This window comes from Lemur catta, chromosome 1 (genome assembly GCF_020740605.2).
Source record: "Lemur catta isolate mLemCat1 chromosome 1, mLemCat1.pri, whole genome shotgun sequence".
In the NCBI taxonomy this organism is placed as follows: domain Eukaryota; kingdom Metazoa; phylum Chordata; class Mammalia; order Primates; family Lemuridae; genus Lemur; species Lemur catta.
In genome coordinates, this window is record NC_059128.1 from 99686408 (window position 1) to 99756892 (window position 70485).

At 52.9% G+C, this 70485-nt stretch overlaps 1 protein-coding gene across 13 annotated transcripts; it reads right to left on the bottom strand.

Moving 5' to 3' along the window:
• Positions 1–8025: 8025 nt before the first annotated feature.
• On the bottom strand, positions 8026–56061 carry TLE3 (TLE family member 3, transcriptional corepressor). Of its 13 annotated transcripts, none has more exons than XM_045530857.1 (20): positions 54983–56061; positions 54361–54461; positions 53781–53844; positions 52744–52788; positions 35598–35660; positions 33960–34034; positions 25088–25289; positions 23652–23668; positions 19654–19773; positions 18628–18678; positions 17859–18011; positions 17358–17490; positions 16634–16818; positions 15792–15868; positions 14609–14858; positions 14022–14269; positions 12882–13029; positions 11953–12103; positions 11048–11124; positions 8026–9987 (listed from the first exon to the last, which is right to left on the bottom strand). In XM_045530857.1, exons 1-20 carry the CDS (start codon positions 55004–55006, stop codon positions 9880–9882), a joined length of 2292 nt encoding a protein of 763 aa, XP_045386813.1. In that variant the 5' UTR covers positions 55007–56061; the 3' UTR covers positions 8026–9879. The 13 variants fall into 13 exon arrangements, with proteins under 13 accessions (XP_045386813.1, XP_045386792.1, XP_045386772.1 ...); XM_045530836.1 differs by having other exon boundaries at positions 16619–16818; XM_045530816.1 differs by having other exon boundaries at positions 16619–16818; positions 17349–17490.
• Positions 56062–70485: the final 14424 nt, after the last annotated feature.

Below are 70485 nucleotides of genomic sequence, written 5' to 3' on the forward strand. Positions count from 1 at the left end.
AGACGGGAAGATTGAGGACTTGAGAGGTCCAGTGATGTGGCTCAGGTGACTCTGTGCTCTGCTCTCTGCCACTGAGTGTGTGTGTCCCCACCCCAGCCTGGCTTTTGGTCATCAGAAACTACAGGAGGAGGGGTGAGTCCGCAAGTCCCGATCTTTCTGACAAAAAAATCTTTAATTATGAAATATTTCAAACATGTAGCAAAGAACAGAAAATAACATGACACTACTAAAGTCACCACACCGATTTTATTAAATGTGAACATTTTAACATTCTCTTCAGATTTTTTTTAAAGTAATAATAAGTGAGAGGTATGGCTGAACTCCCACCAACGTTCATCTCCTTCCCTCCCTGCCCACAGCTAACCACCATCCTAGTGGTGGTGTGAGGTGTTCTTTCTACTCATTTTTTTACACTATATGTATATGCTCAAATATTTTTACTATATATATTTGACTATATATATATATGCTTAAATATAGAATTGTTCTGTGGATTTATATTTTACATAAATAGTATCATATCATGTATTTCCTTTCGCAACTTGCTCTTTTCACATAACATTGTGTTTTTGAAATTTATCCAAGTTGATACATAAAGATCTAGCACATGCATTTTAACGCCTATATATAATTTTATTACAGGAAAATGCATAGGTTTTAAAAAATCCATTCCTCTGCTAATGAACAGATTGTTTTCAGTTATTTTTGCTCAAACAAGGAGGCAATGAAGATTCCGTCCATGTCTCTGTGTACTTGTGGAAGAGTTTCTCTAGGGTACATACCTGGAGGCAGACTTACCACGGTTGTGCTCCTTCTACTTCCCGGTTGCCAGACTGCTTGGCAATGGTAACCTGTTAGTAACAGTGATAGTTGCTTGGCAACCACAAATGGCTGAACCAATTTATGCTCCTGCAAATAGTGTTTGACAATACTAGTCATTCCCCGCCCTCGTGGAAGCTTCATATTACCGGACTCAAAAACTTGCCAATCCAATGGGAATGAGTTGTTCCATTTCATTTTTATTTGCAAATTTGCATTTCCCTGATAACTAGTGAGATGGGGCCTTTTCACACGTTTATTGGCGGTTCCTGCTTCCTCTTCTGTGAAGGACTTGTTTCTGTTCTCTGCCCATTTTCCTCTTGGGTTGTTTGCTTTCACGTACTCATTTAGAAGAATTCATAATATATTCCAGATACCACTATTTCTTTGTCAGTTGTAGGTATTCCATTTATATTTTTCCATGATTTGTAACTTTATGGCATCTCTTGTTGTACAGGTGTTTTAACTTTTAATATAGTTTAATTGATATCTCTTTTTTTCATTACAGCTTTTGTTTTCTGTATCTTATTCAATAATCCTTCCCCTCCCCTGGGTCCTAAGGTTATTCTCCAATATTCTATCCTAAAAGCTTAAAGACTTCAGCTCCTTGAGGATTTGTTTTTGTGTACTGCGTGAAGTAGAGATCCCTCTTCCCGTAAAGATGGCCCATTGTGCTGAGTGGTGCCTTTCTCCCTGCCACATAGGCCATCCATGTGATAGCCACGTTCTCATCTACCCAGGGGTCTCTTTATGGACTCTCTATTCTGTTCCGTTCATCTGCTGTCTACACTCGCACCGAGAGCACACTTCCCTGCTGACCACAGCTTCACAGTAAGACTGGACATCCAGCAAGCCAAGTCCTCCTTACTTACTCCTCTTCAAAGTTGTATTTGCTATTCTTGATCTCTTACTCTTCATATAAATTTCAGTATCAGGTGATCAAATTACACAGAAAAACATTCTATCTGGATTTTGTTTAACATGGTATTTATAAATTGTTGTGAAAGACAGCTTTTTTAATGAAATTGAATTTTCTCATAAATGGCTGTGGTATAGCTTGTGATCTATAGAGGTCTTTCTAAAAAGGTACATCCTTTTCAATAAGATTTTTATGCTTTTCTCTGTAAAGATCTTACGTGGCTTTACTTCGATTTATTCACAGGTATTTTGTATTGCCATTGTAAATGCATTTTTTTCCTTACATTTTCTAATTAGTTACTTCTCATGAATAAGATGCTATGGATTAATGAATTTTGATCTTGGATCCAGCAACTTGACTAAACTCCCTTATTTGTTTTAATTTCATTAATTTGTTTGTATAATCTCTCTATATACAGCTGTATCATCTGCAAATAATTACAACTTTGCTTCATTTCAATCATTATACCTTTATTTATTCTTTTGTCTTATTGCATTGGCTAGCACCTCTAACACAATGTTGAATAGAGGCAGTAATAATGAATATTCTTGGGGCCTTTTGCTGACTTTAAATGATGCTTCTAAAACTTTACTGTTATCTATTATTTGGCTGTAGGTCTGGTATAGCTATCCATTATCAGATTAAAGAAGTTTTCTTTGATTCCTGGTTTGGTACATTAAGAAAAGTCATGAATGAGTGTTGAATTTTGTAAAATGCTTTATCTGTTTCTTTTTATTGGTAAAACTTTCTAAGACTTCTAGGTATTCTAGAAAATAATGTATGCTCTCTAATAGTTGGTTGTAGGGTTCTATGTCTCAAGCTTGTCAATCATGTTGTTCATATCTTTTACATCCTTATAAATTTCTCTCAGCTTGATCTACCAGTTCCTCTTAGTGGTATGTTAAAACCTCCCATACCTCCTTGTAATTCTGCCAATTTCTGCTTTATGTAGTTGTTGGGTACTGTTCTGAGCTAGGGAACTCCCCATGCTGCCTTTAAAGTCTTTCATTTGTCACATTAAAGAATTCCCCTTTCTTTCATGTAGGCTAGTAAAATTATTTAATGTTAATTTTAGCTAATATGCCTGTGTTCACATGGTCAAAGAGAATCCTTATTAGCTTGCTGTTTCATTTGCCAGAATTGGAAATTCCAGACCTGCTCTTTTCATGCCTCAGAACCTGTTGCCACCAAACACTTGCACGGGGCAGCTTCCACCTGTGATACCCAGGAGACAAGGCCACAGCCCCATCCTCACTCTTCCGTCTGGCCTCTGCAGTCCAGGAGCTCCTCAGGGCTCACTTCTGAGTCATCATCCCTGGCCTGTCTGACCTAAGTGGGGATGCTCAGTCCGGGTCCGGGTGAGCACGTTGTGGGCTTTTCTGGGCATTGACAGAGGTGCTCTAATGGACGTGGGGAAGGCCCGAGCTGGGAAGGCCCGGCCCTGCATGTGTCTCTTGGCTTTTCCTCCCACGCTCTTCACTCCAAGGTTGCTGATCTCCTCCTCTACCTGGAGGATCAATTCTTCCCAAGCTTCTGAGCCAGTCCTTATGAGGTAGCCATTCATCCATTCATCCAGCCTGCCATTCATCCATCCATCCAACACTCATCCTTCTATCCACCCACCACTCATCCTTCTATCCACCCATCCATCCTCCCAACCCTCCCTTTCTCCCTCCCAGCTACCCACCCATCCACTCAACCATCCACCTATCCATCTACCCACCCAACCATCCAGTGGCAATATCACACAAACCCTACAAGCTGTGTGATCTTGGGCAAGTTGAACTTCAGTTCTCTCATCAATAAAATGAATATATAATAATAACAATGACCTCATAGGACAGTTATGAATGTGAAATTAGAATGTATGTAGCCCTGACTGACACATACTAGCACTCTAGAGTATTAACTATTATCTTCATCACATACTCACTGATCCATTCAACTAACATTTCCTGAGCACCTACTATGTGCTATGCACTGGAGATACAAAACAAAGCCCCACCTCTCAGAGAACTCACTGTCTAGTAGGAGGGTCAGGCAGCATCAAGAAAGAGGGTGATATCATTAAACTAATAGTAATGCCCCTCAACTTATGACAGGGTCATGTTTCAATAAACCATCATTAAGTTGAAAATATTGTAAGTCAAGAAGGTATTAATCCATTGTAAAGGTGAAAAATCGTTAAGCTGAACCATCATAAGTTGGGGACCATGAGTAGTAATAATATACTGTGCTTGGCATGTGCTACATAGAGATGGTAGAGGATGGTCCAAGAGCACAAACGAGTAGGGAAGAAATCAGGAAAGGCTTCCTGGAAGAAGTGACATTGAAGCTGAGGGATGAAGAATGAGTGGGAGTTCCAACAAGGATGCAGGGTATTCCTGGCTGAAAGAGGAGAATATGCAAAGCCTAAAGTGGGAGGGCACTGCTTTGCAAGGCATTGGGTGTGTCAGGGTACTGGTGTGGGAGTGACAGGAGAAAAGTGGTGAGGGATGGCTCCAGCCATGCAGGGCCGACCTGGATGAGTCAAGGAGTTTAAGCACTGTGTTGTGCAGAGGGCCAGGGACGGAGGGCTCCAAGCCGGCCAATGAGAGGCCGGATGTGCAGTTTATAAAGGTAACTGTGTGAGTATGGTAGGGAGCTCAGAATAGTCTATCACCCAGATAAGGGACTGACCGTGTCCCACAACCCTGCATCCAGATCCCCAGATCTTAATGCCAATCACGTTGTGGACTCAGAGCCCTGGGGGTTCCCTTGGACATGCTCAGCCCCACCACTGTCCCCGCCAACCCACCATCTCCTCCGCATTCCTCTGACTCTCCCGGACCAGGCTGGAGCCCTGGTCTCTGCCCAGCTCCCTCTTCCTAGGTTTCACCACCTGCTCAGCTAGGACACTGGCCGGGGACAGGCAGCAAGACTGGAACTTGAGAAGGCAGGGCTGGAGCTGGAGAGGTGGAGGAGCAGGAACGGATGGCTGGGTGGGGGTGCAGTGTCGGAACTGTGCTCTCTTACCCCAGCCTTGGCACCTGCTCCTCCTTCCACCTGGAACACCGTTCTCCCCACCTCCCTTTGGCCTGCCAAGTGGTCTCAGTCTGGCTCGCACTCCTTCCGGGAGCCCCTGCCTCTGTCTCTCCGCACCCAGGCTAATGCCTCAGTACTGGGACATCTCCTGGTCTGCACCCTCACGTAGCTCACGGAGTGAGGATAGTTTCTTTGACTATTTTCTCCCAGCTGGCTGAGCGCTCTAGGAGGGCAGGCACTGTGTCCACTGCATCTCAGCACCCAGAACCATGACTGGCATGTAACAGACTCTCACTACATAAATGCTGGCAGGGTGGATGGGGGGACAGAAAGATGGCTAGATAAGATTCCTCACCAGGCCCGTCGGAGGAGGGGCAGGAGGGCTTACTCCCTGGATACTAATCCTCCGAACTTCATCACCTTCATCACCTTCATCACCGAGTCCTACCCCCAGGCAGCTCTGTCCTAGCTTCCCGTCCTTCCTTGCTGAGAGTGTGCTAAGGGTTTAGGGGAAGGGGAGGTGGTTTGTCATAATCTCGGCTGAGGCTGCATGACTCAGGGTAAGTCACTTGCCCTCTCTGGGCTTTTACTGCCCCATCTGTAAAATCAGGCTCAGTGTGTGTGTATACATATATATATACGTATATATATATGTATACACACACACATACACACATATATATCTCCTTTCAAATATAAACGGCCCAATTTTGGCGTAATGTTTAAAAATGCATCATCAGTATACAGCATATTTTATATAATCCTCAAAAACTCAAACGGTATCTAATTATTCTGTTAACCACACAAATTTTTTAGAAGTTCAATCAGGTTTGCTTGCTATACTTTATATTTAAAATGTTCATTTTCAAACACTGAATGTGTTCTTGAAAACCAAAATTTACACTCTATCATCATGGGGTATTTGATGGCCAGTATCTGACACTTAGCAGCGTTGCTAAGGACCCTTCTCACTATAGCATCTAGACCTATTTCTGTACCTTCCCACAGCCCCTACACGTCAGAATAATTATGACCTGTGCTGAGGCCAGGGCCATCTGGGCGCAGGGAACTGGCTGGGCTGTGACTGAGACAGGCTGACACTCAATCTGCCAGCTGCCGCCAGGGATGGCCTGGACACTTGTACATGACCTGATGGAATTGAAACCATTAAAGCTGGCCTCTGACAACCATGCCCCTCCACTTTAAAAAAAAAAAAAAAAAAAAAGAACAAACAGCTCTTGCTTTGAGCAAAGGCAGCACAATGGAGTTGAAAGAACTCCAGACATCATTTCACTTCTCTGGGCTCGGGCATCCGATGCCCCAGGTACTAAGCCAGACACTGTGAATTAGGGTAATTTCAAACTAGGAAAGCTCATCCTTCACTAGTCCTGCTCTGGGCTGATGACATCCTGTGTGCTGCCCTCCAGGGAAACCGGTCTAGTTGGGAACAGACAAGCAAATAGGCGTAGGGACACGTTGCAGCAAATGCTTTGACTGGTATAAGCCTGGATTTTTGCAAGAGGAAAAGAATAGGAAGTGACTTTTTCAAAGGCTAGGAAAGTGGTATTGGGACCTACTGTCACCCTGTTAAGGAGGAAGAGGGGGCAACCTGGGGAGGTTAAGAATGGGAGTAAGATCCTTTACCACGGGATGGGAGGGGGGCCCTTCCCCATAGAGTAGAAGAATGAGTCACAAATACCGACTTGCACTGGGCTCAAGCGCAGATTCTGCTTCATTGAGACTAAGGCGGGGGTGGGGCGGTGGGGGGGGTGCTGGAATTCCAGATTGCTAACAAGTTCCCAGAAGCGGTGCAGGAGTGGTGGGTGGGGTGGAAGGCAGACAGGAGGCAGGGGCGCAGGGTGAAGATCGGCACAGGCAAGCATGGCTAAGACCCTCGGCAGGGAGACCAGGCCATCCACACAAGTCTCCCCAGCCTGCACTGTGCGCTGCCGCCACATGGATTGGACCCTGGTCATCTCTCCTTCCTGCCCCGTGTCCAGGAAATCCTGGCGAACAGTCTTTCAGAGACTCAGTCTCTCTGCAGGGATGGGATTAACACTGGCTTTCTCCCCCCGCAGGACAAGGCTGGAGTAAGCAAGCATTCACCGGTAGGACATTTTCCTCTTGCACCCCACAGGGCCTGTAAGCCCCAATCCCAACCCTACCTTGGCACCCAAGGGCAACCCCAAGTCTGGGCACACACAGAATTTTATCCTGGCCAGAGCTGCAATGCGTTGGTATGCACAAACCAGACAGCTGTGGTCCAAAGGGGTGATGTTTTACTCACAGACGTGCAACCACTCAAGATGGAGCTTCCTTCCTCCTACCTGCTGGAAGCTTCTCCTCTATGAGCCTGAGGACCATCCACCTCAGCTAAATGACCTGTGTGGAGAGGCCAGCTGTCCTTCCCAGTGGTAGAATAAAGACTGTGCTTTATTAGAGATCATTGCTCCTCCTTTTTGTAAATGTTAGATTCTCTTGTAATGAAATGACAGCAGGCACTTGTTTGTGCTGATTTATAATGACTTTGACAAAATAAGGAGTTGCAGACCACGTTCGTCTCCAATTCTGTGAGAGGTTTCGCTAATGGGTGGATGAGCTGCAGGCGCCTGGGCACCACCCCTGGGGCTTCACTCAGGTCTAGCAGTGCCCTCTTCCCTCCCAGCCCCAGCCCTGCCTCCCCAGGGACACTGGCCTGCACTTCCGGGCCTGTTCCTTCTGCAAAGCCTTCCTTCTGAATCATTCAAAACATATTCTGTGACGCAGAGATGGAGGGTCTCTCAGTCACACCACAATGTGTTACACTTAAAACAAAATGGGGCAGGTTTTCAGGGTCCAGAGGTTCATAGACACTTTGAAGTTTCACTTGAAGTTCATGACATTTAATTTTTTTTTCCAAAGAGTTTTGCATTGACAGGTGTACAATACTTTGGTGTTAACCTGGGGCTTTCCTACCCCTCTGTGGACTCCGCCCTGCCCGTCTGTCCAGAGGAATCCCAGCTCCCACCCACCACTCCCTGGCGCTTAGCCAGGAGGTGACACAGGTATGGGACTGTGAGAACCGTCCCCCCACTGTCCCTTCAGACAGCTCAGGGGTTGGGACAGCAGCACAGGAGTGCCATGAAACGAGACGAGCTCTTACGCAGGGACACGGGGAACAGCCCAGGCTCCAGAATGTCGGGGGGCGGGGGGACAGTGGCCCGGCTCTTTCATGGGGAGGACTGACACACTGGGAGAGGCAATTAAAACACAACAATCAAACCAACCTTTAAATAGTAACTTTTAAAAATATAAAAACAGCTCATTACAATTAACTTTTCATTTTCTTTTTTTCTTCAGGAATAACTTTCTTCTACCCTCACCCTCCCTCCTGGCTAGAGCCTCAGCAAGAGGTGGCGGACGAACATCTGAGACCCAGTGAGACTCGCCAAGGCAGGGGTGTGGCGCCGGCCGCGACGTCCCGGCCTCCACGTGGCGTCGGGGCGCTGGCTGCTCGGCCGGGAGCAACGTCATCGAAGACGGGCGGTTTCCGCTGCGGCCCCTCCCTCCTCCTCACCAGACAGAATCACACGTTATAAAATAATCCATAAAAATGCAGTATAAAAATTATCTTCCATATGCTACATCCATGGAGAGCCCACCACCAGGACTCACAGCGGCCTTTAGCTTTTCTTTAAAAGAAGAAAATAAAAAGACCAAAAAAAAAAAAAAAAAAACCCACAACAAAATCCTAATACCTCAAAACATTTTGGTACCAAAAAGTGGTACCTGCCAGACGGTATTCTGCCTGTAACCTGTTTGGGCCCGTAAGAGAGAACGAAACTGCAGGAGGTCTCCACAGTGTGCCAGGACGTGTCCCCCCACCCCACGCAGCCGGCCCCACGGCCCTGGGCAGCGAGGGGTCGGGGCAGCTCACCTTTTCACTCACGACCCTGTAGGTTAGCACATCACCCCCCCGTGAGGGGGAGAGGAAGGGGCTGCAGGCAGGAAAGGGGGAGAAGGCATTTTATAAAAGGACATCACTTCTAATTCTTTTTATTCAAATTAAAAAAAAAAAAAAAAAGCACCCACATCAGTTGCTATTTTTCTCCGGTAGCTCCCTGAGCTGAGTTGCTATGCTTTCCTCTCACTTTCTGTCCTTTTTAGGCTTTGTCTCAAGATTAGGAAGGGCTGGAGAGGGAGTTCCTTTGAACTTCCCCGACTCGTCACAACAACCAAGTGTGCACCAAAGAGAAAGACTGAGGCCGAAGAGAGCCAGAGAGAACGGGCGAGGGACAGACGCCCGAGGGAGGGAGACACAGAGAGGCGGGGGACAGCCAGGGCACAGGAGGCCACAGAAAGCTGGCCCGGCCTTGGTGCCATCCGTCCGGCCAGACTCCGTGCAGACCTGCTCGGAGCCACGCTCACCGGCGGGCACCTTGGGTCAGTCTGGCTGCCAGCTGCGGTTCCATTTTCGCACCCTAAGGTTTTTCTGCCCATTCTTCAATTTGTTCCCCCTCCCTGCCTCCCCTTCCCAGATGGGAACGTCTGTTTAAAAAATAAAAAATAAAACAAAAGCCACCACCACAAGTGGGTTACAAATACAGCAGGCGAAATACATGGCGAGAGTTTCTGGTGGGAAGGGGCCTCCTCCCCTACTGATCAGTCCACAATAGGAGTCTTATTTACATTTTTCACACATCTTGTGCACTGCACAATCGGGAAAAAGAGATCCCCCCTCCCCCTGTACAATGATGTGGTCCACTCCATCGTCCCTGACCCAAGACAGAGGGGACAGGTCAAAAGAGAGGGGAGGAAAAGACAGATTCAAGACATGGGGGGTCTGTGGGGAGCCAGAGCCATAAGCCTCCAAATAAATCTATTTGTAGCATGTGCCAGCATTGTGGAGGGGGAGGGGAGGAGGAAGATCCATCCCAGTCTGCAGACACACATCAGTCCGTGCCCAGAGTCCAGACCGGGCTGGGGCATGACCCTCTCAGCCTGCCGGGGCACAGCCCGGACGCTCGGTGGCTCGCGGCCCCTCCTCCGCCATCCTCGGGGGGCCCTCACCCAGGGGTCTCCCTGTCAGAGCCGAGTCGGTTTCTCCCAGAGTTTGACAGCCCTGCTGGAGTCCTTGTTTAGTAGATGACCTCATAAACTGTGGCCTTCTTGTCACCAGAGCCTGTTACAATATATTTGTCATCTGCCGAAATGTCACAACTCAAGACGGACGAGGATTCTTTAGACTGGAGGACGGAGATCGGGAGAGGCAGCAGCAAGGTGGGGCGGGGGGCGGGGAGAAAAAAGACAGGAATTCATTTTCTCAGCTCGACACCCTCTCGGCGCTCTCAGAATGCGATCACCCTGCTCTCCCCACTGACGCTCCAAACCCGCGCACAGCACAGCACAGCGGGAACCTCCACCCAGGGAGACATCCTCCTTCCACCTGCTGCTCCCAAGGAAAAGCTCATTACTGGGCTCTATGCGATCTCTGAACTAAGTCACAGTGATCAAAACAGGACACTTTAGCGTGAGCTGTCTCTTCTGAGCTTACAAACAGGAAGGAGCATTTCTGAGCTGGGAGCAGGCCACGTGCTCAGCCTGCTGGGCGAGGAGGAGGATGGGAAGCTGGTTTTTGAAGGAGTTAGTGTAAGTAGAGTGACCCTGACAGTGACGTGTGACACACTGGACTCCGGATGCTGCGGCACGGGCCCAGCAAGCGGCTGCAGGCTGAGGGAGCGTGATGTACGAGGGAGTGAGCATGTGTATGCAAACGAGCACACGTGGGAGACTGTGCGCGTGAGTGTGAGCGGGAGCGTGTGTGTGCGTGTTGTGTGCATGTGTGTGTACACACGAAAGAGTGCAATATGTTGGGCCCCAGATCCTAAAAAGTTATCAAATGCCTCTTCCTGCCCTCCTCTCTTTTTCCGGACCCTCCTCCTCCTGCCCTAACTCCCGTGAACAGGTGACACACTCGGAAAAGGCTGGCTGCCCGGTGCACCTCCTGCGAGGGCGCGGTGTCCAAGCCAGAGCCGAGAGAACATTTTTATCCCTCCTCACTCTCTCGATCCCACAGGAGCCCCTGCTTAAAAGCCCTCGCCCTCTGGGGTCAGAAGCCATTAGCAGCAGAGTGTGTGTCTTGCTGAGGTCCTGTCCCCTGGAGAACACATCCTGACCTCCATCAGGTAGGGGTGGGGACGGGGCCAGGGCAGGTCTGACCCTGGCTCCAGGCACCTCCTGTTCTTCCTCCTGCTATCCTCGCCCCCCTCACCACTGCCAAGGCCCGACTCCGACGGTGGGTGGTACCTGGAATATGCTGGCTCCGTAAGGCGTCCTCCAGGCGTTGAGAAGGTTGTCTTTCCCAGTGCTCACGAACCACTTGCCTGCGGGAGGGAGGCAAACACACCGTCAGGTTGTAGCCTGCTGCCCTCTAAAGCAAGACCTGCCCCAGATATGGCCGGCTGCCATAGAAACACAGGGAGAGCTGCTAACTAGTGCTTAGCACGACTCTCTGCTTTGAGAGGCACTTTGCAAGACACATGGCCACCCACCAGAGAACGCCTTTCTCTGCAATCTAAGGGGAGGCCTGGGAGGGGCTGGGATGGGAAGAGGCAGATTTAAAGTTAATTGCAATGATTATACTCCCCAAAAAGATTCTTGTAAAGCCACAAAGGTTGACTGACCCTCCTAAATTCTACTTCTGGAAGGTGGAAGGAAGGGTTGGAAATAGCAAAGCCCTGGGGGTCTGGAGACCCGGCTGCAGACAGCAGTCAGCAGGCGCCTTTGCTCTGAGCAGGCACTCTGCCAGGCTCCACATCTATCAGCGGCTAACAATCCCCCAAAGTCACGTGGCAGGCGCCGTGCCACTCTTGACCACAGAGGAAAATCCACTAGGGTTCAGAGAGGGTGAGATATGCCCAAGGCCAACAGCTGGTCAGTGGAGAAGCAGATGTTCTGGCCCTGGGCGATGTTAAAGCCTGTGGCTGTCACCACCAGGAGGAACTGCTTTAACGGCTGATGTCCTGCTCTTTGCCCCAGGACAGCAAGGACTGGCTCTGGCCCAGTGTCCTGAGAGCTCAGTACCCCATGACGACATCTGCATCCAAGGGACAAGGATGGGGGCAAGATCCCTAACGGGTGTTGAAGGGGCATGGGCCCGGCTGCCCTGGCTCCCGACCTCCCTCCGTCAGGCCTGGGCCCAGCAGGCTCACCGCAGTAGGCAAACTTGAGCGAGAGCACACAGCTCTCGTGCAGGTGCAGCTGGTACTTGTCGGGCTTGGTGTGGTGCAGCACCTCCACGTTGCTACTCTCCATGCCCACGGCCAGCCACTCGCCGGTGGGGCAGTAGCCCAGGGAGAAGATCTGCAGGGCGGGGGGCAGACACTCAGCATCCTCTGCTCTCAAGAGTAGAGGCAGCTCCAAAGGGGCAGCTCAGACACCCTGAGGGCTCAGAGTCCCTCCCTGCCCCACCCCTGCCATTCACAATACAGGACCCCCACCGCCCGCCCACTAACCCAGGGGCCTGGGACTTCCACGCCCATCTTGTAGGTGAGGAAGCTGAGGCCCAGAGAGGTTGTTCGCTCTAGAAAGTGAGCCGTAGAGCCCAGACTCAAACCCAGGGATGGCACAGACACTTGACTTTCAAAGTTACCATTTTTGTCTCTGTGACTTCTGTCTTTTCTTAAGTCAGTAAATGAAAGACTAAAATGTTAAATATTTAAGATTAAAATACTAAAGTAAGGAAAATAATAACACATAGCAAAGCCTGCATTTACTGAATGCTTCCTATGAGCCAGGCTTATGGCGAAGCCTTTTAGAGAGATTATCTCAGGTGCTCACATCAGACCCTAAGAGTTACTATTATTTCCATCCCACGAATGAGGACGCCAAGGACCAAGTGCTCAACAGTAGTGGAGAAAGGCCTCAAATCCTGGCAGTCTGGTCAAGCATGTCCAACTCCAAGGCCTTGTCCACTCTATTTCACTGCAGCTTCCTCCAGGAAGCCTTCCCAGATAACTCATAGAAAGTCCCTTGGCAATGAGCACCCTGTGAGTGCCCCTTTGTCCCCTGACCTGGCCACTGGGGCCCAGAGGGGAAGGGAACACGCTGCTCTGTGGGGAGTAGCATCTCGGCTGCACACCTGGGAGGTGAAGTCATGCTGCTGCAGCTGCCGGCCCTCCCGCAGGTCCCAGGAGCGAACGGTGTTGTCCAGGCCCCCGGTCCACAGCTTGGTGCCATCGTGGGAGATATCTATGCAGCTGGCCCCGTCTGTGTGGCCCTGGAACTGCCTACGAACAGCAAAGAGGGAGGAGGGTGAGCCCCATGGAACCACTGACTGCCGGGCTGGCAGCCATCCTGGGGAGACTGAACGGAAGAGGAAACTGAGGCCCAGGGGTGGGTGTGTTACATCCCTTGGTAAGTCTGCAGCACAGCTAGGCCTGGGTCCCTCTCCCACTCCACCCCAGGGTCTTGCCCGGGGATAGGTCCCCAGGGAAATCAGGGGCAAAAAGGGGACCTCAGACCAGGCTCCTGAGTCCCTCCAGGGTGGGCCTTCAGCAAGCCCACGCTGCTCAGGAGAAGGTAGAACTGGAAGGTGAGGAAGGCAAGAAGACCCTGGAAAGTTTCTCGTGAGACAACTGACAGTGAGAAAGCAGACCCACCGCCTTTAGGACACGGCTCGTTGGCCTGCACTCAACACACCCTCACTTCACCGTCTTAGTCTGTCCTTCCCACCCTGCGTGAGCCACCAGCTGAGGCCACCAGCGTGCCCACCACTGATGACAGGAGTGACACAGGCAGCGGCTTGGCCAGCCCCTCCCACCTGCCTTCACACTGTGGTGTCGTTCAGAAGATGCCACACTGTCCCCGTTTGACCCAGGGAGAAATGGACACAAAAGGGTTAGATGACCTGCACAAGGTCAAGATGCAGACAGGATTCAAACTCAGCAGCTTTGCTCTCAAGGCCCCGCGTTTCACCAAGTGACACTGAACCTGCTCATCTGTCTCCAGGCCTTGAACCCCACCTCCCTGCCTGCTCCGCTAACTTGCACTGCACCTCCAGATCTGCTCCAGCTCCACCTTCTCCCCGGAGCCGTCTCCAGACTCCTGGGCCCAAGAGCCCTCGCTCCTCTGCCCTTGCCCAAGCAGGCTGAGCCGTCTTTTCACCTGGGCGGCCCTACGGTGCCTCAGACAGGGCTGAAGTCACGGCAAACAAGCCCAGGCCGGAGGGGTGCAAACTTCCCCAGGACGAGGCACTGACATTCCCTCCTGCCGGCCTCACCTGACCAGGGTCTGGTTGTGCAGGTCCCAGACGGCAATGTTCCCATCACTGCAGCAGGAGAAGCAGACTTTGGCATCGGGACTGATGGCCAGGGCATAACAGGCGGGCGCTGAGGACGTCAGCTCGGCCTTGATGCGGGGTGTGGGCGAGGCCAGGTCCCAGATGGTGAGCGTGCTGGCCTCGCCGCCCACGATGAGCGTGCGCCCGTCGGGGAGCAGCTTGCAGGAGCGGATGTAGTTGTCCCTGTTCTGGAGGGAGCAGGGGCAGGGTTGACAGCTGCCCACTTCCTCTCCTGGGGACAACTGAGCACCCTCACCACCCCTGCCCCCAGCCTCCCCTCGTGCCTGGCAGCTGCCAGGCTGTCCCCACTCCTCAAATTCACAGCCCTGCACAAACCCCTGAGGGTCAGCATCATCCCCACTTAGACATGGCACAAATGGGGCTCGGAGAGGTTAGCCAGATTGCCCCAAGTTGCTCAGCCAATAGCGGGCTGAGCTGGGCCAGGCCCCTGGGCCTCTGCCCTCTGGCCCAGGCTGCCCCGCTCTCCCACACCAACTGCAAGAGAGGCCGCAGCCTGGGGGCCTCACCAGGCAGTCCAGCTGGGAGATGGGGCTCTTGCTGCCTGGCTGGCTGATGTCCCAGATCTTCACGCAGCCCTTGCCACCTGTGTAGACGTGCCGCGTGGGGTTGCTGATGGTCACGGCACACACCACCTCCCCATGGCTGAGCGTGTTGATCTGCCGGGCGTGCCTCGGGATGCCGGGGCCTGCCAGGGCATCGTGGGGGAAGGGCACGGGCTGCATCTGCCCATCGGCGCTCACGTGGAAAGAGTACGCTCTGAAAAGGTGAGGACCGTCACTTCTGCCATCCCCACACAGCCCCTCCGAGTTCCCCCAGGTCCTGCCCAGGTCACCCATACTGCCCCGGACTGGCCACTCGGTGCCCGGGACCCTCTCCTAAACCTTTTAAACCCAGTAATCCCATGTACTGGGACGGCTCCCCTAGGCTGGGGACTGCTCATCCTTCCAAACTTGATTTTTACTCCCATTTCTATATCCTTGCTCTACATCAGCTCATAAGCCCCACAGGCACCTGGCATGCCCTCTCCACCACCTCCACCTGCCCCCCATCCCCAGCACACCAGCCCTGGAAATGCCACCTCCTGCTTTAGGAGCCAGTGGTATCAGGGAGGGGAATCTGTGTGTGCCCCCCAAAGGAAAACAGCACAGAGCAGAGCCGGTGGGGAGCCCGAGCCCACAGAGCCTGGTGGGGGCCTGTCTACTGTTTCAGGCTACGCTGGGTGCTCGCTCAGTTAACATCAAGATTTTCACTGACCACATGAACACAGTGTCATGCAGCATCCCAGCATTACACGTATGCTCAACCTCCTCATTTCCCAACAACCCAAGGAGGGAAGGGCTGCAGGCAGGGAATGGCCTGTGCCCAGCAGCCTGGGGGCCTTGCCAGCAGCTAGAACCCCTAAGCCCCTGGGCAGCTGTGTGTGATGCAGTTAGGAGTGTTCCTCCTCTCCCGGGGCCCAGTGACCATGCACTCAGCAGTCCTCAGTCCCTCTTTCAGAGGGTGCCTCCAAGGCAGGTCAGGAGTGAGGAGTGGCAGCAATTTCCTGGGGTGCAAGCTGGCCTAAGTGTCTCTAGAAAGACAGATACCTTCCCCAGGGGACATGCACCAGGGCAAACCCAGGGTCAGAGGATGAGGGGTGCTCTCCCCTGCCTGCCCCACGAAGCATGCAACAGTATAGCCAAAGCTTACGGTTTTCCTCCAGGAATGGAGGCCAGGCTCGAGGGAAGGCCCGTGGCCCGCATAGGAGGGTGAGGGTCAAAACCAACCTGGAAGGCAGACAAGGCAGCCCTTAGTCAGTGCCACCGCCACCCCGCCTCCTCCAGCCCACCCGCTGGGCACTGCCCGCACAGCTCAGCCTCTGGGGAAGCCAGGAGACAAGCAGGGCAGAGAGAGCCCGTTGTTTAGGGGACACACAGGCCCCAGAGGGGCAAGTGCCTTGCCCAGGGCAGTGGCAAAGAGTGGGGGCAGCCCAGACCCCCGGCTCGGAACCAGCACCCTTCCTGCTCCACAAGGCAGAGCTGCCCCTGCCCCTCTCCCCGGTGCCCTGGCACCTCAGCAGGCCTGTCACGTGGAGAGAAGGCCACCCAGGTCCAAGAGGAAAAGGGAGAAACTGTCTCCTGAAAAGGGACCTCTTTCTGCCAATCCCAAAACTAACTGTTCACTCATAATAACAGACGATTCTTGTTAGAACCAGTCCCATTTACCGAACGCCTGCTCTGTGGACATGCGTTCGTCTTGGGATTCCCACTCCCCCCGAACCGGAAAGGCAGGTATCAGCCCCTCTTCCCAGACCACAAATAAGCCACTGAGGTGGAACCCAGGTCTACTGACCCCAAAACGTGCGCCCTCCCAGCTAAGTCTCAAATGTTTCTGATAATCGTTCTCCCTACAGGGGCAGCTGCCTGCCCTTGAGACCCCGAGGGCCCCTCTAGCGTGCAGGGAGCACCACTCCAACCCCCACCAGCTCCCCACGCCCGTGCCCAGTCCCCAAGAAAGGAGCCAAAAGGTCTACGTACAGCTCCAAAGCTCACCATTGGCGATCGGCCGTAGGCGGCGGCTGCGGCGGCGGCAGCGGCGCTCATCTGGGGCGGGATGTTGTGCAGCCCCGCGTAGGCGCTGGGGCTGGTGAGGGAGCCGTTCATCTCGTGGTGGCCCATCATGGCGAAGGGCGCCGCGTAGGAGCTGGTGATGGAGATGGGCGTGCGCAGGGCGGAGGCTGCAGGGAGGTGGGCAGCAGCGGCAACGGGTGAGCCTCCAGGACGGGGCCCTACCCCTCCCGCCAGGACAAGGCCACAGCCGCCTCTACCCGCAGCAACGCTTCCTGCACTGGAAAGCTGCCGGCTCCAGGCAGTCCTCCCAGGTGGAAGGCAGCCCTGCCTTCAGAGCCCAAACAGCTCAGGGCTGAGAGGTACCCGCCTCTTTGCACAGAGAAGGGCACGGAGGCCCAGAGAGGGGGCTTGTGCAGAGCATCGCAGAACTAATGACAGGCCGCAACAGATCTCGGGTGTCCTGCCTGACTTGTCTGGTGCTCATTCCACACGTCTGGCCCAGCAGTGGCCCCAGGACGTCCTGACATCAGTGCTGAAGCCCCAGGCACCCTGGCCGCGAAGCCCCCGAAGGCAGGCCCTGGGGGGGCCCCAGCTTGGACACACTCCCCGTGCTCCGGCCCCTCTGTGTGGCGGCTCCAGCCCTGCCCTGGGGCAGACCCCCTCCCCACATCAGGTCAACCCAGCCCCTGGTGCCTACCCATTATACCTATCGGGTCCATGCCCGGAGGTTTGCCCGGCATGGACCGGAGCCCTGGGGTCGTGCTGGTGCCTGGAGTCGGGGCATCATTTCTCGGAGTTGGTGTGTTGGACTTGAGCCCAGGGGTGGAGGATTTGTCATTCTAAAGAGGGAAGATGCAGAGACCAAGGGAAGCCATGAGGATACCTTTCTCCCAAGAGCTGGGCACAACACCTGGTAGTGACCCCACACAAAGCCCAGTGCCAGCACTGGGTATGAACCTTCTGCAGAGCACCCTCTCGACCCTTGCCCAACCTCACTTGGCAGGGACTGTATCACAACCATTTTACAGAAACGTTACTAACTCATACAGGGTCCAGCCGGCAGGTGGAAAAGTCAGGCTCTTCCAGGTTCTTCCTACTCCACCCTCTGCCCTCCAGTCAGCCCCACTCCAGCTCTGGCCCCTGCACACCTCCCTCCCCATGCTCCTCCCCCAGCCTCTCTGGAGGGCAGCGGGGCAGGCCCACTTACGTGACCAAGGTCTTTGGTCTTGGAGGAAGGTGTGCTGCTAGAAGAGGCCACCGAGGCGGGGCTGGTGGGGGCATCCTTTTTCAGGCCACGGGCCTTGTCCAGCCCATTCTCAGGAGGGGAATGTGCCGGGCTGACCCGGGGCGTTGTGGGGTCCTAAAAACACAAGTGACGCAGAGATGCACTGGAAGCTAGAGCCAGGCTGGCGTCTTCCCTGCTCTGGGTGTGGGAAGGGAGGGGGCACAGTGATAAGGAAAAGAGAGTGGCTGCAAGACTGGGGGGTCCAAAGGGGGGAACCATCTAGTCTGACCCTTTATCCCACAGATGGGGAGACTGAGGCCTAGGGAGGGTGGAGCAGTGACCTGCCCAAGATCAAACTGGAGTTCAGGACTCCCATCGGTGCTGCTGGGCTTGGCCTAGTGCAGACACTCTCCAGCTCCTCCTACCCTGCTGAGGCTGCCCGCCCCGGGGGCTCAACTCTCACCTCCAGATGGGGCAGGGGCAGAGCTGACATGGAAGACCACGGGGAATAGAAGCTGGCCTCTACCTGGGATCTCTGGGGCTCTGGGACCCACCGCACGAAGCCCTCAGTGCCCCCAAAGGCCCAGCCACCAGGCAGCAAACCCCTGCCCTGCCCTTCCTGACCTCAAGACCCCAAGACCTCGTCACCCTGCTCAGGCTGCAGGTAGTGCCAGAACAGACAGAAAAGCTCCCACCCTGGGAGGACCCATCCCAAACTGAGAGCTTCCCTGCAACCCGGGCCTGCCCGTACCTCATTGGAAACATCCACCACCAGATCATCACTCTTGTCCCCGTCACTGTCCTGCAACCAAGAGAGAGAAGCCAATTGGCCAGTGAGAGGCCACGCCCTTCCCACCCCTCCTTCCACCAGCCTGGACCTGACCTGGGCCAAACCCCAATGTCCACGCTCCTTCTACTCCACCCCTCCCCTCCAACGAGCTCCACTCCTCTGGGGCCGTCTCCCAGCCCAGCCTCCCCAGCCGTGGGGCTGCTCCACGCCCATGCCCACTGGGCAGCCTCACTGACCCCTGCCCCGTTACAGTGTCTCTAAGACCCTTCCCCTGAAGGCTGCCGGACAGCTTGTCTGTCAGAAGCCAGAACCACCTTCCCAGCTGGCTCATATTCACCATCAATCACAAGTCAGTGCGCCACGCTCACCTCACCATCCCCCCCCTGCGTGGGACAGGCGAGTCTCACAGACATGCAGCGGAACCTCGAGTGTGCCATGTGTCCACAGCCACAGAGCAGCCACGCGGCTGAGAGGGCTGGGTGCAAGACCCTGACTCCCAGCACCATGTTTCCCCTTCCTTCTGCCCCAGCTCTCGGCCCTGCACAGCCTGGCACAGGGCAACACAGTGGCCATGCTTCCCTGGGGGTGTCACGTGCCAGGGGCTTCACACGATAAGGCCACTGAAAGCCAGGGCAGAGTTGCCGAGTGGGTGCATGCCTCAGCCAGACTGAGGACTGCAGGGTCAAAGCATGGGGGGCACCAGGGACAGCCCCTCAGAACAGACTGGGATTCTGGGAGTACCACGCCAACAGCTCTCCCCAGACCCCACAGAGGTCAGGACGACCCCCCACTCCCGTCTACTTCCTCCTCACGGTGGCTCACATGCTCACAGAATGCGTCTGAACCTTCCCCAGAAGCCGTCTGTGTCCCTCCCCAGCAGGCGGCCTCTCTGACTCGCTCCCCGTCCCCAAGAGGGCTCAGGCCACGGCTCGGGCCCCGCAGACACCTCTGTCCTACCCAGCACAAGCCCCAGTGCCTCGGACGTACATATCGGCTCAGGCTGTCCTTCTCCTCCGCTTTCCGCTTCTTGGCTTCCATGCTGTAGTCCACGGAGCCCCGGTGCTTCTCGCTGGCCCGGAGGCTTTCCGAGGGCGACACAGAGTTATTCTGGAAATGAGAGGGTGCAACATCTCACACATCCACAGCACAGCCGAGCGCAGGTGACGCGGGAGGTCAGAGGAAGGAAGAGCAGCTCAACTCCGGTGTGTCTTGCAGCCCGTGGCTCAGGCAGAGCCCCGCCAGGGAAAGCTCTCCCACTGCCCAGGCTGGTCCCCGGGGAGACGCGCTGGGAGCATCCCCAGCCCTCTTCTGTAGCAATGCCACTGCTATTTAATAATTAACCTTGCAGTGAGCCGTCTGCCTGCTGCTGGCCTGTGAGACCACACTCCGTGAGGGTCACCTGCAGCCCCTTCACCACCCACCTCAGGCCTGCTGCACTTATTTGCTCAGAGGAGGGGTAAGTGGAATTTGCACTGAGTCTCGTGAGGGGGATCCGCCCCGACAGACTGGGGCCACGAGCAACACTGCATCTGCCCAGCAACAGGAATGGGGAGACCGATAGGGAAGGAGGGCGTCGGGCTGCCAGCAGCTTCCTAGTGCAGATCAGCAACCGAGCAGCCCCCCACTCTCCCTCCTCCTCCTCCTCCGCCTCCCCTTCCTCCTGCACCACGAGGCCCTCAGCAACTCTGGAGGAACACCAGGGTTTTAAAGAAACAAAATGCAATGTCACAGAGCCTTTCCCTCTGAGGGGCAGGAAAAGCTGCAAGGATAGAGGGTCACCCCCCTGTGTAGCAATCAGAAAGGGGGACCCTGAGAGGCCGGGGACACGCCCCAGCACCCCCAGCAGAAGGTAGCATGAAGGAAAACTCAAGTTTTTCAGGCCAGGGAGAGCTGAATTTCTCTTTCGACTATAAAGCAAGTGAGGACAAGAATCCTTTAGGCTTGGAGGCCTGGGAAGGGGAAGACGAGAGGCGCTCGCAGGTGGGCCTGGGAACAGGGAGTGCTGGGAGCTGAGTGAGTGGTCAGGAGCCACCTGCACCGTGCGGCCATTAGCACCAGGCCGGGGAGCAGGGATGGAAGAGCTACTAGCGAGGGCACCTGCCAGCAAACCTTTGTCCCCAAGAGCACAACATCAGGACCAATGCCCCTCTGTGATGCAGGGGAGGGTTCGTCCTTGCTACCCGCCCAAACTTTACCTTCACTCACTCTCCCACCATTTTCTGAGCAGCTGCCCTGGGTCAAGCCTGGGGCTGCAGGCCAGGGGTGGCAGGACCAACAAGACAGGGTCCCTGCCCTCCAGACCTTACCAGTCTAGCTACATGGAAGAAAAAGTCCACCGACCCCAATCCTAGTCCCCCGCAGCCCAGAGGTGCCCAAGGAGGCCACGTGGAGACAGAGGGCCATCTGTGCACAAGAGCAGAGCCTCAAAAGGCAAGTGGGCTGAGCCTTCACTTCTCCTCTCCCCATGTCACTGGGGGCCAAGGCCAGCTCGGGGGCAAGGGTCACTCGGAGGGAACAGGGAAGGGTGGCGTTTGCGGGGAACAGTGCGGGAACCAGCCACAGAACTTAATTTCCTTTCCTAAGCCGGTTTCTGGGCAGCCCTTCCCTGCCAAGTTTCTGCCTGAAGCAAATTAAAATGGCAGAGTTATCAAGCCTTGAAGAAAAAATGGAGGTTATAATGGGACTGCAGCTCAACCTTCCCCACAGCCGCGCAGCGGCAGCGGCAATGCGCACACAGCCGCAATTCAATTAGCTGCTGCAATCGCCGGCAGAAAAATCACCGTCATTTCATTTCATTTCCTCTGACGGTGGCGGCCACCCTGTGCTAAGCAGAAACGCTCCCAGCCCCTCGCGCAGGCTGCCCTGGCGGGCGGGCGGGCGGGCGGGCGGGAGGGAGGGGGCGTGCGGCTGCTCGTGTTTCTCCTGGCGACCCGGTGGTGCGCGGCTCGGGAGAACAGCGAGCTCTTTCTTCTCATGCAGTCAGGCTGAAAACCCTCGCCGCTACCGGAGAGTCATGTCAGGCATTTAGCGGCATCGATCCAGCCCGCCTCTGGCTGGCAGGCGGCCAAAAAACTAAGTATTTTTTATTGCTTTGGCTGGGCAAGGAAATATGAATGAAGCTACCTCTAATTGGACTCCAGACTAACCCCTCCGGGACAGCTTCCAGCCCGTCCCCGTCCTCCGTCCCCCTCCCACTCCGACACAGCCCTGTCCTTCCTGCCGTGGGCCTCATCTGTTGACAACCTGGTTTCCAAAGCCTGATTACTCCAGTCTACGCCCCACACACCATGGCCACATGCACAAAGCCCTAGCACCCGGGGCCTGAGCCACCCAGCCACCATCCCTCCCGCTGCTGCCTAGGCGTGGCCTCTCGAGTCCTTCCTCCTGGATTCTGCAGTGACCCAAGTGTCCCCATGCTGTGTGAGTCTGCCACACGTGGACGTCAGCAAGCATGGTGGGGCAAAGAGCTCCACTCTTGGGGTTCCCCAGGGGGCTCTCTCAGCAGAAAGCTTTCACACGTGGGGCACGAAGCCAGAAGCAAATAGCAAGGAGGATGAGGATGATGTGAAGGACCCATTTCACTGCAGTGGGTCCCTGTTAACCAGGTAATCTGGAGCCCGAGTCCTGTTCTAAGAGGGTCTTCCTAACAAAGCTGAGGTCGGCCAGGCAGGAATTGTTCCCATGATACAGATAAAGAAAACCCTGAGGCTCAGAGGGGCCAAGAGAGCTACCCAGAGTCTCATAAGGCTGGGACCAGAGCTAAGCTTTAAGGTGTCCGATCCAGCCCTCCTGCTACCTAGGCAAACTGCCCCTTCAAACATGCCCCCGTTAGAGGATCAACACTAATGCATTCAGAATGGATTTTTGGCTGCAATTATTCTTCCTGGGTACCTAGCCACTCCTCGGCTCAAGTGTGGACCTGGCTTTCTGAGCGTGCAGGTGGGGGCAGGAGATGCCAGCATCACTGCAAAGTCAGCCTGGGTGGGGGAGGGCCGGGAAGGGGAGGCGGGAGGATCGGAGGGACCTGCCCGAGGAAGCTGCTGTCTAGATGGTTAGTTAACTGCCTGACCTTCCAAGTCCTACTTAACACGAGGTAATAACCAAAGCCATCCTAACAGATTAGATGGCCCCAGATACAAGGATGGCGATGAGGAATAAAATAGCTTTGCTAATCGCTAGAGGATTTTTTTTTTATCCAGACTCCACTGTGCTTATTCAGAAGGCTTATTCACTTGAAACAGAACCTCGGAGCCTCAGTGTGATCAGAAAGATTTACAACAAATCTCAGAGCTGGCAGACACACAGGCGGCCTGGCCTTAATGCTCGCCTGCTAGCACTTTCTTAAACCGAGCGAAAGCCCAGAGCAGGGAGAAACCTCAGGTGTCTGAAGGAAATAAGAACACAGCATCATATAGGAGGCACCAACGTGGGGCGGGGGGTAAGATCCTTGGCCCGGGATGTGGGACCCCAGGGTCCTAAGCCCAGGGCCAGCCTAGTGACTCCACAAAGCCCTTTGGCAGGGAAGCCCCAGGGCTGGTCAGCTGACCTCTCCAGTTAATCATCTCTCATATGAAAGGGAGTTAGAGCTCATTTAGCCCAAGCTTTTCATTTGACAAATGATGGACCTAAAGCCTGGAGAGATGAAGGGCTTCCACAACTGAAGGTCACTCTCAACAGGTGACAGCAGCTCCTATTTTATGACAGTAACTACCTCCCCCCGACCCCACCCCCACCAGCTCTGGATTAAGACATCGTCACCAACACATCAGCCCTGAAGCCAGGTCTCCCAGCTCTGGGCATGAGTAAACAAACACCACCACCCTCAGCTTCAACCCAGACCAGAGCAGAGAACCCAGATAATAGCTCTGGACGTGACTGGCTGGTCCCAGGCCCGAAATTCTGGGGCTAAGCCTTCAGGCCAGGAGTCCCCTCCTCCTCCCAGCACCCCAAACCCCCTCCGTGGGTCCCAGAGTACCAGCACTTACCGCACTGGATTCTCTCTCTTTGGGGAAGGAAGGCCAGGGCAGGAGGAAGGTCAGGCCCCACAAGAGAAAAAGACAAAAAAGAAAAGAAAAGGTCAGTCTAAGTGCAGCTGGCTTTGGTGATTTGCTAGTTCACTGGTTTAAAAATGGGCAGAAGGCCTGGCTCCCTGTCTATGGGTCAGCCAAGGCAGGGCCATTAGGTGGCCTTTCTCGGTTTGGAAATTAGCCACCCTGACTCCAACCCTTCCCCCACCCAGCAGTCCCCAGGGTGGGCTGGGGAGACCTCTGACCTAGTTCTACCTGACCTGCCAGAGGGGTACCGACTTTCCTCTCTGGCCACCAGGGTTCTTAAGGCCACAGGCTTGGGAAGGATCATGCCATGCCAAATACCCATAGGATCCGGGAGTTGAAAACATTATTGTTTAATATAATAAAGAAAAAGAAAGGAATTTGAGACTGTTTTTAAAATTAACACCATTCTCTGTTTCTTTGCCAATAAGCCCCTGGAAGCTGAAGCCTCCATCCTACTGCAGGGACAAAAATCCTAGCCTCGGGTTCTCAGGACCTGCTACTGCCCTGAGGCCCAGGCCACGGAAGGATGGTGACACTTCAGGTCCCTGGTGCTCAGGGGCTTGGAAGGCATTGGCCATGTGCTCCAATAAACATCCAAGGGTACAGCACACGAGGTGGCAACTTTCCAAAGGGGTCTGCCAGGGAGCCAGGCTCTTCCTTTTCTGATCCCACCAACTCCAAACCCCTACTCAGCGCAGCTTCCTGGGTGTACATGGTAAGGGCTGGGTGAAGGTTCAGGGAAACAGTTCTGACTCCAAGTCTTTCCAATCATCTCCCTGCTGGAGTGTGCGTACTACCTCCACTCACAGGCACTCAACTAACAAATCATTACTTGAGCACCAACTGTGTACCTTTTCCAAGGCTCCAGCATCGGAGAGACATATACGCTAAGGCAAAACCCAGGAACTTGGCCTCTGTCCTCAGAGGACCAATGCTTCTGGCAAGGACAAGACGTTTTCCAGGGATGGGACACACAAGGATAGCAACAAGGGCTCAGTCTTGCACCCCAACTCTTAAATTCTTACAGGAATTTGAAAAAGACCCCTGGTCCAATGGAGTAGACTGGGGCCAGCCCTTATAGGGTGGGCAGGGGTGCTGCGGGAAGATGGCAGGGTGCTCCGGATGAAGGGACAGGTATCTTCAGGGCAGAGAATACCATGTGCAAACCAGGAGCTGGGAAAAGGTGCACGGGGATGCTGCTGGTTGCCAGGTGCCAGGGATTCAACAGATGGCTCCAAATCTCTTGCTAACTCTCTATCCTAGGGTGACAACAGCACTGCTGTGTCCACTCCCTGAGGGGCCTGCAGGCACCCACGCCCTGCTCAGCCCAGCCCCACCCTCTACCCCAGCCCCAGCTCGGGCCGCACCTCTGTGGTCGAGTTCATGGTGGTTCTTCTCGTCCTTCACCGCCAGGTGGGCCTGGCTGCCCAGGGCGCCCAGCGCCAGCAGCCCGGAGCTGCTCCCCGTCACCGGGGGGATCCCTGGAGGCTGGAGGCCTGACGGGTGGGGCGGCAACTGGACAGGGGGGCCGTGCGTGGCGTGGGAGAGGTGCTGCGCCTGGAGCTGCTGCTGCTGCAATGAAGTTGGCGGTGAGCATGCTGAGAGCCAGGGCAGGGGAGGCGCAGCCACCCAGAGGGAGTGGCTCTTCCCAGCCCCCTTGCTCCTTCATTCATTCGGCTCTGCAGGCAGCAGGGGGGAGACAGCCCCAAAGCCTCTGCCCCCAGCTCAGTCCACACTGCAGGCAGCAGGGGGGGGACAGCCCCAAAGCCTCTGCCCCCAGCTCAGTCCACACGCTCATCTTGCCAAAGGAAGTCAGTTAATGGACCACAGTTTAGATACAGGATTTATGTTTTCCAGCGCCCCACCCACCCACCCCCACACCCCAGTTTCAAGAGAGAATTTCTCAATGTTTGTTTCCAAGCCCGAGATAAATAATGCATGCATTTAAAAACCACACAGTCATCGAGTTCCCTTCCAGTGGAGGGGAGTCCATTTTTAAGCTTGCAGCAGTCGCCGTGTGTGCTCATGCATACATGCCTCCCACGTTAGCCACCAGCATCTCCCACCCTGAGGCCTTAGGGAGTCCTGGGGAGGACGCCCTCATTCTGAGGGACTCCAAGCCTGCCTTACAGAGCAGCGGACAGGGCAGGCCAGTGCAGAAAAGTCCCTAGAGCAAGATGAGCTGGGGGCCAGAGAGCTAACGTCACCAGACACCAGAGCGGAGCACAAGGCAACAGCAAGAGTGGAAGCTTTGGGACCAGACAGACCAGGACGGAAACCCCAGCTCTGGCACTTCCTAGCTGTGTGGCCAGGGGCAGATTACCTCAACTCCCTGAGCCTCAAATTTCCTTATCTGTAAAAGGGGGAAAGTAGCACCGACCGCCAAGGATTACTGTAAGATGATGTACGTGGCAGCTCAGGGCACACAGCTACTACTCGTGAAGCACTGGGACAGTAGCTAACGTGTACTGCGTTTACAGTGGACTCCCGAGCAGTGCTAAAAACTGAACATGCATCCACTGAGTATTATCATCGATAGCAACAGCCCCAACCCTGCCGTCCCCTCCCTATCCCAATCAAGGACTCTGCTGCCCCAGCTCCGGAGGCCCCAGACACCCCTACCCAACACTAGCCTCAGGGGCTTCTCCTCTCCCCTCCTAGCCCACACCCAAGCCACTAGCTTACAGCCTTAGCACCTTCCCAGCAGCCATGACCAAGAGCACGTTACCATTCCTAAGACTGTGCCAAGAACCCTGGGCACTGTGGGCCAGATACACAGTGCCAGGTATTTCTTAGGGATCAAAATACTTCTTCCGAGTGGTTGGGCCTTGAGCATGCTGGTATCTACCTGTGCACACATTTCTTCTCGGCTAGTTCAAGAGAAGGGAACCAACACCTACTGAATGCCTGGGCACTTTCCAGATACTGTTGCTAATCCTCCAACCCCCTGGCAAGGGAGGGGTTGTGTCCATTTCATACACAGCAAACTGACGCTTAGGGGGCTGGAGGGCGCAGCCAATAACTGGCCGAGTCCCCCCACTAGTAAGTGGGGTTTGGACTCAAATCTGTCAACCAACCTTATCCAAACAATGCTCCGAAGCAGATCCCCAAAGCGAGAGGGGATCACCCCCAAAGTCCGTGGGGGGTGACGCAGAGCAAAGATCTGACAAGCTTCAAGATCTCACGCTGACCACGGGAGCTCGCCTGTCAAAGCGAAATGCTTTCCGGGAACTGCTAGCAGGCACCAGAGCACAGTGACAGCCCACAGCCCTGGCTGGAGGAGGCAGTAAGTTTGAGGTCATGGGGAAAGGGCTCTCCCCCAACGAAGCCACAAACTGCCAGCGTGGCCCCGTTCCAAAGTTAAAAGCAGCCACAGCAGCCACTGTGCTCCTGGCCCAGAGGGCTCCTTTCCCAGCGCTGGGGGAAAGGCTGGCACCGCAGCCCGCGCTCGAGACCATGAGAGAGCCTCTGGGGTGGCTGCTGCTAGGCAGTTTATGGACACTGGTCCCAAGGGGGTGTGACCCCGATCTGTCCCAAGACACCACAGCAGACACAAAGCTAGGGGGCCCCTGGTGCTGGCATCACGGGAGTCCAATGCAGAGATCCAGCCCCTCCCCAGTCAGAACAAACTCAGGCTCCTCTAAGGATGGGGGCTCACCCACCTTCCTTTTTAAAGAAAACATAATTTTTTATATCTTATTACAAAACTAATACATGCTCATTGTAAGAAAATACTAAAAATAAGCATAGATTAAAAGGTGTTTTTTAATCAATTAAAAATTGACTTCAACCCCACCACCCTCAGAAGAGTCCACTGCTAATCTGTCTAAATTTTCTTCTGCGGAAATCTATACATTTCAAATGGATCTCTACACAAATGGGCTCTCGTGAACCATACTGTTATACAACTTGATTTTAATTTGAGAGTGTTCTGAAGAAATCCACTTGTCCTCTTTAATGGCTACCTATTATTCCCTGGTATGGCTGGACCACACAACTTTATCTAGACACTCAGTTTAAAATGAATCTGCAGTGGGGCCTCTTTGGTTTTAGACCAGTTGCTGGTAGGCCCCTTTAATGTTGCTGGGGAGAACTGGTCAGTAAAATACCAGAAAGCAAGGACTGCGGTATTTAATCCACTTCTTATTGTGCAGGGCCAGTAAGATCCCGTGAGGAAGAGATAAGAAAGAGGGAGAGGAGGGCTTCGAAGAAGCAGCTTTGCTGTCTGCGGACACGGCTGGCTCCCTCCACAAACAGTCCTTTTCTAGGGAAACGGCTTACTAGAGATCCCTGCCTATGGCAAGACAGAGCTGAACAGACCCAGACAGCCTGCCTCTTACCTTGCCAGGTGTGGTTCCCTCTCCTGCCCAACCTTCCAGGCTCAGCTTTGCCCAGTTCAAACTCCACCTCCTCTGGGTTCCTCCCCGCTTCCAAGAACTCTAACAGCTCAGACGTTGGAGCCCAACAGCCTAGGGCGGACTTCCAGCTCTATCCTTTATCAAGCTCTTGTCCTTGGACAAGTCAGCTGACCTCTGGGTCTCAGTTTCCTCAACTGCAAAATGAGGATCGAAATGGAGTCCGTCTCTTCAGGCTGTGCACGGATCACACGCATTACTACATGTAAAAACAAAGTAGGTGCGAGACCAACACTGGCAAATGCTGAGCGTGGATCACAGATATAACCATCGCTTTCATCTTTATGCACTGCTTTGGCAACTTCGGAGTTCCAGGAAGACAGGGACTTTACCTTACCCATCCCGGCCCCTCTGACAGTGCCTGGCATGTTTGCTCAATACACGTTTCTGGGTGAATAAGTGAAAATGTTGTAAAAGGTATACACAGAGAAGTTGGGAAATAAGTTGGCAGAGTGCTCTGCCCAAAAGCACTGCCTCCCAGGTCTGTGCCTCCTCTCTAAGGCCCAATCAGAAGCAGCTACAACAGTTAGTTGGGACAGGAAGCATCAGTGGGGTAGTGGGGTGTTCTGCTTCCCCAAAACACGAGCCAGTGAGCCAGTGTCAAGGACCTTGGAACTGAGGCAGTAACAGCTGTCTGGAGACAGCGGCTTTCAAAGCTGTTGAGCTTCCCAGAATGAGTGGGTGGTTTTCTGCCTTAGCGTGTCATGTAGGAGCATCCTCTTTGCAACAGAGGAAAGGAATCTTCCATGTAAAACCGAAGAGCTTTGTCTTCGAGTATAAGAACAACCTGCTCTGCACAGCCAGAAATTCCTCCGAGGTCTTCTTGGGGGTGGTTTGAAGGCACCATCAGGACTGGCCCAGCAGACTCCGGGAAGCAGGGACACAGGAGCCAACCTCCCAGGCTTCTTCCTTGGGGGAGAGCAGATGCCAGGCACGCTGGGCGGAGGGCCTGCTAACAACAGCCCTGGTTGCAATAGAGTGAAACAAAGTTTCCTCCCTGGTGGGGCAGGGGGACCAGCTGAGAATGACTCACCTGACCCACCAATGCTGTCACAGCCCAGCTCTCCACTGGCAGGCAGGGCACAGCCATCCTCAGGCTGTATTTCTATGCCCTGCAGCAATCCTCTGGCTTTGAGCACAAAGTGCTGAAACACAGTGACATCTGAGTGGGAGGGTGACACTGTTCTTAACTAGGGAGCTTTCCCCATGGTAGAGAAATGGAATCACTTTCATAGTCTGAGACCGCCTGTCTCCAGTTTCTACCATGCCTTCCAATACTGGAAATTTCTCCATCCGTGATATGAAAGGAAGTCAACAATTCCCCAAAAGAGGGGCCAGGAGTCTGGAACCAAGCCCACCCACGCACACCTGCTCCCTTTTCCCTCCTTTAACACCGCGTGCCAGTACACAAGCAGGTCAAGGAACGTGTCCCCTGGGGCATACGTGAGTCCTCTCTCCTCCATGCATGTGTGTGCCAAGGGCTGGTGGCCTGGGCTTGGAAGGTGTGGTCACTTATGGGACAGGCTGAAGGGGAAGGTCCTGCTTGCGGAATACGTGTAATTGGATTATGCACATCACGCTTCATGCCTTCACCAGCTGCTTTAATGCTTCACTCCTCAGGTTCATGATTTGGGTGACACTTGGTGAAACTGTCTAAGCACTTTCACCAGCCCAGGGCTCCCACCAAAGGAAGCAGAGACCGGTCTGAGCTGCACAGAATGCACACTTCTGCGCTTCGAGGACAGCGAGAACAGCCCAGCCTCTGACTGTTCCTTCTCATTCACCATCGAGGTGGGCACCACAGCCCACACCGAGTGAGCTTTTGGGCTCGGTAACAGCTTCTGGTGCTCACCACAACCCTTGTTAACCCCACTTCAGAGAGGGGGACCAGGCCCAGGGGACAGCGACTTCACTAAGCCGGCAGTAGGCAGAGCCAGGACTCAGACCCAGCATTATGGTGCCTGGCGGAAAGAGACGGATGGATTCTAACGCACACTCTCTTCACCACCCTTTCCCCTCATGTAAAATTCAATCAGCTGAATCCAGCTCGTACACATCCCGGAGGGAACACGAGGACTTTTCGTACGGCTTCAGAATACCCCGTGTACTTTGTGATGAGCTACAACCTCCCTCCTCCTCGCCTCCCTCCCACTTAAAAAAAAAAAAAATCAAGTCAATGCTTTATATCCTGTCTTCCACTAATGATGCCCAAGGGAATGAAGACCAAAGTGTCAGCGGGCAAGCAGGAGAGGCCCCTCCTTTCCTAGTTCAAAGACCTCGGGCCATGATACAGCAATGTAAGAAGAGGGCTCTCCCCGGGCTGCTGGGAGTGGCTGACACATCAACTCACTGATGTATCTGCCTGGGAAAGACAGACATTGCCTTATGCAAGTTGCTGTCCAAGGGTCAAGTTTCCCTCCCCATGCTCAGGAATCTTGTCCTTCTAGGGCTCCCCCAATAACCGGATCCTAGAAGGAAGCGCATGGAACAGAGGCAGGTCTATCATAACCAAGTCTTGCCATGCCCCAGCTGGAAGAGAAACAATCTTCCAGCCTGTCTCCCTGGGTGGGCATCTGAGTCCCCTGCGGACTAGCCAGGGAGCCAGTGGGCTTGGCCATTGAGCCTGGCTCCCTCCATCTGTCATGCTGTCCCCTCTCCACCACCCTGACCTTGGATCCTGGCCTTCCTTGCCAGGAAGATCCCCAAAATACTCTAATCCTCCTAATACATTTGCCACTGGCTGCCTCGACGCCTATGCCAGATGTACCTAAATGTTTTCTCTTTGAGTTGAGCTGAGTCACAGCTCAGAACCCTTCAACTCCATGTGCAAAGAAGCCCTTCAACAACTGACTGGGGTGGATGTGTCCTATGACCCTGCCTAGTCCTCCTCCACCTTTTCACAAACAGGGAAACTGAGACCTGGGGGAACAAAGTGACTTGCCCAAAGTCCACCTGACGCCCACACCAGGGTGCCAGGCTGCTTCTCCTTCAAGCGTGGCAAACCCACCAGCTGCTTCCAGGAGCCTCCAGGGCCCCTCCCTCTCCTGGACCGTCCTGGCGGGCCAGGACGCCTGCCCCTTTGCCGTCAGCCCCCTGCATCCTTCCCTACCCCACTTCCAGAGGCAGCTCAGCCGAGGCTGGCTCTCCGCTCTCCTCGAGGAGATAAAGAACGTCCTGACTAGATTAGCGGCCTCCTTCGCCCGAGCGCAGTCAAGCACGGCTCCCCGGCGCGAGCACGCCTCAGCTGTCCGTAATTCCTGCCTTGTGAGGCTCTGTCAGGCGCAGCGATTAGACGGCTGCCTGCTTAATGACAGGGCGACGGCTGCATTCACTCAGAGCGGAGAAGCAATTACCTTGAAAATGGGGGTCACAGGCCCCACTCGTTGGCTTTAATTGAATTCCAATGTCTGCCTCAAGCTGCCTTGACCTGACTTGTAGCTTCCTAAATACTACTTAAAGGAAGTGGAGCTAATCCAAGCAGTGCTTCTTCCCCAGTTTTAGGCCTTTCTTAAAACTTAAAAAAAATTATTTTCATAAGAGGATTTTAATTCCAAAGAGGGAAGCAGATGGGGAGCAGGGACCCCACTGCGGCCACTGCAGGGGTGGGAGGGCTCAGCCTGGAAACCTTAAGGAGATGCCCGGGAGGGGACGGGAAGGAGGAGCTGGAAGAGGGATTCCAGAGACTGGAACTCACAGAGCACAACCTGCCCTGCATCTCCTCGACCACAAGCAGCAGAACCGCTGAGCTAGGAGCTGGTCACTGGGACAGAGGACACGGGCCACGCGCTAGGGCTGCAACCAGGCAGAAAGGGCCCTGGGCTGGGAGTCAGGCCTGGGCCTCTGGCCTGGCTTGCTGCTAGAGATCCTAAATCACTTCCCCTCTCTGCAAAGCAAGGGCATTGGGCTAGATGAGTGGTTCTAAGCCAGGGGCCATTCTCGCCACCCCCCCAGACATCAGGCATTGCCTAGAGACATTTTGGGGTGTCACAAGTTTGTGTAGGGGGTACAATTGACACATAGTGGCTACAAGCCAGGGATGCTGCTGAACATCCTGCAATGTACAGGACAACGAAGACTGGCCCCAGATTTCAACACTGTCAGGCTGAAGAACCCTGGGCTAGATGATTGCTGAAGATACTGCAAACTTCGAAATATTACGGTTTCCTCCTCTGCGGGTGCTGACGTCCAGCACCAAACATGTCCTCATGTTCCAGTTTCCACACTCTTCTCTGCCCCGCCACACAGTAGGTGAAGCTCTGCTCTTCCCCCAACATGGCCAGAATTCAAACGAGGCTGCCGCTTCCCTCCCCTCCCCCAGAAGCGCTGAGCAGCTTTCACATGTGGGCTCAGAACAGAAAGACAGACACACTGGGCCGCATGCTCTGTAACCATTATGGGTCCTGACAGCGTGCTGGAGGGGTCGGTCCCCCAAGCATCACCTGATGGCGCTGACACCACCCTCCTGGTGTCCTGGGAGGAGGTGGGAGGCGCAGACAGATGAGCCGGCTCACCTTCTCCTTTTACAGATACGGACACTGGGGCACAAGGAGGAGCAGGGGCTTGCCCAAGGTCACTCAGGAGAACCATGACTAACCACAGGCCTCCAGGTTTCTGCCCCACACAAAAAAGTCAAGAGTCATTATTTATCCCGCCAAGCACAAGAAAACCAGACCGTTAGTCCCACCTTGAGATAATGATCTAAGAACAACAAGGGGATGAAAACCAACCAAGATCCCAGAATGCTGGAGTGAAAGGGACCTCGGACAACCAGTCCACTGCCTCCCAAGCCTGACGCTTCAGAAAGATCTGGAAAACTCAGGAACACAGATTCCCAGTCTGACCCCTGGACCTATGGAAAAGACTCTGGGGCAGGTAACCTGGAATCTCTACTGTCTAGAAACTCCCTGCAGCATAGCAACCCCACATCTGTGGGCTGGGAAGCAGCGATCTCACCAAACCCCTTCGCTTTAGGGTGACAGGTGGATAGATACACCTCAAAGGGAAGAGCCTTGCCCCAAGCCACACTGAAAAAACTGTTTTTCCTCCGGTGACTATCTTAAATATCCTTAGCCTCGCACCAAAGCAGCAAGCAAGAGAAAGATGCTGTTTGAATCCAAGCAATGCATTAAAGATGCAAGCCAGGTTGGAGCACAGAAGGGGAGAGGTCTGGCCCCGCTTTTCCACTGAGGGGACAGACCAGCAGTGGGCCTCACAGAGCTCTCGTCAATATTTTTTCCCGTGAGATGGGACTTCTAGAAGGTCAGGAAGACCCCTCTAGTCGCAGCTGGAAGTCACAAGGGCACACAGTGAACACTCAGCCAGGCAGCTCAGCACAGGGGACGGCAAGACCCAAACCCAGATTCCACAGCACTTGCACAGTACAGTACAGCAGAGACAGTTCTGATCCCAGGTGGCCAAAGAAGGGCAGACCTCTGCCAGGGAGGAGGCAAACAGGCCCCAGGGGAGACACGAGGTGGCAGCCAGCTACCGGTCAGTTGGCCTGGCCTTGGAGGTGATCCCAGGCCCCCGCCCTCCTCAATGGCAGGGACACCAAAAGCCAGGGGAGGACAAGGCTGATGAGGATAGAGGTGGAGTTCAGGTGTATCTCTACCCCTTTAGTTCGGGGACTGGGAGGCATTTGGGGAGCCAATGGGGAGAGAGCCCCAAATGGGTCCAAGGCCCGTGGGATGCCTGCAGAAGCCGGAGCCCTGGGGCCGCCATTCTTTGAGGCCAGCTAAGGTCAGGGTCAATCTCTGGTTATGGTAAATGAGAGGAATAAAAGGGCTATACACACGGTGAGAGGCAGACTGGGGAGTCCACGTACCCCGATGATGGCGTTCAGCTCCGTCATGGTGACCTGCTTGGCGCGTTCCACCGCCTGTGCCACCTGCTGCTGGTGCTGGAGGGAACAGGGCATGCGTCAGAGGCGGCCGTCCTGCCCAGCAGAGTGGAGGCGGGGGCTGCATGGCATGGCACAGGCAGGGCCTCAAGGGACAGAGGCCCCCAGAAAGGACAGGGGAGCCCCACTGAGCAGGGATAGGACCCAGGTGGGGGTGGGGGCAGTGACCGGCTATTTTACTTTCTCCTTTAAACTTTTTTCAATGAGCATGTATTACTTTTGTAATCCAAACTTCCTTTTAATTGTTTGAAGTTCTAAAACAGAGATGCATGCCAAAAGATGGTTATTAGTCAACCACACAAACAATTTTTTTCAGGTAATTTGAATATGCACTGGGTATCAGATGACATCATAGAATGATTGTTTTCTCAACATGGCAACAATATTGTAATCATGAAGGAGGGTGTTCCCCTTTTTAGGAGATTCCCTTATAGCAGTTAGTGGTAAACTGTCAGGGTATCTGCAATTTACATTCAAAGGGTTTGGAAGAAAAGTATGTGCGTCTATATACACCTAACCTATATCTGTCTAATAGAGAGAAAACAAAGTATATTTCTAGATAGATACTGAAAACAGTGGCAAAACGAACCCCAAACTATAGATTTTGAGTGATTATGATGTGTCAATGTAGATTCATCAATTGTAACACATGTCCCACTCATGTGGGATGTTGATAAGCCGGGCAGGCTATGGGAAATCTCTGTACCTCCCACTCAATTTTGCTGGGAACCTAAAACTGCTCTTAAAAAAAATAAAGTGTTTTTTTTTTTTCTTTTAATTTGTTGCATTGATTCCCATTGGCCTTGAGGTAGCACCAGCTACATACACAGCTGTCTTCCCTACTGGGCTGCAAGCTCTGAGGGCATCACGGTATCTGATTCTTGAATTGATTCAACCATCTATTGGTCGCTACTCTGCCTAGAGACCCAGGAATCCACGACGGAGCTAACACGGTCCCAGCCACTGAGAGGGAGTGGAGGGCAGGGCCTGCCCCGGCAGGAATGGGACCAGCTCACCTGTCTGCCCTGCACCAAGGGGCCTCGTTAGAGACACTTCCCTCAAACCACCCACGAGCCCAGCCCCTGCCTCAAGTGGGGTCCTTTGGAAGGTGTGTTCAGAAGGTGATGTGACCCCCGGTCACATCCCCAGCAAGGGCACTGTGCCTGGGGGCTGAAGTTCCCTTTGATTATTGGCTTCCCTCACAAAGTTTGGCCCTGGGCATGGACTGGTTAGCCTTCCTTGATCTCAGACTTCCTAGGTGTGGGGCTGGGGTGCAGGAAAGCAGAGGCTGGGAATGCTAGTTTGGATGGGACAGAAGCACCCACTGACTACTCTCCTCTCTGGACTCAGGTGGTGGCAGAGAACCACACCTACCAGAAGGAACAAATGGTCCCCTGATGTGGCCCCCTGCCGGCTGGAGAAGGCTCTGTAAATCTCCCACTTGTCACCTTGGTCAGTATGAAGGGCCACGGGCAGGGGCTGGGGCTGGCACCCCAGTGAGACCCCGGCTGCCACTGGGCTGACGTGGAAAGAAAAGGAGGAAACAGTAACACGAGGACTTACCTCTTGTGACAGGAAAGGCATGATCTGTGCTAAAATTGTGTTCAGTCTCTTCGCAATCTCTGTCTGCAAAGGCAAAGAGACTGCATGAGGCTCAGGCAAATAAATCAAGTCACTGAAATGTCCCAGACAAGTGGAAATGCAAACTCCCCCGAACCATAGCCCCTCACCACAGGCTCTGTCCTGTCCACCCTCAGTCTGCCTCCTGCCAGGAGGCTCTTGCTCAGTCTACAACATGAAGACCTCTCCTAACTGCCCCTGCAAGCAGGCTGCCCTACACGTTGGGGAGCTCCAATTTCCTATCAGAAGTGGTCTGTTTGGTACAGAATATAGTTTGTATCCTCTAGATGGAATCCTTAATTAAAAACAAAGCCAAACAAAACAAAAACCACCTCCCACATCCCAGCAAAACCCATGACAAGAGTGAAATGCAGTTTGGTGCGGGAGGAATTGCTCTGCCCAATGGTGTCCAATGGCAACAGGACACAGGCCCTCAGACGAACTGGCAGGGGGTTGGGGGTGATAAAGGAAGCCCCTGGGTTGCATGTGGTAAAGGGCCCCACTTTTTACTGCTGCCTCTCCCACCCCACCCCCACCAAAACCAATCCCTCCCCTCCACACATGCCACCAGCCTGATTCAATCCCACCACTAACGCTTCAGTTAGCACATAGCGTTGTCTTGTCTAAGAAGCTGCTCAGAGAGGGAACTCATTAGATCCCTAACCCCTCATCGAGGTTGATCCTAGAAAAATAGATCAGTTCTCAGCCTCAACCCAAACACCCAGAAAAAACCACATTTAGGAAAACATCGATTGTTTCCACCAGTGTCCTGTGAATCCCAGATCTCAGAGCAAGAACGGTGCTAAATGGTTAACCAAGTCCAGACAGAAAAGCCTAGAATCACTGACAGACAACTCTCAGAATTGCTTTTCTTATCTCATTCTGAATCCTGAGCCCGCCAGGACTGAGGTCCCAAAGCTGGCTTCAAAGCTTTCATCAGCACATAGCAATCTTTCGGAGACAAAACCATGACAACAGCCTTTAAAAATCTGTGATCATCTGCATGTCAAATGATTCTGGATGAGAAATGCTCCTGCACTTAAAATAAAAACAATGCTGTCTGAAGGCTTCCAAACAGACCCTGGGCCTCAGGAGAATTCCTGGGGCCAACACCCTTCACCCCAGCCACCCTGAGAGGACGCCTCTGGTTTGTGAAGGGACAGGCCATGTCTAAAGAACCTGATGGGCTCTGGAGGGCCTGTGTCCTGGGCTGCTGGCCACGGTGCCAGGGCTCTCCAACCTAGAGGGCCTGTCCACTACAGCGGGGCATCCTGGCAGGGGGACCGGGGATTGCTGCTGTCAGCTATCTGCCTGGAACACCCAGGATCCTCAAGAACAGAGCCAACGTTCCCCAGCAGGCACCACTGCTGGCATTTGGGGTGGAACAACTCTTGTTGTGAAGGACTATCCCTCATATCCCAGACCAACTGTGCCAATAATGGTTCCCACTCCCAAACTTCCCAGGGGAGGAAGTAGCGTCCCCAGCTCGGACCCACTGGGACCTGACATTTGCACATTTGAGGTACACTCTAGCCAACGACACCAGACATCAGGGTTTCTCCACCGCCATGCTATCGACATTTCGGGCCAGATAATTCTTTGTTGTGTGGAGTTGTTCTGTGCACTGTAGGATTTTTAACAGTAGCCCTAGCCTCTACCCACTAGAAGCCCACCATTCATACCGTAAGGAACGTGGGAGGATTACTAAATAATTATTGCATAAATTATTAATTTAGGGAAGTGGGAGGAGTTCTCTAAAACAGGGTCCTTGCTCACTCTGCTTACTTTTTCCTCCCCCAAATAGTAGGGATAGTAGGGAAGGGAATGAAATATGAAAGTCGGGGTTATATATGGCAGGTTTCTAGAAACAATCAGCTGGCCTGCATCTCAGTCCAAACCTACAAAGAGCAACAAGTTCACTCACCTGTCATATGTTTATCTGCCAAATAAGAATAGAAAGATGCATTAAAAACAAAAAAAAACAAAAATAAACACAATAAACCAGGCTTATTGTTTACGAAGCTCACGGGTCCAAGGCCTGTTACTTCAAATGACTAGTCCAGCAGTGCCTGGCTCATAGTAGGCGCTCAGTAAATGTTGGCCAAAAAAATTAGTATCACCGACATCTCCATATTTATTTTTTGAGACTTCATATTTGAGAGTGACCCCAGGCGGTGGATCTGAGCCTGCCCCGGTGTGGGGTGGGCAGCATCCGTGGGAAGGGCCGTGGGGGACAGAATGTTGACAGACGACTGGGCAGCGTGCTGGGCAGTGGCCCAAGCCCTTCACCAACAGTCAAGCCAGACCGACCACAAGCCACCTAGCTGGGTCTCTGGCCGGGAAGGCAGGAGGCAGGCTCTGAATACTGCCATCCCATAGCCTTCTCAGCAACTGCAACTCTCACAATCTCTGCGGGGGCAGGGCGGTTATAAAAGGGTTCCAGCCACTGCCTGCTTCTGCTAGCAAATAGGTCAAGGGTCAGAATCCAGGTAGTTAAAGAAAAGAATGAAAAGTAGCAGACCTTCCCCTCCCCACACCCTTTAGCAAACGCGTGGCCATGGGCTTCCCACAGGCGGGATCTTCCCGCAGGGCCCGGTCCAGAGCCCAGCACCCTGGTTATGCGGAAAGGGGATCTGCCAGGATTTATGGTGCTGTGCCCAGTTCGAGGCTCAGTGTCCCGGCCACCAGGTGACCACAGCTAGGTGGCCAGAGCAAGCTCCCGCTCAGCCTCACCCTTTCACTCCACTGAGAGTCCTTCCTGCCTCCCAACACCACAAACATGGACAAAGGGCCGTTACAGCAACTCCACACAGATACAGAACCTTCCGGAAGCCTAGGATACCAGCATTCAGACTGTCTTTCCTGGGGCCCAAACTCGACGAAAAGAAGCCTCTCTGCCTACAGGAAGGACTTTGGCTAGTCACGAGACAGGACCGCACAGGGCTGGGGCAGGCAGAAAGGAGGGGCTGGTTTTACATTTGGAGACTTTTAGAACAAACCAGGGTTTCCCTGTCCTCAGGTCTTGGTTTTATTCCGGAGGAAAGGAGTGTGGAGAAAGCACGCAGATCCCATCCCTCGCAGCTGTAACTATGCCATCACCTGCTAGTCCCCTCTGGGTCTCCCCGAACAGTAGAAGCACGGATTGAGCCTGACCCATCTCTACCTAGGCTGCCCGAGCCTGAGAACGGGCTCAGTGCACTCTGGCGAGTCAAAGCACTAACAGGAAAACTGGTCACTAAACAATTTTTTTTTTTAATGTTTATGTTTTTGAGGGTGGCGAATGGGGGAGGGGAAGTTCCTGGAAATAGAAAGTTAGCCGAACAGATCCGCTCATAACAACAGTCATGATGGCGAACAAGCACTTTGCATATGTGAGTTCACAAGGCCCCTGTGAGGAAGGCACTTGCGCCACCTCCCTTTTTCAGATGGGGAAACTCATGCTCAGCGATGAAGCAACTTCACTAAATGACTTCCTACCAAGAAGCCAAATTTTGACATTTTGAGAGAGCTTAGAGAAATATTTTTGAAAGAAAAACCACCATTAGGGTTAATAATTGACAGCATCTCCAATTAGAACAGCTGTTGAAACAGCATTTGCTCCAACTCAAACAAGCTCTAAACATCAGTTCCAAAAAAGGGGAAAAAAAAAAATCAAACGTGTGACTGAAGTCACAATTGGGACAGGTCACAAATCACAAATTGGAACCGGATCATACGTTGGAAAACTGCTTTTGGCAACTCAGCGCAACCCGTTATCGGCAAGGCGGCTGTGGCTGTGGAGGCCAACCTCCGCGCTTCCCTCCCTCCATCCAACCTCCGTGCTTCCCTCCCTCCATCCCAGTTGCGCAAAGCCACCGCCTTTGAGCCAGGGCTTCAGAAGCAAACCTGAGAGCGCTGGGAGGTGGGAAGACGGCTTCCTTTGGAAAGCGCTTTGGAAAAGGTGTTTGGGGAGGCTGGTGCCGCCTTTGAAAGTTTCTTTTCAAGTGTGGTTCAAAGAAGGAGGCTTTGCCGGTGGAAAAATGTTCCTCAGAAGGAACTAATCTACTAGACACAGACAGAGCAGCGGTTCAGAGAAACGGGCACAGAGGTCCTGCTACATGCAGAATCTGTGCTACCAACTGGGCGCTGGGAGTAACATCTGCCCTGCATCTCTACCGAGATTGTTAGGCGAATAAATGACAGAAAACAAGATAGTGGGGGGCAAGTGTAATTTCCCAAAGAGCAATCTGTTCAGCGTGCCTTAGCAGCTCCCATTTGCGTGCTCATCTCATTACAGCAAGACCTCCGATTATCACACTGCAGACTGAGGGTGCGGAGCACTGTAGAACTGCACTTCTCTAGCAATGCTCTGGTATTTGCACTGGCCGCTACTTCGGACCATCCTAGCCCTTGACCCAAGAACACTGAAATAAGGGAGACAGAGCCTGTTCTTAACCCCCACCCACCAGCAACCTCTTGCTCCTGGGCTTTCGCCACCCAGCCAGTCCCTGGGCTTTATTTTTAATCTCCCTGAGAGCGCTCAACACACAGTTGAGAGCCACTTCCACCAGCTGACAGTCTCTCCGCTGGTTAGTTTTAAACTGCCCAGTCGTCTGTACCTGTGGACTCTGAGTGCACACTTCCTTTTAACCTCAGCCAAATAAAAACAAGGAGAGGAGAAAACTGACACTTTAAAGAGCACGTCAGACTCCAAAGCTATGCAGAAATGACCTGGCTTCTACTTCCAGCTCTGCCTCCAACTAGCTGTGTGGCTTTGGGCAAATCACTTCCCTCCTCTAGGCATTAATTTTGTTATCTGCAAAATGGAGGGATAAACCAGATAACTTATAAGATCCAAGAGCCCTAATTTAGAGCTTTAAAACCCTAAATATTCCTGAACTGCTCTGCGACACATCATTTCCTCCATAAAGCTGCACGAATTAAAAGGACCAGCAGAGAAGAGCCCAGCTGCCTTGAGATGCAGATGGATGCTGGACGGTGGCTGGGGAAACGGGCTGGGGCCAGGACCCGAGGGCCGGTCTTCATCGCACAAGGCATTCACATGTTTCTATGGGCAAAACTGCACATAACTGTCATAGAGCCTCCAGGCAAGAACAACGATGTCATACTTCTAAGTGTCAAGCATCTACTGTCCAGATTCTACAATTCACAAGAAAAGATGGGATGGTGAGCCTAAGACAAGCAGATAAGGTTCTTCAAGGTGGTTCATTCAGAGCAGGAAGTAATTCCATGCCTGTTAGACAGGAAAACGGCCATCCAATGCTACTAGGCTCCTGCTTACATTTCTAAAATGAGAATTTCGTCCTCAGAGAATCAATCAGGGCAATGTCTTGGAAAGAGCACTGTACTGTGAGTCCAGAGATCTGCTTGTGTGAGGATGATGAGATGAAGAAACCCACAACTGGAAATGTGAATTACACTTCAAAGCCATGGGGAAGCGACGGTTTTCACCTGAGCTGCAAGTCTGGCATGGGGTCTCTGGGCCTCAGGTTACTCCTCTAAAAACATGTGTGTCTGGAGTGGGGTCTCGGTTTTCTCTGGGGGTGCTTGAATTTTAATCAGGCTTTAGCTGGTTCTCTGAGTCCTGGGGTGTGTGAAGTGAGTCTGCCTCAACTTCAAATACAATGCCAAGGCTGCGGGGAGGGGCTGGGGGAGGGAGGATGTGCAGAAAGAGGTGGCTCCAGCCCCCACATTCCCAGCAGCCCTCCAGGCGCCGCAATCACCCAGTGATCAAATACTGGAAGATTCCGGAACAATGTGTCTGGGCCATTTTAACTTAAAATATCCCATTGCATTTCCTAGGCAATTCTAAATTGATAGCCCAATTATTTGACTACAAGATAATATTCCTTGCCAGGCAGTTTCTCCTTAGCCTGAGCTCTGAGAGCATCGAAATAAAGCAAGTGGGTGTTTTATCAAGAGGATGGGAAATCCACGGGTGGGGTGGTGCCAACAAAAACCGGGCTGCGGTTTCCAGGCCCCATTCCATCCACACCATGGGCTCTGGGGGAGGCAGGGCTCCAATGTAAGAACAGGGGGTGTCCATAAACGATCTGTGTAGAAGCCTTGGGAGATGATGCCCCCTGCTCGCCGAGGGGCTGGTGAAGGTTTACATCACATATCACTCAGTGATAGGTGAGCCTCCTTGAAGGCCCTTTTAGCACTGACATATTGATCAAATTATATATAACTACAACGCCATTAAATATTTATGCCTTCCGAGGAAGCCTGCTGAATTCTTTATGCTGGGAGGACTCAGTACAAGAAAGGCCCAGCCCTCGGCATGACCCTGAGGATCTGTCTCCTGGGGAGGAAATGGGGCACTGCATGGGCCGGCCTGTGACCAAAACTGTGCACCCACCCCTGTGCCCTTCACACACAATAAGGATGACAGCAAGGATGCCACGCAGGGAGGAAGGACACACTCACCCTTCCCCAGCTAGGACCAATGCCAGCAAAGGAGCCTGGGGTCCCTGGGGCTGGGATATGACCCTTCTGCACACTCCCCAAAAGGAATTCTGTCTTCTCTCTTCTTCCAAGAGTCTGTGATGTGTCAATGGAAATCGGGGATGGCCAGGCCAAGTGAGTGCGCATCTAAGCCACTGACCCTGGAAAGAGCTGGCAACGTACAGTCTTGAGTCCTACATTTCTGTCCCAGATAGGTCTTGCACGTGGGCCTCAGTTTCTGTTGCACAAAGGAGGCAGATTTGAGTCCAATGTAATAATCAGAGCTCTCAGAAGCGAATTAGGTGCTCTGAGTGCCCTGCCCTTGGGAGTATTCGCCGGAGACCAACGGAGACACGGAGGCAGACGCCGCTCCGGGAAAGGGAACGGGGCCTAGATGGCAGCCCAAGTCCCTCCCCAACATTAAGACTCTCAGTTTCATTTCTCAGATTCTCAGTTTCCATCTACCGGGCTTCCTGTTAGCAAGATCCAATAATCTTTAAATATTTGTTCACTTTAATTTCTTGGTTCCCAAACACATTAAACTCTGCTTGCCTCCCACCACCACTTGGGGGGGATGGCTCTCAAAGAGCTCGCTTGTGCAGACAGAACAGGGAGAGCTTTTTCAGATCACACCTTCCCCCAGCACTGCCCATTCATCCAGGCGCCACCACCCGCCTCTCTCCCTCCCCTCAGATAACCCCCTGCCCCCCTCCCCCACCTTCCCAGACTCCATTGGCCAACTCCTGCCAGGAGGAAAAATTCTCAATTCATCCCTGTGGGGTTGCCATGGCAACCCCCAGCCACCTAATCCCCCTCGGAACATTATGCAAATCTCCCCTTGTCTCTCAACAGGCTGTAAAAGTCACATTACCCTTGCAGAGGCAGCTCATTAAATTTTGGGGGTCTCTCCATCAGGGCAGCACTACAAATGAAATGCTAGCTATGACTTTTTAAGGACAGGGACTCTTTGGGAACCCCGGGTGGCATGAAGGGAAAATGAGGTGGGGGAAGAGGACAGACTGACTGTGGACAGAGACAACAGAGCCCCATTCTGTCCACGAGACACCGTGGTCACAACCAAAGAGCATATCCCTTCCTGCAATTAAAATTAAAGGGGTCAGAGGGTCCTCTTTTCCCAAATGGGGATGGCAGGAGTGGTAGCATTTCATAAGCAAAAAAAAAAAAAAAAAAATCAAGATCAGTTATTTAGAAACTTATATGATCTGCTCCTTCTAAAACCGACCTCCTCCTAAAGCACCTCATTTAACCTCTCATTTTATAGATGAGGCAAATGAGGCCCAGAGAGGGACGAAGCTGTCCTAGGTCACACAGCAAGACCAAGTGGTGACCAAGTCTCCCAGTTTAGAGCCAGAATGCTTCCCCCTACATCACGGGATCTCAACCAGTGGTGATCTGCTCCCCAAGGGATTTTGGCGAAGTCTAGGGACACAGTCTGGATGTCACAGCTGGCATGGTGCTACTGACAACTAGTGGGTAGAGCCCAGGGATGCTGCTAAACATCCTATAATGCACAGGAAAGCCTCACTGCCAAGGGTTATCCAGCCCCGAATGTCAGTGGTGCCCAGGATGAGAATCCTTGGTCCACACATTGCTGATGCCCATGTCTTACTGAATTCTTAAAGGTTTCCCTTAGGGCTTTCCCAGCACTGGAATCAAAGCCCTGAAGTGTGGTGGGCCTGTGGGTGAGCATGTGAGAAGACCATGTAAGACCACACCTGGATCTGGCCTATGGATAAAGATCACTAAAGCAGACCTGGTTTCCAATTCTGAACCTGCCACTCACTGGTCTACAGCGAGACCACAGACGAGTTATTCAGTGTTCCTGTCACGTGGCGTTCATGGTGCCTACGCTGCAGGACTGCGGAGCCAACAAGTGACATTTCTAGAGAATCTTATAACATCTATAACACCAACAACCTCATCCTCTCTCTCTGAGGCCTTGACAACTTGGAGAGTCGGTCCCGTTGTGAGAATACCTTGCTGTGCCCCTCTGTGTGCAAGGTACTGTGCTAAGCAGTTCAGATGCATCATCTCACATCATCCTTACACGATAACTCCCTATGACTCCCTATAATTTATGAAGCCACCAGACACGTGTGGCTAGCTAAATTTAATTAAAATTAAATTAAAACCTCAGCTGCTCAGTCATAGTAGCCACATTTCAAGTGCTCAATAGCCACACGTGGCCGATGGCTACCATATTGAATAGTGCAGATGTACACCATTTCCATTATTGCAGAAAGTTCTATTGGACAGCACTGCTCTAGCAAGTAGGTAATATTATTATTATTATGCCCCCTACAAATTAAAGTTCACAGAGGTCAGTCTGCTGAAAGTCACACACCAGTAAGGGCTGATTTAGGGCTCAATCCCACATTTGCCTATCCCTCAGCCATCAGGACATCCCACCTCCCAGCTCCTGGTGCTCAGCACCTCACTTCCCAGGATCCCCCTGCAAGAATCAGCTGAACTTCTGAGGGAGAAACTCTGAATCCAGGCACAAAGGTGACAGAAAAACTGGGTCATCAAGGACCGTCCCTGCCCACCACCCAGTAGACCTGGAAAATGCCCAGTGGGTATTCAGCACCTCGGGAGTTTAAGAAAAGGGTCTGGGCAAATGGACAGTGAGGAAGAGCTGGGCAGAGGTCCCTTGAGAAGTGGGGTAAGAACCAGGTAAGAGAATAGCGAGAAATCTCAAAAAAGCTAAGAGAGAATTTCCGCCTTGATAAGATCCTGCAGGCTGGGCTGCTAGGTTGCCATGGAGGATGGCGCCAAGCCAACAGTGGGAGGACCCTGGCAGGGGAAGGGCGGTCCTTTAGGGCTCTAAACCACATTGCTTCTCCTTATTTCAAGTCTGGCTTCATGGAGCTCCCCCGTTTCTCTGGTATGAAGTACCAGGTCCCAAGGATCGAAGGGTGGGGGACAGGGGCTGTGCTATCAATCTCAACTCCTCCAGTCTTTCCCTAGGACTTCTGCTCTGAGGCAAAGCAAACTAAGAACTGGACTGTAGCTTTCCCCCTGGAGACAGAGATCAGAGGCAGGGGCCCCCTTCTAGGAAAAGCAGCAGGTAAGGGTTTAAGGACAAGCTAAAGCACCCACTGATTTGCCAATCAGTCCCCATAGGCTTACTGCTCGGAAACTTGAGAAGGCCTACGTCCTTCCCAGAAAGTCTGTATTGCTGTTAGTGTCAGGGAGAACCCTAAACTAGAACATCACTTTCCTCCTTGAGCCCCCCACAAAATACATCCAGTACGGGCACCATGCAGGGCTGAAGGGCCTCACAGCCTCCTCATTAACACGCCTCTCCTCCCCTCACCCCAGTTAGAGAACACAGCCCTCTAGTGCCCTGGACGTACACAGGTCATCTTCAACCCCAGGCCTTCGACCCCATGCTCTGATGCTTTTACCCTGGACCCAAATGCATTATTTTAGCTACTTAAGATGAATATGTCTAATCTGCTTTGCAATTGAATGCCACAGAAATACAAACAGGCTATATTATCATAATCTATGATATGTGGAAGATCAAATTTTTCAGATGCTTTGTCCTTAATAACGGCCTTCCCTTGGGATTATTTGGTGATAGCAGCAGCTGCCCAGAAACTGGCCCCCACCCATGTCACTCACGCAGTGGGAGAGTGGAAGGGGCTGCCTAGGACATGCTGACCGAGCCCACTCATGCTCCTACCCTTTGCCAAGAGCAGCCAGCCTTAGAGAGAACAGGGTGACATGGAGTCCAGACCCTGACAGGGATTCCCTGGCCTCTCAGGTCCCACCCCTGGGAACTTGGTTCTCTCTTCACCCTTCACAGGATACAACTGGCAAAGGAAACCTCTTCCCAAAGGGGTACATCTCCAAAGCAATGGTGACATGTGGCTGGGGTGAAGAGGAGAGAGGTATTTACCATCAGGTAAAATCCCCAGGGTTGACTAGATAGGACCCCTGGGTAAGCCCCTAAGCCTGGCCTGAACCTCCATTTAAGAATACATGCCCCCACCCTACCCACTCTGTTGGTTTCCAGGTGGACCTCTGGAGCCTGTGAAGTCTGCAGAAGGAACAGCCTCCTGGAATCTGATTGGGAAGGGGCTTAGCGGTCTGGGTTCTGACTCTCCAACAGACTGACCCTTCCCCCCAGCCCCCCATAAAGGTGGCCTCTGCCTAAACGTTCACAGTGACAGCTCAGTAGCCTGCTGACTGCGCAACATCCTTGGCAAACAAAAGAATTCGAAATCAATGCTGGATGAGAACTGAGACTCCCCCATTACCTCCTTGAGAAACGCAAGGTCCTAAGGAGCCTCAGCGGGCAGAGGCTGGCCCACGGGCTGCTGTCTGGAGGGCCAATACTGCTGAGCAACAGCCCTCCAAATACCCCTTACGTGGAGGCAGGACACTCCTGCTTCCTTAAGTTTCTCCTTAGCCCCAACTTGAGGGGAACATTTCTTTTTAAAGAAATTTTTAAAAAAAATTTATTTTGAAAGACAGAAAAGAAAAAAAGGCAAGAGAAGAAAGGAAAAAAGAGAAAGGAAGAAAGCATCTTGGACGTGAGTCTCCCGAGAGCGTTTGTTGAAAACAAGATATTGTCCCTTTAAGCATATAAAAACAAGGCCCTTGAGCACGCAGTTCTCACTCTGGTACACAATTATGGGTGCTTTCAGCTGTCTAGCACTACTTCAAGTGCTCTCTTAAGCCAGACTGTCAATGGCATGTTGAAAGCTATTTTGCTGGCTGCTATCATTAATAGCAAAGTGGAGAGCTGGGCTGATGAGAATTAAATATGGGGGAGGGGCGGGTCATAACCAGTCATTACAGAATTACCAATACGAGAAAGGAGACGATGCCACTTTGGGGAATAAAGTTCAAATCAACGCATGACGGTGGGGAAGCGAGCGAGGGAAGGCCACAGCTGGCTCAGAGCGTCCCCCGCCCCCACCCCGCAGCAGATGGACTCAGGCCAGCCCTGGAGAGCCATATGGGGACAGAGGGAGCCACGGAGTTGGGAGTCGAGAATGTGAAGGCAGAGAGGCCTTGGAGATCACGCTGCTGCAAAATGTCACCACCTCGCCTCGCTTCCCAAGTGCAGTCCCCACCCCTCGTCATTCCGGAGGCTGTGGCTTCCAGAACATATCTCACTGCCTTTCCACGAGCTGTTGCCACGCTGGAGGCGCCTCCTCTGCTGGCTTCTGCCTGCGCAGCCCCCACCCTCCCTTTAAGACTCGCCTCCAGGAACTGCCCTTCGGTGGAGTCTTCTAGGATGCAGCTCCCAGGCTCCCTCTCCCAGGAAGAGTGCGCTGTTCTGTCCTGGGTGCTCCTCTTGTGACACTAGGGCCACTTTAGCACTTACCTCACTGCATTGCAATTACTTATTCAGACGCCTGACTCCCCAGCGGGGACAAATGGTGTCTTATTCATCTATGTAACCAACCCCAGCCCACACCCAGCACATCCCAGGCCCCTAATAACCGTTTTGGGAATGAATCCAACCCCTTCATTTTACTGATGAAGAAACTGGATGCGGAGCCACAGGAGGAAGGGTGCAGAGCCAGCGGCCAGCCCACAGTGACAACCCCTGCTTCCTACTCACAGGGCTCAGGGAATCCCAACCCCACCCTCAAACAACCTCAACAATTTTGAGGAAAGAAAAACCAACGTGTTTACTGAGCACCTATTACATACTAAGTGCTATGGAGACCTTAGCAGAGGGGCTTCCGTCCTAGCTACCAAAATGAAGACAATGAGGCATGGGAAAGACACTGAGTGCCAGATGATAAGGGAGACCCTGCTGAGATTAGGCCTTTGTCACCTTTTTGTCCCTGGTGTCCCAGTATTTTGCACAAACAATAACATTGAAAAACATTCTCCTATGCAGAAAGCAAAAGGAAATTCATTCCTTGACTGACTCACTCCTTCAACAAAATGGAAACAAAGGGCCTCTGACATAAACTAGACTCTTCCGACACTAGCGGGAGGGAAGAGTCCAAAGAGAGGAAAAACTCTGTGCCCTCCTGGGCTCCTGGTCCAAGACAGTCCATGGAATGAGTCTTGAATGAGGAGCCAGGATCCCGTCCAGGCTCAGTTTCCTTGATCTGTAAAGTCAGGACAGGGACCAACCATCTCCCAGGGTCACTTTGATAATCCAATGCACAATACGGAAAAGACCTAGAGAAGCACAGAAACCCCCACTCCGTACAACTCCATTGGCGACTAGACATAAGGGGTCCAAAGAAGCCTGAGGTAGGTGGCAGTCTTGAGGAGTGGGGCAGCCCCCCGACTAGGTGGACGGGACAGGGTGAAGGGAGCTTGTGCTCAGCAGACCCCAAAGCTGAACAACGCAGACAACTCCTGTGATCAGAGAGCCATTTCCAGGCAAGAGTGAAAAGGCAGGAAAAGTCACATGGAAACCAGGGCATAGTGGGGTTCAAGGATGCCAGCACTCTGGCAAAAATAAATCAGTTTCACAGCTCTACCCAGATGCCACACAAATAGGCACTGCCCTGGTCTAAGGACCTGTGTCCCCTTCTATTTTGAGAGTGCTCCCACCTTCTCCCTACATGGTGGCTCCCTCTGGCCACCAGTGCCTTCACCATGGTCGCAGAACTTTAAGCGCAGAACTTTAAGCGGCTGTGCCTTCAGATCTTCAGCCAAGTCCCTGGTTACTTAGGTGAGAAGACCCACAGAGGGGAGGGGAGTGACAAATGGGGACTTTCCACCTCCCCTTAGGCCCTGTGTTTATGGACACCCCTGTGACTCTGGAAAAAAGTTCACAGGTTTTACCACCTTTACCTTGTCTGTGAGGATTGCTGGTTATGCATTCTGTGTTATTGTTACACACAGCAAATCATTAGTTGTGCAAATAGCTGGCAATTCAGAACAGGACTGTGGACAAAGAGGATTCAGCTGATATGGTTATACAACCCGAAATGGGGTACTTTGGACTTTGGTGGAGCCAGGTTCTTAGTCTTAGCCTCCTTGGATAATAATGCAGGAAGCAGCAACAGAAATTAAAGACACAGAGTGCTATTAAAAGAGCACTCTTCATTTCTTGAGTCTTGCAAAAAAAGGGACCTGGGGTTGGGAGGGAAGCCTGCAGTAGCAGCTTTACCACTAATGTGGGGCTGAATGACTCTGGATACTTCAGCTCCCCTTCTCTGGGCCTCAGTTTTCTCATCTGCAACTTGAAAGCATTGCATGAGAAGCCGAAGGGCTCTTCTACCTCCAAGATGCACAAAGAAACTCACAGGAAGGGCTGTTTGGTTAACAGAAAAAGGTGGCATGACACTGCCCCCAAATCAAAATGCCTCAAGTCCACTTTCAAAACATCAGTGCTCACCAACAGAGGGTGAAAAGGTAGCCTGACCCAGCTTCCCACAGCATCGGTGCCTCAAATGCAATGCACAACAGTCACTCTGGAGCCCTCGTTTCTAAGCTGGCTCTGTTATTTGTGGCTGACATTGGAAAGCCTCCGCAGGAACAAGATGGCAACTGATGAGGTGGTCAGCCGTCACTGCCTCGCTGGCCTCGCTGAATCACCCTTGACTTTCTGCCTGGAAGCAGGGGCTTGAAGGAGGTGGGTGACCTCTTGAGGTCTTGGGCCAGGCCTGTGCTTCTGTAATCTTTGCTTTACCATAATTAGGGAGGGAGGCAGAAGAGTAGGAGGAGAAACCATTTATTACTTCTCTGGGATTTGACAGCTTGGAAAAAGAGAGGGAGACAGAGAAACAGCCAGGGAAGGAGCCAGCCACAGTGAGTTTAACCTCTCAGTAAAATAAAAATGGGCTGGACGCACCTCATCAGCTGCCCTCTGTCAATAGCCGGGCCCATCTGGCAGAACTTGAGGTTCCCAGCTAATTGGCATTTCCCATAGAGCCAGCAAAGAAGAGCTTTTCAAAAAATATGTGGTGGTGGTGGGATGTGTGTGTGCACGTGTGCGTGCGTGTGTGTGTGTGTGTGTGTGTGTGTGTGTGTGAGCTGGCTGAGAACTGCCACACTTCCCAAGGTGCTAGCTCTGTAGATCATCTATTATATAAAAGTACAGACAGTCCCCACCCCCACCCCTGAGCTTAAAGATGAAGAATCCAGCCTGTTTGTTCCAGGCAGATGTAATCACACGAACAGTCAAGTCTAGAGGGCAGGACACTGCATGAATAATTCAAGCACTCCAGTCACTTGATTGTGTGTGCAGATAAAACACCAGTCAACCGCTAAACAGGTCAGCTGATAAACTTGTTTGCTCAGGCCTAACCACCATCCGCCAAATGCACCCAAGACCCACACTACAATTAGTGGCAGGGCTTTCTTCTACAGAACCCTCGCAAACGCAGGGAGTGGCCAGCCCCATTAGGTCAGGGTGGCGTTCTCAGGCAGGGTTTCTTCACCTCCTTGCCTCTTTGTTCCTCCACAGACACAGGGTGATTTCACCCAGCTCAGAGGCCACCTAAAGCCTAAAAAGGCAGGGCTCTCAGAGCACACACTTTCATGCCAGGAACTGAGGCTGGAAGGCAAAGGTGAGTGGTAAGCAGGGGAAAGTGCCCAGTTGCGGAATCCAGAGGCCTGGACTGGAGTCCCAGCTCTGCCCTCCTGGCTTCCCTGAAGCCTCAGTTTCCTCACCTATACAAAAAGGGGGCAAAGAATCCCTCTATCCGCCACTGGCAGCTGAGAGGATTACACAAGACAACACAGCCAAACCTCAGGCATTCTCCCCCTAAGAACCCTGTTTGGGGAATGGCCAGAAATCTCAGATGCACACAGCTGTTCTTTAGACAAACCCCACCACCAAAAGCATTTAGATGTTTAATTCTTCCTGCTTTCAGAGCGTCCTCAGGATTTAGGGAGCAGCACTTTTGCTAGCCAAGGTGAATTCTTTGTGCCAAAGAACCATCCACTCACAGACATGGGAACACCACCCATGCAGACCTCAACATCCAACAAGATATTACCCCTTAATTACGAAGCTCTTAGAATAACTGCTGCTATAAATTTTAAACCTGGGTGCAATTATCCTCTTTAAACACACCCAAGATACTAAGCACTGAGAAAAAAGAAAAAGAGAGAAGGTGGAGAAAGGGAGGAAGTAGCACCTTGCATAACACCCCAAGGCCCGTGAAGCACCTGGGACCCCGGTTCCACTTCACACATTCTTACTGGACAAGTCAGATCTGGTCAGTTCTGCCTAGAGTCGGCAGAACCTGTCTCTCGTCTACCCTCCCAAGGAGAAACATCTTTACATGTAAAGCCGTGTCTGTTTATTATTTTTGTGTGTCAAGAGTAAAAACATGGTAGCCTTCATGTGCCTTCCTAAGGAACTAATCCCTCAGGAAGCCATAGCCGGCTTCCCTCCTTGCTCAATAAACTCAGGCCCCTTTCTGACTGCCCCTCACCCAACACTGGGACTCCCTCCAGGCGGGGAAAGGAAACTACAGATTCAAAAGGCTCTACTGGGAGCCACTAGAGCGGGCAGGAATCTACATGCTTTCCAGGGGTCACCTGCTCTTCTCACCAGCTCTGGGTCCTGCCCCCTTAAAGAGCAAAATTTAAACCTTGTAAACGACTGTTAATTTAGAGCAGAAAATCCATTCAAGTCACGGTCACCAAAGGCTAGAATGAGTCAACAGCCTTCTGAGATTTCAAGAACACCAATTGTTAAAAAGAACCACCGGCCTGCGCCATTTATACGTGCCAAGTCAACTCTAATCGTTGGCCAAGCCAAATTATAGGCAGCCTTTCCTCGGAACACAAATACACAAACAGGCCTCTCCCACAGCCCAGCCTAGCACCGGACTAGTTACTGATATGCACTGAGATAAAGGGTGTTTGTATTTGCTCGGTTTGAGGTATACTGTTATTAGAAGGGTGACAATACGAGGTAGTTTACATAGCCATCAAACAACACCACACTCGCTAAACTGGTTTGACTTCAGGATTTCAAAGCTGAGCTCAACCCACAGCCATCTCCAAAGCCCTGGCTCAGCTGCCCCTGGGCAAGTTACTTCACCCCCTCACTTCAGCTTCCTTCTCTGTAAAATGGGAACACAGCCGCCTGCAGATCAAGAGAGAGCTGAGAAAGCTGCCTGGGCAATGCAAGGCATTAGCGTTGTATTTCATTCTGGCTTTTCGTTTTTAAGCAGTTAGTGGCTTCGGTCCCTTAAATTTCTACAGCTCAGCCTGGCTTTTAAGGCTCTTGAAGTATAATCTTATCAAGGCAGAACATCACATTTTTGCAAAAAAAAAAAAAAAAAAAAAAAAAGAAGAAAAAGAAATCCTCCTCCATTTCCTCTTGAGAATTTTACATTAAAACAGATAAAAGCAACCAGCCACCTCTGGGCTTTCAGGAGTTTGTAAAGCAGATCCTGGAGGTTCCAACTTTCCCTTTGGTCCTTTATCCTCCACTAAGATCCAAGCCCAGGACTAATTTCACAAGTTCCAATGCTAAAAGCTCAACATGTCCAAGAACTCAGCAAAGCCTGAGAACTTGTATTTTAAGGACCGGATCCATTCACTCGTCCGGGAGAAGTGGGAGGAACAGAAGAACCAGGCTCATTTTCAAACAAGAGAAAACATAAGAAAGAAGTCCACGTATGTAGGTTTTTAAAAAAACGAACTCTATTTGAAAGAGAAAAGCACTTACCTGCTTGTGCATTTCAATGTTCAAGCCATAGGACATCTCATAGTACTAAAAGGAAAAAGAATTGCCATTAACAACGCAGAAATCTGTTCATTTTTCAAAACCCATTTTTTCTTGGGAAGGTTTTGGCCAAATATTGTGATACATTAGCTGAGGCATTTTAAATCAAACCCCAAAGCCAGCTTATAAAGAGGTTTAAGAGCTGACAAGGGTGAGTGTACCTCTCATCTCAACAGAACATTTTATGTAGGGTAGTAAGAGGAGCTGGGCCCTTCCTCCCACAAGCACTGCCTGTGCCATATATCCTGTTTATACAAGGTTCGGGGTTCAACAGGGAATCGTGCGTACACTGGGACCCTCTTGTCCTCTGAGAGTTATTTAGCACTGTGTGGAAGCCCTCTTCTGTGGAAAGCAGTGCAGGGAGCCACGCTCAAGTGCCTCCATGCCCTCTCACAAACGGAAGGTTTAAACTTGCTGGAACACAGCACTGGGCAAAGGGGAGACAGCGTACCTACTGCCCCGGGGCTGGCAGGATTCTCAGTAGGGGATCCCTGAGGAGAGGGGAGGAAGCAGAGGCTTTAAAAGGCTCCTCCACTCCTTAGAAAACCCTGGGGAAGGAGGGCTTCTGTCCTACTCTGGCTAGATCCCAGGGCTGCAAAGCAGAAAAGTTTCCAAACACTCCAGGGAGGTCTCTAAGAAGATTTTTATCCACCCCTGACGTGGGCTGATCTAATCCGAGCGAAGATAGGGCAACTGGCCCCTGGGAAGCCTTCAAAACACAACTTAAAGGCACACAAAGGTAGTTCAGAAGTCCCCAGCCTGGAGTTCGGGTTTCTCTTTCTGCCTGTTCCCTCACCCACCCTCCTTCAAGCGCCCCAGCTCGGGGACGCGGCCGGGGAAGGGGCTGGGGGCACAGTCAGATCACACCAGCTCCCAGGGCTGCCCTGCGGCTGGGCCACGGTGGGGGCCAGGATCCGGTCTCCCCAGATCCGTGCCGCGCCCGGCGGGGTCGGCGCCCTCCCGGCCCCCGCGCCTCTCACCATCACATAATGGCGCTGCATCTCCGTCTTCTCGTTCGCCAGCTTGTCGTACTCCACTTTGAGGCTGCGAGGGCAGGAGGAACAGGCTCAGGCCTGGCGCCCGCACAGCCTCCCCAGAGGCCCCAACCCAGGGGTCTCTGAGAGCCACTTTTCCACTTCCCGACACCCCCGGGGGGTACCCCATCATCCCGCAGCCTCAGGGCGCAGGGGGATTCGAGTCCCCACCATAGACAGGGAGTGTGAAACAACTCGAAACTTCCCGAGGCCCAGCTGGTGGACTTATCTCCGCCGCGGGGGAGAGGGACCCTGACGCTGGCTCTGGACCCCTAGAACCCAGAGTGAACCCGCCCGCGACCCAGACCCCCAACCTGGGGCCCCGTGGGCGGCGCTGGGAGCCGGGCGGCTGCGGGCAGCAAAGGGTTAAGGCGGCGCGCTCCGAAAGGGGAAACAAAAGGCGGAGGCCCGGGCAGCCCCGCCGCCCCGGGGTCGGGAGCCCCCTCCGTCCCCGCGGGGGGTGGCAGGAGCCGCGCCAGGGGCGCCCCCTCCCTGCCAGCCCCGGGGCGGCCCCCGCCGGCCTTACCTGTGATATTGAGCTTGCAGGAACTGGAATTCGTCTTTGATCCTGTCACAAGACTCAGCCACCGTGAATTTAAATCCCGGCTGCCCGGGTTGATGGGGAGCCTGGAGCCCGCGAAGACGAGACAGGGGAGGGGGCAGGGGCATCAGACGCTGCTCCGAGCTGCCCCGGCTCCTCCGAGGCGGCTCCAGCTCCTCCCCGCCGGCGCCCAACCAGCAAGGCCACCCTCAGCCCAGAACCTTCCCCGCAAGTTTCTCAGCGCCCCGGCTACGGGGGGGGGCGCCCCATCCCTCCCTGTCGGCAGCGGGGCTCCGGCCGTTACGCGAATGGGCGCCCGGCCCCAAGTCAGGCAGGGCGGGCGGACAGTGCGGCCGAGTTGGGAGACTTGGGCGAGGGGCGGGCGCCACAGCTCCCCCTGGAACACAGGCAGCCCCCCGCGCCGCTCGGGCGGAATTAACCTCCCCTCTCCACGGCGCACCCGCGTCCCCGTCCCCTTTGTGTGAGCGCACACGCACACACACACACACCATAAAGGTAGCAACAAGCAAAATGGAGGTGCCAGATAAACTGCCTCGTTTACCCTGCCGTGATAGATGCCTAAATAAACCGAGTTGCAATTACTCACCGGATGTCTGCCTTGCGGATACATGGCAGGGAGGGGTCGTGATTCCGAGAGCGTGGAAGAGCCGAGAGCCCGGGCCGAGGGGGTGCGCGGGAGGGGGGAGCCGAGCCCGAGCGGGGGGCGGCCGGGAAACCGAGAGCTCGCCCCCGGCCCCCCCAGCCCGCTCTCGCAGCGAAATCCCAGAGTCGGGCGCCCGCCCCAAGTGCAGACAAAGAGCCGCGGAGCGGGCGGCAAAGTCGTCGGCGGGCGCCGAGCCGGGCGGCGGGCGCGGGCTTTGTGCGCCTAGGGATCGGCGGGCTGCGGCCGGTCGCCCTCCCCGGGCTGCGTCGACAGCGTCAGAGCCCGGGGCTGCGCGGACATCGTTGGCTCCCTGGCGGGCCCGGCGCGGAGTCCCGAGGCCCGTGGCCCCTCCGGGTCACTCAGCGCGTTGCGCCGGGAGGGGGCCGCGCGGGGGCAGCCCCCAGCATCCGGGGCGCGGGTCGGGTCCTAGAAAAGGCTGGGCCCGGGCTCGCGGCAAGAAGAGGAAGGAGGCAGGCAACGAGGTGGCGGCTGGGGCCGCAGGAGCGCCGGAGGGCGAGGGTGGGAGCCCAGCGCGGGCGCTTCGACGCCCCCCCTCGGAGACCGGAGCCGCTGTTCCGTCTGCTACCGCCGCCGCCGCCGCAAGCCCTTCCCAGGGCCGGGAGGAACTCCGGGTTCAGTGCGTGCAAATCAGCCGCCCTGGCATCTTATTCCAGCGGGCACAGGCAGCCTCCGCAAAGGGTCCTCGCTCCTCCCAGCTCGAGCGCCGCGTCCCCAGCTAGGAGCGGAGCGCTCAGCGCCACCGCCGCGGCCGCCTCGGAGCTCGCGGGCCGGTGAGCGCCGGCGGGGAGACGCAGCCAGACCCGGAGCTCTGCGGCTTCCTTCCTCCCCTCGGCCGGCTCTCCTCTCCGCGCCGCGACAAACCCCAGCACACACACTCAGCGCACACACACACACCAAAAAAAGTGCCTCGGACCTGCGGATACCACACACAGACAGACTGGGGGACGAGCACGAGGTCTGAACTGCCGCGAGAGCAGTTCCAAATAGGGACTGAAAAGTAACAAAATAATGTGGCAGCTTCGTCCGGCGCTGGCCAATGGGAGCGCGGAGCCCCCACGTGGGGCCTCGGGCCGCGGCCTGCGACTGGGCGCCGCCGGGCACGACGTCACAATGCCCTCTTGTGTCTAAAACTATGCATGAAAAGTAGCAATCAGGCCCTACCCGCCGGTGACTTTCGCATGGGAGTGAAAAACAGCGCTCCTCAGATCAGGAATTAACCGAAAGACATATAATAAATAGATATATATTATAGTCCTGGGCTGCGAGGGTTTTTTTTCCTCCTCTTTTTTTTTTCCCACGATCTACTAGCAAATAATTATTTGGCAGGAGGAGGAAAGAGAGAAGACAGAGGAATAACAACAAAAGAAAAAAAGACAAGCTGTACCATCCTCAAACCTGTGGCTGGTCGCAACGTATCAGCTCGCTCCGCGGTGGCAGCGAGAGATTCCGCCCTCTAATCTCATTAGGTCTGCAAAGCAGCCCAATTATATGCCATAAAACAAACAGAATCACTTTGTCACTTTAATGTTTTCACTTCAAGAGATTTAGGGCCGATAAAATGGTGGCTCCCAAAGTTGCCTCCGACCTTTCAAAATTTGCTTGGAACTGAGAATGTCCCCTTTTCCTTACCCCTCCTCCTGCCCCCCGTAACCTCCCAGCTTTCCTCCTTTGTTCGCTCGCCCTTCTTTTCGGAAAGCCAAACAAACAGCCCCTTTGCGGTGCGGAGGCTGCCTGAGAGGAGCTGAGGGAGTCTGCGTGGCGGGCCGCGCAGAGGAAGGGCCCGGCCGCCCGCGGACGGCAGGCTCGGCTCACGGCCGGCCCCGCTCGAGCGCCTTCCCGCCGGGGACGGCGATGCCCTCGCCGCAGCCGTGCCTCGCCGGCTCCTCACAGCTCTCCCGGGCCGGGGGAGCGAATAGGGGACGGGGCCCGGGCCCTGCCCGGCCGAGGCCCGGGAACTCGAGTTCTGACCCGGTTCACTCAGCCCACAAGCGGCAGGGTCACAGCGTTGCGGAAGCCTGTGGATGTGTCGGTCCCCAGCCCGGACGCCCCGGGGGACGCAGCCGCTCCCCCGCCCGCGCCTCCCGGACTCCCAGCGCGGCCGCACAGGCCACCCGGCTGCGGGGCCGGGTTGCACGCAAACCAACAGCCTGGATCTCCCGCGCTCCGGGTTACGCCAGGGCAGACCGGCCAGTGGGACGCGGCCCTCGGAGCGGGCATCTCCGGGGGTCGGCCCATGAGGACCCCGGGGTCCCTTGCCAGCATCTGCGCAACCGGCAGCACCCGGGGGCCCGCAACGGGCGCGCGCGATCCGGCCGCGCGCCCCGATCCCTATTTCCCCTCATTAGTCGCCGGAGGTTAGCTTTTGCATCGTAATGAGGCGCCGAGCGCGAGCGGGCGCTCCGAGGCCAGTGCGCAGGGAGTTACACGTGAGCCTCGAACTGAACCTCTTCGCGCCCGCTCCGGCCGCCGGCCCGAGCCGCGCTCCTCTCTTCATTTATTTATTCTCCTAAATAAAAACATAAATCGTGTGCGCCGCGCACCGAACAGGGGGGTAGGGAGACGCCCGACTCGACAGATGCGAGCATCTGGCCGCAGCATTCATTAGACACAAAATGGCTCCTCTTTGGAGCTTCCTTTTCCCCTCCCCCTTCTCTACCCTCCCCCTTACGTCACGGGTGGGCGCACCTCCCACCCGCCCCGCCCCTTTCTTGCCCCGGCCCCCACGTGGGGGACGCTGACCACGCCCCCGAGCAAGACTCGGAAGACCAATCACAGACCGCGGAGGGGGCTCTCCGTTGCTGATTGGTGAAGCTGGTGGGAGCTGTCAGTCGGCGGCCAGAGCTGTCAGTCAAAACCACGCGGGGTGGGGGAGCGCTGACAAATGCCGAGGCTTCTGAGCCTCCCGCTTGCAAATAGTGCTTGGAATGGCTGCTTAATTAGCTTTGAATGGCTTTTCCTTCCAGCTCAAACAATCTGTCACTACCATGTGGTATAAAGGAGCCATGCATAAAAAAGTAAGCAGAGGCTAAATATCAATTTGATTTTGTGTATCAAAGGAATATTTTATTTTTCTCCCTAGTAATGAAACGTATCAATTTAAATAATAAAAGGTAAAAACACACACAAAAACCAAAAAAAAAAAAAAAGAAAGAAAAGAAGAAGAAGAGAAAGAAAAGAAACAGAAAAAGAAAAAAAGAAAACCCCAACTCCACGGTGTTCCGTCTCCTGCTCACGCCTGAAACAGGTCACTTCTACAGCCCACGTTCAGGAGGAAGCCTGAAATTTCCCCCTCCCTCCTTTCAAACTTGCATTTAGTGTTTTGTAGTTGTTGTCCTCCTGAAGTCTAAAAGGAGTGATGGGGGAGGGGTGGCCTGTAAAAGGGGACGTGGGGGCGGGGAGGGGGAGAACTTTAAAGGGAGCTCTTTGAAGCTGCTAATCAAAGTGGAGGGGGTTTTAAGACCCCGTAAACTGGGGATCCTACAGCAGGTCTCGATTTGGGAGCCGAGAGCGGGGGGAGAGCGCGGGTGTGCGTCTCGCCTGGATTTATTAAACACAATGCCTTCAGGATGCCCGGGACGCGGCGCCTCGCCAGGCCTCCCTCTCTCCGTCTCCCTCCGGACTGGCTCCGACGGCGCCCGCCCACAGGCGGCCGAGAAGCCCCCGGGCCCGCAGGTCAGTCTTCGAGGATTATGTACAGAAAAGCACAGCAACTCTGTCTCTGGTCTGGACGGCCCCCCTGCCCCGACGTTCGTGCTCCTGATGACCCCACGAGCCAGCGCGCTCCTGCAGGGCAGAAGCACGTCGAGTTCACCTGTGAGCCCCAGCGCCGGCGCCGAGCCTGGCACCCTGGAGGGGTCCGCGGCTCTGCGTCCTGGAAGTGGTTTTGTAGAGCGCCGCCTCCTCGCCGAGCGGGGCTGGAGAACCCAGCCATGCAGTCAGGCAGGAGAGCGCTTGAGCGCTTACTAGGTATGAGGCAGGGCACTGCTGCCCAGGCAGCACTCTCTTCACTCCCGAAGGAAGTGGCCTGGCTGGTGGCCCCATTTTACAGTGAAGCGGAGAGGCTGAGAAAGCTCAGTAATTTGCCCCCAGCTGGGCAAGGGTCGAGGAATCCAGGGCAGCTGGCTAGATAGCCAACCTCAGCGTCCCCTTCGCTTCCGCAAGCGGGGTCCATGAGGGCATTTGCCGCAGGAAAGACATTCATTCATTCATTCATGCCCAGCCCCTTCTGAGCTTCTGGCTGTGGGGTGACAGGCCCAGCACTCCAGACTGTGGCTCCCACCCACTGCGCACCCAGCGTCGCTCCCAGCTCTCACCCGCCGCCTGAACCCTGAGCAGGAAGGGGGCAGGCAGGCCAGGATCCAGGTCAACACCTCTTTACGCTCACCGCAGCTGTCCCCACACCCCCATGCCACCCCACAAATTAAAAATAAAAAAAAAAAAAAGAACAAGGAGAAAAATACATGTCTTTTATGCTCCAGAAAGAGAAAAGAAAATAAAAAACATGTATACAACACCCTGTCCAAAGCGCTTGACAATTATTTTACAGAAGGAGGGGAGAAGAGAGAGAGAGTTCAAACGTCTCTGTCTCCAGTTCTAATTGGAAACGTTTCAACTGTTTATGTTACAAGAAGTGTCAGGGTCATTTGCTACCGGAGAGCTGACTTTTCATTGGCTGCTTAATTGAGTACCTCGGAGTCCACCCCACGTGGGAGAGGAATTCCTGGCACATTAAAAAAAAAAAAGTCACCCGGGGTGAGACAGAAAGCCCGGCCTGGATTTCCAGAGTCAAGGCTCGCAGCCCCTCATTTGGGGTGCTGGGTGGTTGGTGGGCAGCTATCTGCCAGCCTCAAGAGCACTCTTCTGGTTCTTTAAAAATAATTGTGAAGCACATTAGATGGGTGTTTCCCCTACCGATTCTCAGGAATTAAAGGGTCTGGCCCAGGCCAGCCACCAGGCTGTGGCCTCCTCATTTGAGGAACTGATCACAGTGCCTTGGGTGGGGTTGCAAACCTCTCCTTGTCATCCCTTCCCCGAGTGCCTGTGCTGGCTTTGATTTTTTGGAGGCCTCTCGTAGGAACTGCATGAAGAGAAAAGAAATCTCCCTCACCACCACCACACCCCCACCTTGGTTGATTCTGTAAGGTTCCTCTGATTCTGGGGCTTAGGGAATTCTGTCCGCCATACCCCGACCCCACACCCACCAGTCATCCTTCACAAGCAGACACCTCACCAAACAGCAAGAGGAAGGGGAGTTTTATGCACTTAACAAACTTACACAGAGCTCATTCCGTGCAAGATGCTGTTCTAAGCACTTGACAAATATTAACACATTTAATCCTCTCACGCCAGAAATGAAGTGGGTGCCATTAGTGTCAGCCCCATTTTACAGATGGGAGCACTGATACGCAGTGGCACAATGAGATACCCAAGGTCACTCGGTGACTGATGGATGTGAGCCCAGGCAATCCAGCTCCAGAGTCCATGCCCTTAACGATTCACCCTGCTATGTCTACAAACTTGGCTCTACCGGGGATGCAGGCCAGGGCTTTGGGATGGACCACAGGAATCCAGGGGGCCCCCGAAGGTCTCAGAGGGATCCCCTATAAACTCATCCTGGAGCCACCTCATTTCAGGAACAGGGACTGAGTCTCATGGAGGTGGAGGGAATTCCCAAGGTCTCCCAACCCCTTTTCCAATTCTCTGACTAGTTCTAGTCAAGCTATATGACTTTGGGGGACTTATTTAATCTTGCTAAGCCTCCATTTCCTCATCTGTAAAGTGGAGATAACAATCTGTCCACCTTAGAGGATTGTTTTGAGGATCGATAGAGATAATGCATGTGATGTACTTAGTATAGAAGCTGGCACATTAAGTGATCAATAACAGTTAGCTATGGTGGCCATGATGATAATGTAGGACCATCTGGGTGATTCAACTCCTCAAACATTTTCTAAGTGCCTGTAGGGGCTACAAAGGTCTCCTGTCCCAGCCCTAGGGGGGAGTAAATCAGGAAGTAGTCCCAGCTGTATTCTACATATTTATAGCCAAGCCCAGGGGGAGACACCCAGCTCCTGTCCTCTGAGCTTTCAGGAAGGCCCTCCTGAGGTCCTTGGGCAGTCCCCTCCCTCTCTGGAATTCTTGTTATTTATCTTGGTCCTCAGATGACCTTGGACATGCCTACTGCTCAAGGACCCCTGGTGTGGGGGGGAGGGGAAAGAAGGACTGGGAAGGGGCAACTCGAAGTTAAACCCTGGGGCGATGTGGGGGTGGGTAGAGGCAGACAGGCCTGTCTGCAACCACAGTGGAGTTCACAGCATTTCTGAGAAGACAGCCACAAGAAGTAAGTGGATGTAAGTATGAAGTAGAGGAGAACAGGAGTCGTCAGAAGGGCGGTTCTCGAAGGACTTCCTGAAGGGTGGAGCTTGAGCTCAGCTCAGAAGGATGGACAGAAGTTCCAGTGGGCATAGGGGGCCAGGATGCGCAAATACTTCTACCAAAACCCTTCCCTTCCCCCTCAGCCTGCACCAACATCTTCCTTGGGTCCTTTCTTTGTTTTGCCACCTGCCAAGGTGTCTTTGCTTCCTGAGGAGGAAAGCTAGGAGCTTGCTTCTCTAAGACCCCTGCCCTCACCCCACGCCCATTTCAGACCCCTGTGAAGGATGCCTCTGAAGGCCACTAGGGTGATGAGGAGAGAGGAGCCCACTGGCCAGTACTGTGTGGCAGCATAGCCTAGCAGCAGGAGGCCTGAGGATCCACACGATCTTGGGGGCTCACTTTCCACATCTGTAAAATGGGGATATAATGGCACCTGACTGCTTACCTGGAGAGCATTTACAGAAAGCCTACTCTATGCAGGACTCCTTTGGAGGTACCAAAATCTAAGGGAAGCTCCTGCTTTTGGGACATGCCTAAGGCCAGACTGCCTCCAATTCCAAGCTATATGTGGGCCCTGAGAGCTAAATAGAGTCTGTGTGGGAAGTAGTATTGGGTAAAAGGGTGGAAGTGGCAATCAGGGAACCTGCCTGTAGAGGGTGGCCCTGGGTGTAGCTGAGTGCAGAGGAAGAGAGACTTCCAGATAAGAGCAAAGGTGCCCAGCCAGGACACTCCAGAGAACACAAGAGATGGTTGGGTTTGCTCTGTGGCCCAACTAGCAGAGAAAACCAACACCTCTCTCTGGAAAGCTATGGATGCCAGCCTACCAGGCATGTTTTACAATGAGGGCCTCATGTCCACCTGAGACTTTATGGGGGGCAGGTACGCAGAGCAGGCATGGAATGTGTTTGTTCACCTGTCTTTAGGAGAAGCGTAAGACTGGAAACATTCTCCTGGCACCCTCTCCAAAGCTAAGCTGAATTGCATCCTGCTGTTCCCAAGGTGCACTTTGCTGACCTCTATTGACTCATGGCACAGGGTTTCCACGCATCCTGCCGGAACCGGGTAAATATTTATCGAAGTGATTGGGCGTCCTAATTAAGAGATTTGTGCCGTTTCTTTCTTTTCTTTTTAAGGATTCAAAGCTGAGGCTTAGGAGATTAAGAAATATTTTGCTGGTATTAATGCATTCAACTTCACAAGGGTGGAGGCCCACACTGCAGGAATTATCCAGGCCAGTGGAGGGGAGTGCTGGAGGGGACCCCTTAATCATCCCGGGGTCAGCCGGGATGATTAAGGCAGGACTGTCACTCTCCACTAGCACACCTGGTCTCTGATGGTGGTTCTGAGTTGGGGAGGAGGGAAGGCAGGAGGAGAGAGGAGAGGGCATTTGCCTTACAGCTTTGATTTTTACTCCCAAATCTGTTTTCAGCTTTGTAACCTTCCAGTGAATGAATTTATAGATGTGTGTTGTCACATACACACAGTAATAGTGAGCGTTTGTTTACCAAGTATATTCACATATACCAGTGATTCTCAACTGAGAGTGATTTTGCTTCCAAGGGGCCATTAGGCAATATCTGGAAACATTTTTGGTTGTCACAACTCAGGGTAGGGGTGCTACTGGCATCTAGTGGGTACAGACCAGAGATGCCTCTAAACATCCTACAATGCATAGAACAGCCCCACAACAGAGAATGATCCAGCCCCAAATGCCAATAGTGCTGAAATTGAGAAACCCCGGCATATACTATTTCGTCTATTCTTAACAAGTGAGGTAGTTCTCTAGGTCCCTATTTTTCAGATGAATAAACTGAGATACAGGAGAGAAAGTGTCACATGTGCAGGAAGGAGCTGGTTGTTGAATCCAGACCCCTCTGTCCCCAAAGCCCACTCTCTTTGCTCTTTTCTCAGCACCCTCTCTACTAGATAGTAATTAAGACCAACCAGCTCTGGTCCCCACCTCGTGTAAAGTTTAGGACATTTAAAAGATGGCTCTAAAAGTTGGCAATTATGAAGTCACTCAGATAAGGTCTCTCCAGGGAAGGCTGACTGGAGAAAAGTCCTGGGATCCCCTGGCAGCTCCTAGAAGTGGCGACAATAGGCCTGGGCCCTCTAAGTGCCTATGTTACACTGGAAAATCGTCACAAAAGTTGCTGTTGGCTCAGCTCTGAAAGAAATCAGGGTGGAAGGCTAAATAGAATTAGACTGTGAGGAGTTTGGTGGCAAGGGGTGGCCTAATGATGGGATAGTCTTTGCCTCCTTTGGGGGCACCCTTCCTGAAGCTGAGGCTCTGCAGGAGGGAGACAGGAGCAGTTAGCAAGGGGTGGGCTGGAGCAGGGGTGGGGACAAAGAGGAGAGGGTGCTGGGGACTGTAAAGGTCCAGACTGCAGGGGGACCCTAGGGTTCTGGGAACATGGAAAAATGGGGGAAAGGGAGCTTCACTTGTAAGAAAGGAGGAAATAAGGCACATAGATGACTACAGATTTTGATGCTAGAACAGAATTGCAAAAAAAAAAAAAAAAAAAAAAAAAGAGAGACTCATTTTGAAAGCCTGCTGGTCCAACATATTATTTGACCAATAACCCAACCACAAAACATCTGGAGGATGAAGCAAGGTACAAACAAAACCAGCACCACCTTACTTTTGTCTTATGTTTTTGGCCTGAAGCACTGTCATATCTGTGGACGCATAAACAAAACACAGCATGTAGAACACAGAAACTATCCCCATTTGACAGCTGAGGAAGTTGAAGACCAGAGAGAGTTAACAAGGTGACAGTGGCAAGTTCTGACCAGAATTAGGCCTTCTGGCACTGGTCTTTCTATAAACCAGTCAGGTTTTCAAATTGTGCCCTGAGGAGGTCATGGATCCTCAGAAGCTGACAGGGCGGGAGAAGATGGGACAGTGGAGAGAATGGCCACAGGGATCCTTTCTCCCACTTCAATCAGGACAGCTCCAATTTTTGTCTATTTTATAGGCTAAGTCCTACAAAATGTTTTGTTTGGAGGGAAACAAGGGAGGTTCTGGGGCTGAAAAAGAAGTTTTAAAATCACTGAACTACACAGTATCTGTCCAGACATTCTCAGCTGTGACTACAGAATTTTTTCCTGCTTAGAGAAAAGGACTGCAGAGGTCCCATGTTCTGGGAGGTGTCGTGGTGGTGCCTCTTATACCAGAAGACCTTGTGTTGTCCTCATGCTTAGGGAGTCCTTAGCTCTAATTCAGTGTCCCATGTGCTCTTTGAAAGGCCCACCAGGCAAGGGAGACTCTGAGTAGCTGAGGGCCTTCCTCACACCCCCGGAGCTTGCTGGCAGGGAGTGTAAACTCAGACTCAGGCCTTGCTGTGTGGGCGGGCTGAGCAGCCCAGGAGGGGAGGGCTGCAGGGTATTCCGGGCCAGCCTCCACTCCTGCCCTCGAATAGAGAAGGAAAGGAAGACCTGGAGAGGAGGAGAGACCTGGCCAAGTCACACAGCTCATGTGTGGTGGGCCTGGGAGTCCGTGCCAGCTCTGTGCCCATAACCATTGCATTTCCCTGCCCAACACCATCCTGTCTCACCAACCCACCACTCCTTCATGCTGAGTCCCAGGGAAAAAATGCTCTGCTCTCTGCTAAGTGGGGGCCTGGCACTTTGTAATACATCACCTAATTTATTACCTTGGCCTCCTAGCACTTGTCTTCCATTCAAACCCCTCTTTCTAGACCCTTTCCTACACTGCAGAACCTGACAGCTAAACCTCACACTTCCAGACTCCCTCCCTGCCAGGGTTCTGGATGAAAACACAGCTCCCCACTTAAATGCTCCCAAGAATATGGGAAAGGAGTAGTAGGGGAGAGACCACCTCTGGCTACCCCAGTTCTTTCTGGCTGGTGACATGTTTGTGGGGATGGTTAGTTTTTCTGCTCCCAAGTTCCAGTGTCTATAGCCACTATCTTCATGAATGTCAAGGGTACGTTGTGTGTTGGGGGGGGAGCAGGGAAGTGCAACTTTCTGAGCTCTGAATTTTGGTGACAGCAGGTCATCTTAAAATCAGAGATTCTAGAGGTGGCTATCTGTTTCTCATCCTTCTAATTATATCAGAAGGGGACCATCCCCCAACACACACGCATAAAACTCCTAGAAGGAAACTGGAGAAAAGCTTCATGACATTGGATTTGGTGATGATGTGTTGGATATGACACCAAAAACATATTTAACTAAAGCAAAAATAGACAAATGGGACTAGAGCAAACTTACAAACTTCTGCACATCGAAGCAAACAATCAACATACTGAAAAAGCAATCTATAGAAAGGGAGAAAATATTTGCAAATCATATATCTGATGAGGGATTATTATCTAGAATATGTAAAGGACTCCTACAACTCAACAACAAAAAAAGAAATAACTCGATTAAAAAATGGGCAGAAGACTTGAAGGACATTTCTCCAAAGAAGATATGCAAACAGCCAACAAGCATATGAAAAGATGTTCAATCTTATTATTATTAGCGGAATGCAAACCAAAACCACAACGAGATATCACCTCACACCCATTAGTATGGCCACTACTGAAAAGCAAAAATAAAACAGAAAAAAAACAGAAAATAACAAGTGTTGGTGAGGATGTAGAGAGATTGGACCCCTTGTGCACTGTTGGTGGAAATGTAAAATGGTAGTCACTGTGGAAAACAGTACAGCATTTCCCCCCAAAATTAAAAATAAAATGACCATATGATCCAGGAATCCCACTTCTGGGTATATATTCAAAAGAATCGAAAACAGAATATGAAAGAGATATTTGCACACTCATGTTTATTGCAGCATTATTCACAATAGCCAAACAGTGGAGTGTCCATCAGCAGATGAATAAATAAAGAAAATGTAACACACACACACACACACACACACACACACACACACTGGAATATTAATCAGCCTTATAAAAAGAAGAAAATGCTGTCACATGCTATAATATGGATGAACCTTGAGGACATTATGCTAAGTGAAATAAGCCAGTCACAAAAGGACAAATACTGTATGATTCCACTTGCATGAGGTATCTAAAGTATTCAAACTCATAGAAACAAAAAGTAGAATGGTGGTTACCAGGGGATGGGGTAGGGAGTTGTTCAATGAGTATAGAGTTTCAGTTTTGCAAGATGAAAAGTTTTAGAGAGCTGTTACACAACAATGTGAATATAGTTAACACTACTGAACTGTACACTTAAAAATGGCTAAAATGGTAAATTTTACATGTATGTTTTTTTACTACAATTGAAAAAAAAAAAGAGACAGCACCCCTGAAAGGTGAGTTCTGTGAAGTTCCAGGCATGATTCCTCCAGACCTAGCCCCCAGCCCTCTCCTCTAGCCTAAGATACTAAATCCTTCTATTACATGTTGTCCGTTGCAAATAGCTAGCGTGGTTCCTGTTCCTGGCACCTGCATGCTGACTAGCATACTCCTGCTTCTTCCAGCAAACCTACTGTGCCAATCTCAGCCTGACTAGGGCTTTTGGGGGTGGTTTGCCTTTCCTTGGTGTTTACCTATGTGATAAGAATAGTGATATTGACAGCCACAGTGATGCAAGGCCATCAGGCATGGGCCTGAACTGATGAATTTGAGGGACCTAGGCACACTCTGCTACTCAGAGTTTAAGTGCTGTTGGAAGACAGACGTGAGTTAGAATCCTGACTCTCTGTTTTGCTTTGGGACCCTGGGCAAGACCCTTGTGTTTGCTAAGCCTCAGTTTCCTCATCTGTAAAATTAGGATGATAGTGCCTTCCTCGCAGGGTTGCTGTGAGATTGAAGTGGGACAGCACAGCAGCAGCGAGCCTTGCATGAGTGTTAGTGATTCCGAATGAATGGGGACACATCAGCTGCTTTGTCTCAATGTGCTCAGACTCCTCAGCCTCTGTATTGACATCCAAGCTTGGGCGCTTTTCCACCTAGAGCCAGATTCTCTGCTCCCAGCATTTAAATACGTCTCACATTAATGGGAGACAGGGAAAGACGGGATGCCGGGGCTCAGGGGTCCAATGCTGGGAGTCAGTGTTAATCAGAGGGCCCTTGCAGTCCTCGAAAAGGAGAGTGTAGAGTTTTTGGTGGGACATGAATGTGTGTGTAGGGTGGTGAGAGGGTGAGGGGCTTGCTCATCAAGACCCAGCAGGGGCCAAATGTGGGGGCAGCCCCTGCCCACCTGCCTGCAGCCTCCCTCCTATGGAGGCCAAGCGGAAAGAGAGGCTGGGAGCCAGGGCCAGGCTGCCCTGAACAACTGGCACGCAGGGATCCTCCTGTAGCCAGTGATGAGAAGGCTCTCTCCAGCCTAATTAATTAACTGTAGACTCGTAACTTCTAACTCAGACAGGAATGAGGCCAGACACAGACAGTGGAAGAACAAAGCCCCCACGGTGGTGTTTATGGACTTGGGCCTAAGACTGGGTGTTCAGGAGAAGACCTATGATATACTGTTGGTTGGGATCTGCAGAGTCGAGGGCTGGAGAGGATCAACACGTGGGTCACCAACCCACCAGGGAATGACGAACACAGACCCCGTCCCAGACGATCATTCCACCTGCCTGATTTTGGAAAGGGGTCCCCAAAAGGAGCTGAGGGAGATTAGAAGAGCAGATAACTAGGCCCTGGATGGTTGATGGCTTTGAGGGCCAGGCTAAGTGACCTGGCCTCTTCTCAGGGGACATAAAAATCACTGCCTGGTAGGTGTCAGCCTCGAGCTAAGCCATTTGCACAATTGTCGCGTCAAACTGTATAAGGACGAGGTCATGGGTGCTGTAGTGTGTGCTCAGGGCCCCCTCAGGACCAAAGCCCGCCGTGCCTCAGCTGCAGGGAGGACTGGGAGCTGAAAGGCCTGAGCTGGGCCCCACTCTGGAACTGCCCTCACCAGAAGCCACCATGCCAAAGGTCACACCCGGTCCCGAGGAAAGCCAGCCTCCAGTGACAGTAGGATGTTGGGGTCAGAGGCCTTGTCCCCTAGCTTCAGTTTGGGGCAGCTCTGAAAGGCCAGCCCAGCTCCAGAGCACCAGATGGGGTCGCTGAGGCCTTTGTGTGACGCCATCGAGCCCTGTCGGCTTCTCCCTCCGCACCATGCTGCTTCTGGACGGGATCGGACACTGACGTGGTCCTCAGTAAACCCTGCGTGGGAACACGCTCCACTTTAGGGTTGCCAGATTCAGCAAATAATAATATGGGACACCCAGTTAAATTTGAATTCCCTTTAAACAATGAATGTATTTTTTTGGCATAACTACATTGCAAATATTGCATTGGACATACTTAATACTAAAAAAAAAAAATCACCCATTGTTTATCTGAAATTCAAATTTAACTGGGTGTCCTATATTTCATCTGGCAACTCTGCTCCATCTCAGAGTCTGTTCTTTAGGGAGCCTGACCTATAACAAACCCATGGAATACTATCATTGCCCTCATTCTAGAAAACAAAAAGCTAAGCTTCAAATTCTGGTGGTATATACATGACCCTGGTTGTAAAGGGAAGAGTGAAACAACATTAGTGGGTTTGGGAGCAGGATTGGCTGGGTTGGGGTCAGGATGCGGAAACTCCTCAACCATTTTCAAGGCCCCAGCTCTAACTGGGCCCACGGCTCTGGAGGAAAGGGCTCCAGTCCAGGTTTTCCAGCCAGCCTTCCCAGGGCAGGGCTGAGCAACCCCCTGGAAGAACATTTTAATCAGCCACCTTGTCTGTGCCTCTCTTGGCCTTTGCTTTCATTGTCAGAGTCTGTGTCAATAGCTGGAAATCCAGGCAGCAGCACAAGTAGACATTTCGCTCCTTCCCAAGCAAATCTCACAAAGGGCAGGGCTCCCCTCTTTACAAGGAAAACAAACAGGTCTCCAGGCTCCCAGGAGCTGGGGGTGGGCTGAGGTGGAGGGAGGACTGGGGGAGGGGTGGGCAGCCAGCTGGCTCAGCCTGGCCCAGGCTCGCACCCTCCCCAGCTTCCCACTTCCATCTGCCTTTCCCCGTGCAGATCCGGACTGCGGGGCGACCTGGGCAGGCTCCCCTCTCCTCTGGAGAGTGCAGCTGGCTCAAGCCTCAGTGTTGCTCAGCTGGGCCGTACCAATCCCACTCCATCCCTCCTTAGTAGCCAGGGTGACCTGGAAGCAAATCGGAGTCTGCCACTCCCCTGCTCAAAACCCTTCCATAGCTCCCTGTGGCCTCCCTGCAGCTGTAGACTGTATCTTTGCCCATGCAGTTCCCTCTACCTGGAATACCCTTTCTTCTCTGTTTGAACTAATCCCACCCATTCTTCAAGATCCCCTTTTTCTGGTGAAGCCTTCTGTCTGTCCCCCTTGGTTAGAATGAGGCACTTCTCCCTCTGGCTGGCATCGTATCCCCTGTCTGATGCCCTCACCCCACAGTGTAGGCTGTGAGCATTCATGGGAACTTTGTGCAGCATATTCTAGTTTATAAGGTGGTTTTCACATTCATACTCCCTTGGACAGACACATTTGTGCCCATTTGAAAGATGATGCAGTAGAGGCTGGGCCGGTTTCCTGTTGCGCTGGTCATGAGGTGGCTAAGAACTGCGGAACAGGCCTGCACTACCCAGATCTCTGCGTCCCAGGCCAGTGCGGTTTCCAGGAAAGGCTGGCCTCCAGCTAGCTCGGTGGGTAGGCTCACTCGTTTCCACCCCTTTCCCTCTCAGGCTCTTTGCCCCTACACCCACGCAGGCCCCAGCTCCTGGCTGGGTATGGGGGTGCTTGGGCACGAGTTTCGCTTCCGGTTCTGCCTGCTTCCTCTTTAACTGGAATGCTGGGCCGGTGATGGGGAGGTCAGCTGCTGGGGAGTGCAGTAGGAAGCTACCATCCTTGTGCCGCTGACGGTAAGGCTAAGCAGAACTGGGACTGGGGCCCGTGCAGTCCGGAGATGGGGAGTTGCACAGGGTGCTTTCCACCTCTGGGTGGCCCCAGCATCGCCAGCCTACCTGGGAAAGCAGCAGACCTGGAATCCCCCATTTCCCAAGGGCCACCCACAGGGCTGCCCCAGGGACAGGGCTTAGGTAAGGGCTTCTATCCGAGGCCTTTAAAGTCAACACC

Excerpts from the sequence above, each read along its gene's own strand:
- TLE3 (XM_045530765.1), bottom strand. The coding sequence starts at position 55,006 with ATGTATCCGCAAGGCAGACATCCG. Across the intron at positions 25,293-33,929 it reads TCCCCAGTCTGCCTCTCACC|CAGCAGCAGCTCCAGGCGCA; the intron begins GTGTGTATAGCC and ends ACTTCATTGCAG. Across the intron at positions 14,270-14,608 it reads TCTCCCAGCTGGACTGCCTG|AACAGGGACAACTACATCCG; the intron begins GTGAGGCCCCCA and ends TGCTCCCTCCAG.